The sequence below is a fragment of the Elephas maximus genome, chromosome 23, assembly GCF_024166365.1.
Source record: "Elephas maximus indicus isolate mEleMax1 chromosome 23, mEleMax1 primary haplotype, whole genome shotgun sequence".
Classification (NCBI taxonomy): domain Eukaryota; kingdom Metazoa; phylum Chordata; class Mammalia; order Proboscidea; family Elephantidae; genus Elephas; species Elephas maximus.
The window spans coordinates 69,077,721-69,149,809 of NC_064841.1; positions in this window are offsets into that span (position 1 = coordinate 69,077,721).

A 72,089-nucleotide genomic window follows, 5' to 3' on the forward strand; every position below is an offset into this window, starting at 1 on the left:
GAGGACATGGAGTGAAGGATATCACTGCTGATGTCATATACATCTTGCCAGAAAGCAGAAAATAACAGAAGGATATTTACCTGTGTTTTATTGACTATGCAAAGGCATTAAACTGTGTGGATCATAACAAATTTTGGATAATATTGTGAAGAATTGGATTTCCAGGACACATAATTGTGTTCACGTAGAACCTATACATAGATCAAGAACAGAACAAGGGGATACTTTCTTGTTGTTAGGTGCTGTCCAGTTGGTTCTAACTTACAGCAACCCTATGCACAACAGAAACACTGCCCAGTCCTGCGCCATCTTCACAATCCTTGTTATACTTGAGCCCATTGTTGTAGTCACTGTGTCAATCCATCTCCTTGAGGTTCTCTCTTTTTCACACAGACTCGTTACTCTACCAAACGTGATGTCCTTCTCCAGGGATTGGTCGCTCCTAGTAACATGTCCGAAGTACATGAGAGGAAGTCTCTCCATTTATTCTTCTAAGGAGCATTCTGGCTGTACTTCTTCCAAGACAGATTTGTTCCTTCTTCCAACAGTCCAAGGTATATTCAATATTCTTCACCAACACCATAATTCAAAGGCTTCAATTCTTCAGTCTTCCTTTATTCATTGTCCAGCTTTCACATGTATATGAGGTGATTGAAAACCCCATGGCTTGGGTCAGGCACACCTTATTCCTTCAAGTGATGTCTTTGCTTTTCAACACTTTAAAGAGATCTTTTGCTGCAGTTTTGCCCGGAGCAATGCATCTTTTGATTTCTTGACTGCTGCTTCCATGGGTGTTGATTATGGATCCAAGTAAAACGAAACCCTTCAATCTTTTCTCTGTTTATCATGATGTTGCTTATTGGTCCAATTGTGAGAATTTTTGTTTTCTTTATGTTGAAGAGTAATCCATATGTAGTCTTTGATCTTTGTCAGTAAATGCTTCAAGTCCTCTTCACTTTCAGCAAGCAAGGTTGTGTCATTTATCTCACCAGATAAATTTTAGAATCGGCTAGCCTAGGTCAACCAAAAAAAAAAAAAAAAAAAACCTTGCAAGGATGTAGTAGAAATTGTGTTAAATGAAGAAATGAAATATTTGCTACGTTGAGTCTTCCAAGCCATAAACACATTATGTGTTTCCATTTATTTAGATTCTTTGACCTCTTCCATCGGTGCTTTATAATTTTCAGCATACAGATTTGTGCATAATTTGTTACATTTATACCTAAGTATTTCATTTCCTGTTGTATGATTTTAAAAGCTATTGTGTTAATTACATTTTCTACATGCTTATTGTTTTATTGTTAGCATGCAGTACATGCAATGTAGTTTGTTTTTTTGTCATGTATCCTTTGATCTTACTGAACTCACTTATTAGTTGTGTAATTTTTTGTTTTGTTTTTTAAATAGATTCCTTGAAATTTTCTATGTAAATAAATGTATCATCTGCAAATATGGGCAGTTTCATGTCTTTCTTTCCAAACTATTTTCCTTTTCTCTCCCTTTCTCTTTCCCTCTTCTTGTCTTATGCTGGCTAGAACTTCAAACATTATATTGAATAAGAGTGTTAAGAACGCACATTTTGGGCTTGCATTCAATCTTAAGGGGAAAGCATTGAGTCTTTCACCATTAAGTATGATGTTAGCTGTAAAATTTTGTAGATCCTCTTTACTGAGTTAGGTGTTCCCCTTTATTCATAGCTTTCTGAGAGGATTTAATCAGAATTTTTTTTTTTTTTTAATCTGGGATTTAATGTCTAAACTTTAAGGGTGGAACATTGCTGTGACAATACCATGACAATAAATTTTCTGTATTTAGTTTTAGCTAGTCTTTCCTACTTTTTCTATCTATGTACATCTGAGTGATGAAAAGTCATACAAGCACACGTATTGAGAATTAAAAGTAGATTATCCTCACCTTAATTTTTGTTTATCTCATTTATATTTTGCCTATTTTCAACAGAGAAATTCAGAAGAATGAGATAGAAAGAGGACAGTGTTGCAAGCAGGTACCTGTTGCCCTCAAGTTGAGTCTGACTCATAGTGACCCTATAGAACAGAGTAGAACTGCTCCATAGGGTTTCCAAGGAGCAGATGGTACATTCAAGCTGCTGACCTTCTGGTTAGCAGCCTCTTAACTCCTGTGGCACCAGGGCTCCATGGAAGCAGATAGGAATAGACAAAGCTGGGAGAGGTAGAATTGCATAGTGGCTAAATATGTTGTTCTCTGTTTTAAATACAAGTTTCATCACTTATTCCCCATGGTTTTATCACTTACTGTCCACGATATCCCCACTCTAGTGAGAATAATGATAATGGTACAATCTCTATATGAAGACTGTAATCACTGAATTAATTAATTCATGTCAAGTTCTTAGAACCATGTCTGATACATTGTAATACTGGGTGACATAAGCCACCAGTAGAATTAACTGTTTTGCCCTATGAATGTTAACTTGTTGGTTGAATGTTCAAGCTTTGTGAATGTAGTGATATTGTCTAAACAGGATCTTTATTGATTTGTTTTACTTTTATAAAGTTTTGGAAGCCAACGTAATTAAATCATTGAATCAGTATTCAAAATAAATAATTATAATAATCAACAATGAAACTTAAAATTTGTGGAGATTTTTTTCTACTGAAACATATAATAATTATGCTATTGATAATGTGAGTATGTGAGTAGATACATTCAGAGGGAATTTAATGAATCAGCCAATATGTGGCTGAAAAGCGTGATGCTTACATTTACTTATGTTGCAAAATTTAATTAGCAGTCTGTCAAAATTACCCAAATTTCTTTTTATTCAATATACTGGTGATACTCCAGTAATTTAAGTTCTGGTTTCTGATGGAATATAAAAGAGTGTTGAGTATAAAGAAAAAGAAAACCTCAAAACCACTTTCAAAACATATTGAAACTTTAAAATATTTCTGAACTTTTAAATGGTCCCCTGAGTAGAGAACAAAGTCTGTGGATATTGTCTGAAATGAACAGACAAGAGCGCTCCCTAGCCAGAATCCCTCAGGCCAAATATACTGTGTAATTTGGCCTAAAGCACTATTTCCAATTTCTATTTTGCTTCACTCCAAAGTGTTTAATAAAATGCAATAAAAATTAAATATTTGCTTTAGCGAACTTATTTTTCCAACCGTCGTCTAGTATATCCAGCTTATGTACCCATGATAACACCTTTGTTCTTATGAAGAAATTATTATAAATTCAGAATTTTTTATTCATTCATTTAACACATACAGTGACTGCCTATTATATATAAAAAAATATAAGAATATATATATTTTTTCTTATTTTTTTATATATAAGGCACTAATATTGTCAGTAAGATTACTAGGGTAACTAAGAAAATAAAGGCCCTTTTGGGGAGATTGACAATAATAATGATAAAATAGCAAATTAATATGAAATATGGTGTGAGATAATGATACGGACAATGAAGGGTAATGAAACAAGGTAAGAGTATAAGGGGATACAGACAGATACAGTGTTTTATTGTGGTTGTTGTTGAGAATATACACAGCAAAACATAAACCCATTCAGCAGTTTCTGCATGTACAATTCAATGACATTGATTACATTCTTGGAATTGTGCAACCATTTTCACCCTTTTCTGAGTTGTTCCTCCTCCATTAACATAAACTCACTACCCCCTAAGTTTTCTATTTTTCAAGTTGCTGTTGTCAGTTTGATCCCATATAGATAGATCTTTAAAGAGCATAATGCTCAAGGCAGACATTCTTTACTAGTTAAGAGAAACTATATATATTATATATATATATAATTTATTGTGCTTTAAGTGAAAGTTTATAGTTCAAACCAGTTTCTCATACAAAAATTTATAAGCACATTTTTATATGGCCCTAGTTGCTCTCCCTATAATGTGACAGCACACTCTTCCTTTCCCCCTGTATTTCATATGTCCATTCAACCAGCTCCTGTCCCTCTCTGCCTTCTAATCTCACCTCCGGACAGGACTGCCCATTTAGTCTCATGTATCTACTTAAGCTAAGTTGCACACTCTTCACCAGTATAGTACTACCGGTAGTACTCTTGTGCTAGTGCTTGAGGTCTCTATTCACGTGGAGTAACAGAGGAAGAAGGAGAGTGTGTAGTCTAGTCCAATCTTTGTTTGAAGGTTTGGCTTCAGGAATGGTTCTAGTTTTCGTCTAACAGTCCAGGAGCCATGTCTTCTGGAATCCCTCCAGTCTCAGTCAGACCACTAGGTCTGGTGTTTTTACTAGAATTTGAGTTCTGCACCTCACTTTTCCACCAGGAGATATTTTTGGTTTAAGGTTTAAAAATTATCTCAGGACAACAGATTCAGGGATTCATCCAACCTCCATGGATCCAGAAAGGCAGGATTCCATGAAAACTTAAAATTCTGCTCTGCATTTACCTCTTTTGATCAGGATTCATCTATAGAATCTTTGATCAAAATGTTCAGTAATGACAGCAGAGCACCATCCGGTTCTGGTTTCCTGTCCGAGGAGACAGTTGTTCATGGAGGCAATTAGCCACACATTCCACTTCTTCCTCCTGTTCCTGACTCTCCTTCTTCCTCTGTTACTCCAGGTAAATAGAGACCTCAAGCACTAGCAACAAGAGTAGGAGGTAGAACACAAGCACTAAACACAGTATTAGGCCAATTAACAGGAACGTCCCATGTAACTATTAGAAGGTGATCAGGTAAGGTCTCTGAAACCTGAATAAAATGATAGAGCGAGGGTGTAATTATGTTCAGAAGAGGTCTTCGGTCAAAAGAACAGAAAGTATAAGGCCCTGAAGTGGGATGAATGAGTCATCTACCTAAATGCTAAAAAAATGCATACTTTATTATACATGGTTTTAAGGCCATGGGAAATACAGAGTCGTGCCGCGAAGAGTTTTTAAAGTAGCCTCAAATCTACTCTGAATTCCCACGAATTGTCCACAGAGCTCACAGTGTAAAATATCCAAGAATCAGGAACTTCTGTAATCATTGTCCATCTTTCATACTAGACTGCACATACCTCAAAGTCAACATGGTGTCTATCTTATTTATCTAGTGCTGCTATAACAGAAATACCACAAGTGGATGGCTTTAACAAGGAGAAATTTATTCTCTCTCAGTCTAGGAGGCAAGAAGTCCAAATTCAGAGTGCCAGATCCGAGGAAGGCTTTCTGTTTCTGTCGGCTCTAGGGGAGGATCCTTGTCATCGATATTCACTGGTCAAGGAACTTCTCAGCACAAAGACCCATGGTCCAAAGCCTCTTCTTTCTTGGTCATATGAGGTTCCCCTGTCTCTTTACTTGCTTCTCTCTTTTATATCTCAAAAGAGATTGGCTTAAGACATAACCTAATCTTGTAGATTGAGTCCTGCCACATTAATATAACTGCCTCTAATCCTGCCTCATTAACATCACAAAGGTAGGATTTACAATACATAGGAAAATCACATCAGATGACAAAATGGTGGGCAATCACACAGTACTGGGAATCATAGCCTAGCCAAGTTGATACACATTTTGGGGGAACACAATTCAATCCATGACAGTTGTGTATATAGGACTGCTGAGCCCTGACATTAAAAAGAACAAAAAGTATGCAGCAGGGGCCCAAGGTAAAGGACTGTCAGATCACATCTCTGTTAAACTTTAAAAGACTGTAAAGATTGGTCCTTGAAGCCATGGCTGGAGTCAGAAATCCACCTCTTCTGATGGTGTCTTACTCAACTCTGTGTCCAAAATAAATCCTAGATCCCTTGTATAGGTCGGGCATCAAATCAATATTTGTTCAATGAAAAGTTACAAATCCCTGAGACCAAGGAGGTTATTTTATCCCAAAGAACGTGATGAAACTTGTGTTTCAGCTGATTAAATAACAAATACCTGACCACTCTAAGAAAAAAAAAAAAACAGTTAAATAGACTAAAGTGATTGTGATTACATCTTTTTCTCCTTTTTGATTTCTTCTGAATTACTATGCTACCTGCCACCCAAATGCACGTACCAATGTCCCCACTTGGTTTATCTTTAAATAGGCAAGGAGAGGAAAGCTTACGTTTTGTTACGATTCTATTCTATAAAAATAATGATGCTATATTAAGTCAAACATCATTTCCTGAATGTCTACTGTACATTGAAAACCTATTTATTGGATACCTAGTATTTGTCAAGCACTGATTGAGGCACTGGGAATATGCAATGATGATAACAAACAAAATTTCCTCTATTGTAGAAATTATACTCCTTAGAATGAAATAAATGATGAACAAAAATATTTAATACAGTGTCAGATAGTTCTAGGAAGGACATTTTGCAAGATAAGAGGATAGGCAGTGAACAGGGATTGAATTTCTTTTTTAGATATAAATGCCACTTGAATAAGAGTCCTAGGTGATGCAAACAGTTAACATATCAGCTGTTAACAGGCTGAAAGCTTGAGTCCACCCAGAGGTGACTTGTAAGAAAGATCCAGCGATCTACTTCCAAAAACCCTATGGAGCACACCTCTACTCTGACACTCTGACACACATGGCATTACAATGAGTTGCACTCGGTCGGCAGCAAATTTTTCATTCTTTTTTTTTTTTTTTTTGGTTACATGAATGAGGATTTTGTTAAATCAAGAATGCACATAGAAAAATTTAGGATAACCATTAAATGACCAGCTATAAAATTTATAACTTCCAAATAATGGCAATAAAAGAGAATATGTTTTAAAAAAATGGCCAACTCAATAGAAGTCAAAGAAAAAAAAAAGCAGACAAAATGAAATAAGTATGGTGAATAGAAAACGTAAAATAATACAATCAACATAAAACAAGTATATCATTCATTTAAAAAAAAGTATATCATTCATTACAATGGATTAAACTCACCATTTATAAGATATAACTACTCCTATTGAATCAAAATAAAATCTAGGCTATTTACAAGAGTATTAAATAATATAATGATATGGAAATGTTCCATATAAAGTTATGGAAAGGTTTGGAAAGGGTCATAGAATACTATTATAAGACAGCCTTATCTAAAGAAAATTTCATAGGTTACTAAGCCAGCAAGGGACATTGGTTTCTAACTTTAAGCAGAGAGGAACCGATAGTTTAAGGATGACACCAATTTAGAAAATATTTCAATCTCCCATTTGGGAGAAAATATGGTTCTCAACTGACCAGAGAGAACAGAAAAGAGGATACATATTAAAGAAAAATGGAAGGGCTAGAGACCATGGAACTTTGTGATCAATTAGGTGCGGGGGAAGGAAAAAGTAGAGTTTTTCATTTAAGTTATTGTGCACTTTTACTCAGAATGGGTATCCAGTGGAATCAGCCAGCCTGAGCAGAGATACTGCTTCCTTCCTTGAATGGTTTCCAATGGGAGACCTCTGCAAAACCCGTGAAAGCAACCAATGAAACCGGCAGCTGGTATCACTCCAGAAGGTACTGACGCAGACGCAGAGCTGTGCAGTCATGTAAGACTGTGCACCTCGCCCCTACTCCCTTTCTGCCCTGGTCCTTCAATTGAAGAAGTCAGAAAGAGAGCTATCAAGTGGGAGAGGAGGTCCTTAAGGAGTGCACTGTCACACATAAGCAGGCCTGTGTAGGGTCGCTATTAACTCGAAATCAACTTGACGTGATGGGTTTGGTTTTGGTTTTGGTATAGCATAAGGCTTATAACAACAACAACAACAAAATTATGTATGTTTGCACTGGTCTACACTGAAGATTTGTGACCACTCCAGTAATAACCCCTCACCCCCCAACAACAACAACAACAACAACAACAAAATCATTGCCTTCGAGTTGATTTCGACTCATAGTGACCCTATAGGATAGAATAGAACTGCCCTGCAGGGTTTCTAAAGAGTTGTTGGTGGATTCGAACTGCCAACCTTTTAGTTAGCAGCCGAGTTCTTAACTACTTGCAAGGGAACAGAGGAGTTTTAATTTTGTACAAGGGACTGTAAAACCTATGTTTACTGCCAAAGATGTCACTGAGTGGAGGAAAAAGAAGGATGTCAAAGAATAGATGTTAAATGACAGTGGGGGAAAGACAAAGATTGGTTTCATTTACATTATGTCCAGTCCAACTCATTTAAGAAAATATTTATAGTCTGAATAGTTAAAAATGTTTAAGTAAATATTTGGGTATTGGGCTGTGTTGATTGAAACTGTTTTATGAACTGCTCTGATATTCCTCATGGGAAGATCACAAAAATCCAAATACAACAGTCCTACTGAACTTGCACACTTTTCAGTTACTCTGTCTTAAAGTGAAGAATATATTAATCTTGATGATGGATGTTGAACTTTCTAATCAGGGCTTTGTAACAAATGTTCTTCATTAGACAAATATACTTTGAGTACCTTCTCTGTTTTAGGCAAAAAGCAGAGACTCTTGGAATATACTGATGTGTAAAACAAATTCACTTCTGGCCATTAATGTATACTTGGTATTGTTGCTGTTGTTAGGTGCCCTCAGGTCGGTTCCGACTCATAGCGACCCTATGTACAACAGAACGAAACACTGCCTAGTCCTGCGCCATGCTCACAATCGTCGTTACGCTTGAGCCCATTGTTGCAGTCACTGTATCAATCCATCTCATTGAGGGTCTTCCTCTTTTCCACTGACCATCCACTTTAGCAAGCATTATGTCCTTCTCCAGGGACTGATCCCTCCTGACAACATGTCCAAAGAATGTAAGACGTAGTCTTTCTATCCGTGCTACTAAGGAGCATTCTGGTTGTACTTCTTCCAAGACAGGTTTTTTGTTCCTTTGGCAGTCCATGCTATATTCAATACTCTTCACCGGCAGCACAATTCGAAGGTGCCAATTCTTTTTCGGTCTTCCTTATTCATTGTCCAGCTTTCGCATGCATATGGTGCCATTGACAATACCATGTCTTGGGTCAGGCGCACCTTACTTTTCAAGGCGACGTCTTTGCCTTTCAACACATTAAAGAAGTCCTTTGCAGCAGATATGCCCAATGCAATGAATGTGTCTTTTTGTTTCTTGACTGCTGTTTCCATAGGAGTTGATTGTGGATCCAAGTTACACAGTATAGTAAATTTATATAGTGATGTCCATGAACCCATTTAACTCTATACCCCAACCGGAAAATACAGCCAGAAGCTACATTTTTCAGTATTTTTAAACTATTTAACATGTTTATTTAAAAAAACAAAAACAAAAAACTTCAATGAATGCATTTGCTCTAATATTTTTTTTAAATGAAAGACACAACTGAAGTGTTGATTCAGTTATGATTCTCAAAAACATAATATAAATTAGTCAGAGTTAGAAATAATTACGCATGCTAAAGCAGGGGATCTTTAATCTCAATTGGATGCTCAATGAACTTAAGCTAATAAATCATGTGCTTAATTGTGAATAAAAAGTACAAATTTATAGAACACGAAAAGCTGTCAGAAAAATTTCGTCCATTCATGTGTCATTAGGAATGTGACTCTGAATTTAAATAGATGAAATCAGCCTTATAGTATTTAATATCTTTCTAGTTTGCATAATTTTTAATTTTTTTTTTCAGGAACACACTTAGATTGTCTATCACCCAAATCAAACTGGCTTAAAAAAAATCAAAATGTGTGCTTTCATAGCTTCAAGTTTAGTGCTGGAGTGAAAAGTAGGGTTTCCCAAGGTTCTCTAGGCTCCACCTTCTTCTAATGACTGATTTCTCCATCTGGTAGACTCATGTTCACGTCTATAAAAGTGTCATCTATTAGAGTGAGGCAGGGTTGCTTATGGGAGCGTTAACCAAGGAGCAAGCTCAAACTTTCATAGAAGTCTACAGAAAAATTCTCCTTGCTTTCTTTGGTCTGAGTTAACATAAGCAAACCAAAGCTGTCAGCAGTTTGAATCCACCAGCCACTCCTTTGAAACCCTCTGGGGCAGTTCTGCTCTATCCTGCAGGGTCGCTATAAGTTGGAATTGACTTGACAGCAACAGGTTAGTGAGATCTAGACCCAAAAGGTGGATTTCTTAAAAATCAGGAGCCCCTAGGCAAGAGAAAGAGAGAAATGGATGCTCAGCACCAGCAAATATTGTGTGCTACAATACGAAAATAGAAAACTGCCTTCATTTTATACATGCACATGTATGACTTTGCTGCTCATTTCAGTAGTATCAACAATTAAACTTATAAAGAGATGCACAATGACTTGACAACCCTGAAAACATTTAAAGGTGACTCTAAGAGGATTTACACTTAAAATGAGAAGGTGTGCTATGGTCTTTAGGTTCACTTCCAGTCCTGAGATTGTCTAAATTCTGTGATAATTATTATCATTTTTGTATTTAAGCTAAAGCTTTTAGCTAAACAGAACACTCTTTTGAGATCGTGTTTTTGGTGCCTTAATTTAGCTATATGGCATCTCTACGTTGTTTTATTTGCTTTTTGGTTTTCTGAAAATGTAGATTATAAAAGCACAAGAGAAGTGATAGATATTTGGAGATATTCCCTTGCATAATATTGAAAGACAGATAGTAAGAGAGGATGGTATAAACATGGACCTTCTGCCAGTTGGTCAGTTGGAAATCATGAAGGTTACCCCTGGTCATTTTGCTCATTCTAGAACATCAGTTTTCTCCTTTTCACTGTATTCTCTGTATAGTCTCAAAACCATAGGATGTTTGACCATAATTAATACACAAGGGCATCAATCTTTGAGAATCATTGATGGATGCAGGCAAAAGCCAAACTTTGTATATGTCTAGAATTAATTCCCAAACACTTAGAATAAAACCAGGGTACAAACTGAATCGGCAATTTACCAAATAATGCTTGCATATTTTAGAATACTTATCTCTTGAAATAAATTATACGGAAGGCTATTTAATAAATATTAATATTAAATACTGTAAGGTTAAAAGACAAAACAAATATTTCAAAAGTATGAAAGTTATACAGACAAAAAAAAAAAGAGGGTCTGCACACTGCACTGCCTCCTTCTTCCTGCTGATTTAAAGGCCAAGTTTCCTTAGAGGTTTGCTCAGTAAATGTCTCCAACTGTTTCTATGTCCTACCGCATCTGGTAGCCAACATCTGTATCATCTTCGGTTACTAATTACAGGTTCCTTTGTTTCCACAATCCTTTCTCCCAGTATGTTTTATATTTAAATCACAATTTTGAGAGAGCTTACATTTCATTTTCAATTCAGCAAATATTTTTCAGCCGCCAGTTATGCAGAAATTGCAATGCTAAGCATATGGTGTCTGAAGGAGCTGTGTGAACTTGAACATGATTTTTTTTTTCTTTCATTGCAGTTTCCTCATCTGCCAGATGACAATATTTCTTACATCGCCGTGTGGTTAGGATTAAATTACTCAGTGCGATGGCAAGCATTCTCTAAATGGTATTTATCATTATCGTTATCGTCATCACTAAGTAGATGACAGAACACCGATTTAGGAGCACAAGTGGTGATCCCAGCAATGACAGATTGTTTCCACCTGATCTGGTGAGCTGAGAAGGGGCAAAGAACAGGCATTCTCTCAGCTCTTAGAAAATTCCTGATGGTTAAAGGGGCCCTCCTCGCTCACCTTTGCTTTACACCTGTCTAGGCAAATGATTAAAAACAAACAACAATAACAACAAAAAACTAGCCTACACTGGATTAAGTATGATGGCATTAAAATGGGAAGAATGAAAAATCCTTCAGAGGAAATAATTTTATAGAAATGGCAGTAGAACGTAGGGTGGTTTGGAAAAGATTTTCTCAGATCAGCGTGTCTAATTTCAATTCTGGGTTCTACTAATTTCCAGCTGCGTTCCCCTGGATAACTTACCTCATTCCAGGCCTCGTGTCCTGGCATATAAATGGGCTAGTTATAACAGCACCTACCTGAAATGGTGATTTTGAGGATTAAAATGCTCCAGGGGTCTAGAAGCATACTTCATGAAATGTATTATTTTATCATGTGTTCTTATATATGAAATCCATATCAGCAAAATATATTAATTTCTGCACCCAAAACATATTTTATCATAGTATTCACCCATTCATTTTATTCTTAGGGTAAACAATTTTTTATTAATAATGTATTACACCTACTGCCAAAAGGTAAGTAGTATAAGAGAAGTAACAAAACTGTTCTCCACCTTATATACATATCAGATATATGTATCTATATGTTATACATACATATGTATATAAATATATACCACATGGTTATATGGTATATGACATACACCATATTTTTATGAAAATAATGCATGCTTTCTACATTTGTTTGCTAACCTACCACTCCCCTCTAGAGATGTTTTCTCAAGACAGCTATGCCAATTTTTGTACATGTTGCTGTAAAAAAATTAGCATAGCTCACAAAAATACCTCTCAGGAAGATGGCACAGTTGGCAAGCAGAAGTGGAAGGTGTTCACTATTTGTATAAAAATATAATATGATATATAATTATAATATAATATAATATAACATAACATAACATAACATAACATGACATAACAAACATAACATAATATAACATAATATAATATAATTAATATGATATAATATAATTAATATGATATGATATGATATGATATGATATGATATGATATGATATGATATGATATGATATGATATGATATGATATGATATGATATGATATGATATGATATGATATGATATGATATGATATGATATGATATAATATAATATAATATAAATCATTATTGGAGCCCTAGTAGTGCAGTGGTTAAGAACGATGGCGGCTAACCAAAAGGTTGGCAGTATGAATCCACTAAGCCACTCTTTGGAAACCCTGTGGGGCAGTTCTACTCTATCCTATAGTGTTGCAATGAGTCAGAATCACTTCAGTGGCAATGGGTGTATCATTATTAACATATATGCATGTATGCATGTATGTCGTTGTTGTGGTGTGCGGTCAAGGCAATTCCGATTCGGAGCAACCATATATAACAGAGTAGATCTGCCGTATAGTGCTTCCTACGCGGTAATCTTTATGGGATCAGATTGCCGGGACTTTTCTCTTGCGGAGTTGCCAGTGGATTTGAACTGCCAACCTTTTGGTTAGCAGCCAAGCACTTAACCATTGTGCCATCGTTATAGCTAAATAACAATTCCAAAGAAATGTATCAAGTGTCTGTGTAATAGAAGGGAATGGACTGTCTATACCTACATACAGAGAAATTCAAAATAAGAGGAAATGCTTGAATTAAGGGGGAACGTCAGGAAAGACTTCCAACCACAAGAAGCTCTTGGGTTATTCTAGAGCAGTGTACTCTGGGTCAGCAGCATCTGTAGCACCAAAGAACATTCGGAAATGTAAATTCTTAGACTCTATCTCACGCATTCTGAATCAGACATGTGGTGGTAGAGCTCAAAAATCTGTGTTTTTTGTGTTTCTGATGGCCACTTAACTTTGAAGAACATGAGTGAGAGAAAATGAAAGTTCTGCTAGTCTGAGCTCCTCCACCCCATGCCTTTCCAAATTTCTTCTTATTTTATTCCGTACAACAAAATAGGCTTCTTTATCACGCATGGGTTCACTATGAGTCAGAATGAACTCTACGGCAAACTGTTAATCACGTAGACTTTCCATTAACACCAACCAAGATGACCAATTACAGGATTTGGCATAATAAAAGGTAACTTCTCCCTAAAGAATTCTGCCACTTGCTTTAAACATTTTTAGCGCTGCTACTTCCCTATCTTTTCCTTTGGGATGTGAACTACTCTAGGGAAGAAACTGTTTATGCTCATCTGTCCAACGTTTTGGTATATCACATGCTTACCATTATTAAACCAAAACTATATTAAGCCCATAATAGAAACTGAAGTTTATGGAATATATGATTTACAAACCAGGGTAACAGTTCAACTAACCAAAAAAAAAATCATTGCCCTGAAGTTGATTCTGACTCATAGTGACCCTATAGGACAGAGTAAAACTGCCCTATAGGGTTTCCAAGGAGAGGCTGCTGGATTTGAACTGTGGACCTTTTGGTTAGCACCTGAAAACTTAGCCACTGCGTCAAAAATGTTCTGAAGATGAGAGAACCTCTGAAGACCCTTGTACCTAATCTTATCAGCATCACCATGGAAAAAAACCAGGAAACAGTGTTTACATAGTAACGATTTACCTTAAAACACAGCTTTCAGTCAGATCCTGGAGTCCCTGTTTCTAGAAATAGACTGCACATAGATAATTCTTCAAAAGAGCTCAGTACCTAAGGTAAGAGAGTCCTCCACTAAGCTGCTTACCAGGCTATTGTTAGACTTCTAGGTGACTGTAGGAAGCCAGTTTCTTCAAGGCTTAATGTTCAAAAGGATACCTAAGGGCAAATGGCCTGGGTGGATCACCCCAACTCCATGGACCCCAAAATCTGGATTCCAGGAGAATTAAAACTGTTTCTCACCATTTATACTCATTTATTCACATGTAAAAAAAATAATTGGCAACAATATTATTTTGTGCTTTTCCGTATCCATTTTTAAAATGCTTAGTCTATTTAAATGAATCTCCTAATGCGTATACTATAAAAATGTCACCTCCTTGGAGAGGGAATTCCTTATCACCCTATCTAACACAGCCCATGGAAATCACCATAACAATTTCCTCTTCTTAAAATAAATTAGATATTTACTTATTCATTGACTAACTCCCTCCATGGAATATGGTTCACTATCCCATTTCTAGAGTCTAGAACACTATCTGATGGTTAACAAAGGCTCAAAATTTTTAAATGGTAACACTTTGCAATCTAATGAATAAATAAAAACCCAGACCCAGTGCCATCGAGTCGATTAATGAATACATTTGTTAATAAAATAAATGCATTTTAAATTAAGCTAATCCTCATGCTTATTAGTAATAAAAGCATAATCTTTATATTTTGCTATTTGAAATGTTATTTGGAGTGCTGTATATTTCATTTATTTCCAAGGATACTTCAATATATTGGTAGAATACAAGAAATAGGTTATAATAGTCAATAGAGCTTTCTAATTTGCCAGAGTTAATTTGTTCAGTTTTTCTGTAATTATTTTTTTCTTCCTTAATCTTGTTTTAGCTCTCTATCATCAACTGGAAACCCTGGCGGTGTAGTGGTTAAGAGTTCGGCTGCCAACATAAAATGTCGGCAGTCTGACTCCACCAGGCAGTCCTTGGAAACCTATAAGGCAGTTCTACTCTGTCCTATAGGGTCTCTATAAGTAAGATTCCGTAATTAAAGTACTGTCCCTAAGAGATCGTTTTATTATTGTTTCTGAAGTGGTTATTTCATAGTACTTCTCAAATCCTTCCTGAAAATTCTCGCCTACAGCTATAAACAAACTGTCATTCCCACGGCTCAGATTACCAAGTACATCTGATGAAAAATTATTTAAAATAATGAGCCTAATTTTTCTTGTACAGAAAAGATGAAGCCTTCAAGTATTATGGCTTAAGTAGATGACGGCCCCAGCGAACTCACTGGATACCAAGAGGTGCCAAGGCCATCTGCCCGCGGTCCGCAAAGCTGCTCTGCTGGGGATGATAGCAGGCCAGGATCCTCCTCACACTTGCTCCAAAACCCTCTCGGTTTACATTTTGTCTTTATGGCTGCCGCATGGCCTCCCCTTTTCCAGGCTTCTACTGCTGTGAGTCGGAATCAACTCGACGACAACGAGTTTTTTTGGTTGGTGTAACAGACAGTAAAAAGGGGAAAGGGCAGAAAACTAAAGATATGTGTCAGCTGTTTTTCTCAAAAAGCAATAGTTTATCATTGAAAACCAAAACCAAACCCACTGCCATTGAGTCGATGCATACTCATAGTGACCCTAGAGCGACCCTACAGGACAAAGTACAACTGCCCCATAGTTTCCAAGGAGCACCTGGTGGATTGGAACTGCCGACCTTTTGGTTAGCAGCTGTAGCACTTAACCACTACGCCACCAAGGTTTCCCTTTATCATTGACCTCACCTTAAATAATACTTAAATCTCACTGACCAGAACCAAGTCACATAATTATTCCTAACCTCAAAGGAGTCTGGGAGGTGTTGGGTCATGTTGATTGTGACATTGTCCTTTGGAACAAATTTAGATTTCTTTTAGAAAGGAAGGGCGAATGTATACAATATAGGTAACTATTATCACAGAGGAAACCCTGGTGGTGTAGTGGTTAAGTGCTACGGCTGCTAACCAAAAGGTTGGCAGCTCCAATCCACCAGGTGCTCCTCGGAAATGCTATGGGGCAGTTCTACTCTGTCCTCTAGGGTCACTATGAGTCAGAATCGACTCGACGGCGATGGGCATTATCACAGATGTCAGCCGCCAAAAAGTATCCTGAGTGTGACTAACGGGTAGTCTTGAAAATTATTTTTTTTAATGACATTCAAGTATAAATTCACTTTTTTCTTCTTTTAAACATATTCTGTACCTAAACAAAAAACCCAGCACTGTTGAGTTGATTCCGACTCATAATGACCCTACAGGACAGAGTAGAACTGCTGCGCAGGGTTTCCAAGTAGCAGATGGTGGATTCGAACTGCTGACCTTTTTGATTAGCAGCCGTAGCTCTTAACCACTGCACCACTAGGGCTCCATTCTCTGCTTAGAACCACGTTATCACATTTTTACTGTACAAATACAAATGGACATTGCTCTAGGCAGTTTGATATGATAGACCAAAAGTAGTTTAAAAAATAAAATGAGGGAAACAAGACATCTCAATGCAAGCCAAAACTATGATATTAGCCCTTCATTGTAGCATTTATGAATTCAAATGACATATTATAAAATATAAATTCTGATTATATATAGGCTCAATTATTTCTCCTTTATATAGAGTCTTCAGGCAACCTTTGGTTCTCAGACACATTTTTGGCTCCACAAATGAAGGGAATTTGACTTATTAATACTTGCTTTCCTCTTCTTATTGCAAGCACTTGATGAATCTCTGTCCCATAGTTCAGTATACAGAAACATACAACATTAATTTTTTATTTCCAAGATAGTTCAGTCTTTTACATTCAGGAGTGTCCAATAAAATATCTAAGCACTGGCAAATGAATGAGTTGGGAAGGATATAAAAAGGGATTCTTCTCTCTTTCCCATTTGGAAGACTGTTTAAGTTAAACTTTCTCAGTCTTCCCAGCAGCAAAAATTTTCATGTTAATTTTATTCATCTATTTATGTTTAGAAATACTTTTTTTTGCATTAACCATTTATCATCTTTATACTGGCAAAGATGATCAAATTAAATTAGCTAGTATACATTTTACTGTTTTTATTTTAGCAAGGATATCCATATGCTTTGCACTCACAGAAGATAAGTCTTTCTACTATGATAATTAAGGAAACACATTCTGATGAGAAAGTTAATCATACTGTTGTTTGTTCCTTTATGATTGTTCATTTTATTCCTTCATTTTGTTACTGATATTTTATTTAAATTATTTCATGCAGGATGGCAAACCATGCACTGGTAAAAGAAAGTTGATGTATTTAAATAAGTTACACTTGATATGGTAACTCCCAAACAGCCTGAAGGCTATATGGGTTTATCTATGTAGTATGATAATCAATTCATAAATTATGCATACCTAAGCCCTTTTCACCTTAGGCAGTTTCTAGATGTCCAAAAAACATTAAGCTGTAGCACTCACAAATCAATGGTTTAAGCCATCTTAATGGCCAATTAGGACTGTTGCAGAGTTAATCTAATCCTTTATGCATTGTTAACTGTTAACAGTGAAAAAACTTAAAAGGTTTTACCCAGATGTATAAACACACTCTTTGACTTTCTAGCTTTAAGCTCTTACTCGTTTGCTGGTGTCTGTGTGCATTTTCCCCAGCGTTGAAGAACGTGGTGGCTAACTGTTCACAATGAGGAAAGAAATGGATATTTACACACATTAACTTTGTAATAACAGAGTACTACACCTGGAAAAGAGAAGGTAAATTTTTTAAGGATACATTGTAAATGAGGCTCTTTTTCATTGACTGTGAATGACGAGATGATAAACAAACCAAACCAAACTCATTCCCATCAAATTGAATCCGACTCATAGAAGCACTGGTCAAAAATTCTAATGATATTGTCCATGTTGACAGTCACAAAAAATAAATCGCCGACTTAGACACGAAGTGTGTCACTCTGCAGTTGAGGCATAAATGTGGTGGGTAAATTATAGGACTCTTCCTTTTTCTTGACTGTGTATTTAAAAAAAAAAGCCACTGCCGTCAAGTCGATTCCAACTCATAGCGACCCTATAGGACAGGGTAGAACTGCCCCATAGAGTTTCCAAGGAGCACCTGGCAGATTTGAACTGCCAACCTCTTGGTTAGCAGCTACAGCTCTTAACCACTATGCCACCAGGCTGTGCATATTTTATAATAAAGATGATTACATTTTTAATTAATTTGTCTTGGTGGTTATAAAATGACTATCACTAAAAATCATTTATTAAGATGTTACTTATTTTTTCCATTTTATTCATGCCTCCTAAGACTCTTCAAAGAAATGGAAACAGACATGGATTTAGTTACAAATATTTTTTAGCAAAAAAAGAAGTAATTACTGAAGTGCATAAGATCTCAGAGGAAGTTTTAAGGATGAGTACTGGAATAACTCATTGACCAAATCAATCAAATTTAAAACTTTAATGAAGCTTATATTTGAACGCCCTTTGTGAATAAAAATCCAATTCCTTCTCAGGAAGCCTATTTCATTGTCGTGTATTTCTAAACATGAAAAAAAAAATCATTATTTATTCATTAATTTATTCAACAAATGTCAATTATTCATTTAAATTATGTGCTAAGTACTGAAATCAACTCTAATTTGACTAATTTTAGCCCCATTCTTTGACCTGTTAGAACAATGCTATTTTCCCCCAGCAGAGAAGTCATTAAATATTTGAAATTAGTTATGATGTTTTATTCTTCAAAAATACGCTTTTCTTCAAGTTAACCATTTGATGTTGTCAGTTATTTTTCTTATAAGATGTTATCTTTACACCCCCATCCTGTATGCACATACCAAAGCCAGTATTTCATATCTTTACACATCACATTTCAAAGCAGAGGACTATGCTTTTCACAGTTCTGTATACTCAGTTTCTATCAAGGCAACAGATGTTTTGCTTTTTGGCAGGCTTTGGCACTGTTGGTAATTATTGAGTTATGGCCAAGTCAGATCTCATATCCATGAACTACTGCCTTCACTATCCACTACTTTGCATTTCTTTTTCTCTTTGTTTTACACCCAAGGTCGTACTTAAGATTCATTCTTATCAAATTCCATATTCTTGGTATTCATCCAGCATTCCAGTTCTTTGAGACAACCTGAATCCTAATTTTTGTCATCAACAATTGCATCACTTATTTCTCCTGGTTTTGTATCATCTCAGATCTGGAAAGTAATATGTTCAGTCTTGTTCATAATCTGCACCCTGTCTCCTCGTCACAGCTGGGGTCAATTGATCCACGTCGGTAGACATACACTATCCCTTTATTGCAGGAGCTATCTTGTTCCATCGGAAAATATTTTAGCAGTTTTGGCCTCACATTTGACAAAAATATTGCATGATATCACATGGATATGATACAGAAAGGCAGACTGAATTTTGGTGCCACTGTGCTGATTCTAGTGTGAACTACAGTTAATCTGCCGTACCTACTATTTGAAATATTAGAAAGAAAATAAGGACTCATGTAACATTTTCATATAAGATTTTAGGTATTCAATGCATATGCAAAATATTAGATTCATTACTTTTTTGAAAAAAGATTAACTTAGATACCAAACACTGCATATTTTTTTAAAAAATGAAGCTAAAATTTGAAAACAAAGAAACAAGTGAATTCTACCTACCTATCACTTTTTTTTTTTTTTTTTTTTTGCCACCTGAATTTTCCTAGAATTTAGCAAGGCCATCAGACTCAAAGTGGCCTTCTGATATTTGAGTGATTAATTTGCTTTATAATAGCATGCTTGACAAGCATAAGTCCTTTCTGGTTTTCTTTGTTATAGGTTTGAAATAATTTCCAAGAATATTCTTAGATGTCTTTATGCCAAGAAGTATTCATGAGATAATATTCTGACCATATAAAAAAAAAAAAAAAAAAGAAAATCCATTGGTTTCAGGAATTTTCTAGGGTTTTCAATTTCAGGGAAAATTACCACACCTTGGAAACATTATTTTGGGGGGAGCATTGGGGTGAGGTGGGAAAGCTTCTTTTCTTTCTATCGTGTTTACTTGTGGTAAAACTCAGAGTAATACCCCTGGCTTCTTTCTACGGCTTCCATTTATCTCTTCTCCTGAGGAGGAGGTGACATACCTCACTGGTGAGTACGGGAGAGAAAGCTGAGCTTGCTTGGCCCCTCAATCCCTCTCTCCTTCAACCTCTTGGATATCTACCTCCCTAAAGTGGGTGATCATTCTACTCTGCTTTTCTGTCATGTAACTTAAGAGGGAGAAAAAAAAAAAAAAAGAGGGAGAAGGTGTAGCTAATTCTTAGGTTGGGTATTAGAAAGCCTACCTCTTCCAAGACAGAGTTTTGTAATAAAAGTAACATTTGAATATCTGTCTGTCTACTTATTGTGAATATCTCTGACTTAAAAACAAGGCTGAAATTTATTTAGCCCCCCAAACTACAATAGAGGATAAAAAGTAGCAAAAATATCAAACTAGGTAACCATGATCACAAAAGAAGTACACATTGAAACAAAGGGAGATTCTCCCTATTAGTCTGATATTTAAAGTAATTTCAACATCCCTTATCAATTCACTGATTGAATACTTTTTTGGGAGGGGATGACAAGGGTAGGATCACTGGATCCAAGTATTATACTTGGCCTCCTTTTGGGAATGGATAAACATTTTATTCAATAATTATAGTATTTTCTACAAATTTTCCATATTTTAAGCTTTAACCCACAAATCATAGATTCCTAGAACTGAGAGCTATGGCTCTGAGAAATCTGATTCAGTACCTTCTTATATAAAGGCCAATTTCTAAAAAAGTTCTTTATGCAAAATTTCCCTTCCTTTTTCTGGTAGATTCTAAAGCATTATGGTGATTTTATTAATCTCAAAATAACATTGGATTATTTTCACTAAATTATACCCACACTATGGTAAAATACATTTTTTTCTTTTTTTAGCAAGTATAGAAAGGGTATTACAAATCTCTAAAACAGGAGAACCTTTATAAATAATCAGACGAATAACTGAGGAATTTAAGGGTAGAAATTGTAGGCACTCCTTTAGTAGAGCATTCTACTATTGAACAAATAAACATCATACAGTTGTGTCCTTTTGATATATTAAGCCTTCAGCATAGATAATTCCATATGGATTTTTTTTATGATTCACTGTCCTTTTTTCATTGCCCTTGCACAAAGTGGAATTAATCCCAAGGAAAGTAAAATTTTCTTGTTTCAATTTTTGTCCAACTTCTAAAATTTTTACCACTTGATTCTCCAAAATATTAGACTATTCTTAACACTAGGTAATATTACCAGGTTACCTGGTTGGCAGAGGTTATTAGATCAGATCCCTTAGAGAAAGATTTATTCAACCTAATACAAGTTATCTTCACCCTCATTTTATTACAGCAATAATATTTCTAATCTTCATGCCTCAGAACTTGACATCACATTTAGCTTTATATTCCATAAATTACAGTGTATATTCTGAAAGGGACAGAATTTGGGGAAAATTAATGTTTCTAATATTGGCTTTTTAACAGATGGCTGCCAAATCATTAAGCTTCTTAAAAACAGACCACTAAGGAATTTTTAAAAATGAGTATAGCTTTTTTATAAATATAGTTTTCATTAAAAAAAAACCACACTAACAACACAAGGTTAAAGAGTAGAGGTGATTTGGAAATGTCAAATCCAGCTTCATCCTAAAAATACCCTTTAAGCAAAATGCATATACAAAGGGACATGGAAGAATAACCCCAACACATGGAATTATTAAAAAATAATAGTGAAAATGACATAGTTATAAATTAGGAAAAATCGTGGGGTGTGCATGTCTTATTTGCTTTTGAACATCCAATTTCCTCACCAATTAGTATGTCTTTCATTTTGATATAAGTGAAATTAATTATTGGCAAAAAGTTGCAATGTAACAAAAGAATGCATTTTATCTTAAAGAATAATAAAAAATAAAACAGAAAAGAGAACCTTTTACTTTCACATTATCGACATAATTTTAAAGCAGGAAAAAAGGGAAGAATTTAGGATTTTTTGGGGGGGTGGTGGTGGAAGAGAATGGTTATTAATGTTTTCCATGAGGATATCAACTTGTTGAAAATCAGCAAATAATAATCTAATGTTCAGATGAATTTCTGGAAAGCCCGTGAGAATTCTTTTTGCTTGCACTGGAATGTTAATTCTACAACAAAACTAATTAAACTATGGGCATCTCCGCATTGATGGAAGATATTGATGGTAAGTGTTGAGAAGTAAATATATACCTTCTTTCTGTCTGGTCAGCTAGAACCCTGTTAGCCATTAAGCAGCTCTTAACACTAGGGAGCACACTTTTCTCAGGAATTATCCTGGGAAAGTAAGAGACAGGAGGCTTCCTGTCTGTAAATCAGCATCAGGCAGCGAGCCAACCGTGCCCGGCTGTATAGAATGACAAGGCACGCAAATATGACAGTGCTAATGGTAAACAATGACAGCTCTGTCAGGAAGCTGAGAGGCGTTTCATACTTCTGCATGTGCCGATGAAGAAGCAGTTATTTTATTTGCGGCATATAAAAATGACAGCATGAACTCTTCACCCCCTTTTTTTCCCTTTAAACATATCAAAATTAGAAGGGTGTTAGCAGCTTTATGATGGTTGGAATGGAACGTAGGAGGCAGTAGGAATTTGGAAGTTAGAAAAAAATTCCCTTTCTTTAAGTAAAAAATATAAAAACATTTTGATGAAAAACTTTTTTAATGTAATTGATCTTAGATTTGCAGTGAACTTACCATAAATCCCTCTCTTGTTCTTAAATACATATAATGTCAGCTAGAGAGGGTACAGAGCTTAGCAGGCACAATCCAACAGATATCTCAAGGGAAACACTTCTTATAATCTGGTTGTTGTTGTTAGGTGCCCTCCAGTCAGTTCTGACTCACAGCGACAGTATATACAACAGAAGGAAACACAGCCTGGTCCTGCGCCACTTTCATGATCCTTGTTATACTTGAACCCATTGTTGCAGCCACTGTGTCAAACCATCTCGTCGAGGATTGTCCTCTTTTTGCAGACCCTCTATTTTGCAAAGCTTGATGTCCTTCTCCAGGGACTGGTCCCTCCTGATAACATGTCCAAAGTATGTGAGACAAAATTGTGCCATCCTCTCTTCTAAGGAGCATTCTGGCTGTACTTCTTCCAAGACAGACTTGTTCATTCTTTAGCCAGCCAGGTACGTTCAGTATTCTTCACCAACTCTATAATTCGAAGACATCAATTCTTCTTTGGTCTTCTTTATTCATTGCCCAGATTTAGCATGCATATGAGGCAATTGAAAACATTATGGGGTGGGTCAGGGGCACCTTAATCCTTAAAAATGACATCTTTGCTTTTTAACACTTTAGAGAAGTCTTTTGCAGCAGATGTGCCCAATGCAATGTGTCATTCGATTTTCTGACTGCTGTTTCCATGGGTGTTGATTGTGGATTGAAGTCAAATGTAATCCTTGACAAGTTCAATCTTTTCTCCATTTATCATTATGCTGTTTATTGGTCTAGTTGTTACGATTTTTGTTTTCTTTATGTTGAGATGTAATTCATACCGGAGGCTGTGGTCTTTGATCTTCATCAGTAAGTACTTCAAGTCTTCTTCACTTTCAGCAAGTAAGGTAGTGTTCATTTGCATATTACAGGTTCTTAATTAGTATTCTTCCAATCTATGCCATGTTTTTCTTCTTATAACCCAGTTCCTTGGATTATTTGCTCAACATACAGATTGAATAAGTATGGCAAAAGGATACAACACTGATGTACACCTTTCCTGACTTTAAACCACACTGGTTCTGTTCGAACAACTGCCTCTTGACCTTAAAGATCTTAGTTCATATGCCCCATATTCTGACAAGGAAAGAAGGACAGAAAGTCCATTGAGTCACCCACAGTGCTTGGTACATCATATTTTAATCAGCATTTATTCAAAAGTTTGTTAAGTATCTACAATGTATAAAACATTGCCTAAACTCTTTTGAATGATAAAAAAAAAAAAATGAGACAAGAGTCTTTGTCTTTGGAGAGATGGCCATTTCTCAAGGGGAAATATGAGCACATGAGCAATGGAATGACAAAATATCAAAATATGATCAACTGTTATGCACTGAGAGATTAATTTGTACAGGGTGTCATGCTAGGTGTTGTGGAAGTAATAAGGTGAAAAAGATATGTGCCTAGACTAGAAGAATCCTAATATAAAGAAGAAAAAAGACATTTACAGGCATGACAGTTATTATTAAAACAGAAGAAGCATGAGAGGGTGAGAAATAAATAGGTGCAATAGGGCATTTTTACAATAGTGAAACTATTCTGTGTGATACTGGAATGGTGGACACAAGACATTAAGTATTTGTCAAAACCCACAGTCAGAAGAGATTCTGAACATTCCTCTTGAGCACAGAGTAACAAAAGTGAACAGAAGGAATGGTGGCATAAAAAAGATGAACAAGATATTTCAAAGAGCTGCTCGAGACAACAAGGTAAAATATCATGAAATGTTCAAAGACCTGCAGTTAGGTAATCAAAAGAGAAGAACATTATACGTATTTTTCAAACTAAAAGAACATGAGAGAAAATTCAAGCCTTGACTTGCAATATTGAAGGGTTCTATGGAAAACTTTGAATGACAAAGAAATCATCAAAAGAAGATGAACAAAATACACAGAGTCACTGTACCAAAAAGAATTGGCCGATGTTCAACCATTTCATAGGTAGTATATAATCAAGAACCACTGGTATTGAAGGAAGATATTCATGCCTCACTGAAGGAAACATTGCTCGGTCCTGGGCCACCCTCTGAATCACTGCACCTAACAAAAACAACATAGGACAGTACAACACAAAGAGTGAACCCGAATGTAAACTATGTTGTTGTTGCTAGGTGTTGCCAAGTAAGTTCTGACTCATAGCAAACCTATGTACAACAGAATGAAATACTGCCCAGTCATGCACCATCCTCACAAAAGGTGGTACGTTTGAGCCAATTTTTGCAGCCACCGTATCAATCCATCTCCTTGAGGGTCTTCCTTTTTTTTGAAGATCCTCTACTTTAAAAGCATGATGTCCTTCTCCAGGCACTGATCCCTCCTGATAATATGTCCAAAGTATATCTGATGAAGTGTCACCATCCTCACTTCTAAGGAGCATTTGAGCTCTACTTCTTCCAAGACAAATTTTTCTCTTCTTCTGGCAGTCTATGGTATACTCAGTATTCTTCGCCAATACCATTATTCGTAGTCATCAATCCTTCTTTGTTCTTCCTTATTCATTGTGCAGTTTTTACACTCATATGAGGAGACTGAAAATATCATAGCTTGGGTCAGAGGCACCTTAGTCCTCAAGTTGGCAACTTTGGCTCTCATAGACTTGTTTTAATTTCCTTCAGCTTTAATGTAAATTTGCGTATGCACAATTGATGGTCTATTCCATGGTCAGCCCCTGGCCTTGTTCTGAATAATGATATTGAACTTCTCCATCATCTCTTTCCACAGATGTAGTTGATTTGATTCCTGTGTATTCCATCTCCCCAGGTCCATATGTTTAGTCTCCACTTATTTTGGTAAAAAAAGGTATTTGCAATGAATAAGTCACTGGTCTTGCAAAATTCTATCATGTATAAATATTGGTTCATCAATGGTGTGGAATGTACTACAACAATGAAAGATGTTAATAACAGGAAAAACTTTTTGCAGGAAGAAGGGAGTCTATGGGAACTCACTATAGTTTATGAACAATTTTTCTATAAATCTAAAATGCTTTAAAAATAAAGCCCATAGAACAAAAAGAAAAAAAAAAAAAAGAAGGTGGAAGAAGGAAAAAGAAAGAGCATAATGGGTTCAATGATATGCCAAAAGGAAAGAGTGATTGGTGAGAGTAATATGAATAACAACAAAATGCTTTCGCTCTGAAAGTCACCATGTTAAATAGTTTACAAATCTTATGTCATATCTCCCAAACGACCTATTTTATAAATAAACTGAAGCTCAGAGAGGTAGTTGTTAAGTCACAGAGTGAGGAGAGAAATACATCTCTCGAAACATAAAGATTTAGCTACTTCTAAAGGCTTGACGACCTGCTTCTGTAAAGATTCAAACCAAACCAGACCCATTACCATCGAGTCAATTCCAACTCATAGTGACCCTATAGGATGGAATAGAACTGTCCCATGGGGTTTCCAGGAGCAGCTGATGAATTTGAACTCCTGACCTTTTGGTTAGCAGACTAACTTTTAACCACTACGGCACCAGGGCACCTCCATAAATATTATAGCAAAGAAAACCCTATGGTTGCCGCTGTACTCTGTCACATGTGTTTGAGTTGAAATCAACTCGAGGGCACCTAACAACAACATAACTATTGCTGCCTCTTGAGCTTTTTGGGTCAGTTGGGCCAGCCCAATCTCTGCCCTGCTCGGGAAAGTATTATGAAGCTCTTCAGCTCCACTAAGTGCCCAGAGGCACCCCACTCTGCCAGTAAGCCTCAGGCTAAAGGTGCTCAGTCTTGCTCTGTGAGTCAGAACATGCGCTGTAGCCACATTTCTCTGTAGACTTAAAGATCACTTTGTTGTCTGGTGCCAGTCTCCAGGTTCTGCTGCTGCCACTTCTCTGCCACTGCTTCTTGCAGTCTTGCATCATCTCTGGTGTTACAGTTTTCTCTTTCTCTATCTCCTGGGTCTAGGAAGTTCTCAGTGCAGGAACTCCAGGTCCAAAGGACACACTTCACTCCTGTCTCTTCTTCTGGGTGTAGTGAGGGCCCTTTCTGCTCTGGGATTGACACTCTTTTAAGTCTAGCAGGATGACAAACTGACCAATCCCTTCATTAGGTTTCCATATGCATTATTTGCATCATCCCACTCACCCCCAGAGGGCCTTCATGAACCTTATTAGTATTATTAGCAAGTTGTCCAGTCCCCCTAGTGGGCCTTATTAGCATAGGTCTTTTGGTGGGAGTTACAAGATGATGCAAGAAAGGCCATGTAGAAGCGATCCATGGCATCACAATACCAAAATCCAGTTCACCTAAGAACTCTCCAATAAGTTAATTTGAGTTGAATTTATGATATCTGCCACCTATAGAGGCATAATTAATACACTTGCTCTTCGGAGGAAGAAAGAATCCAAGAAAGTGATATTCACACTAGGATTTAGAGTATTAATAGTATTTCAATGACAATTATTCCAGGAGAAGAAGGGATAAAATGCATGAAACCTTGGAGGACAGGTTTCAGCAGAGCTTTCCAGAATAAGACAGACTTGGAAGAAGGACGTGGTGGTCTACATCTGAAAAAATTGACCAGTGAAAACCTTATGAATATCAGCAAAATATTGTCTGATATAGTACTGGAAGATGAATCCTTTAGGTTGGAACACACTCAGAATAAAACTGGGGAATAGCTGCTTCTTCAAAGTATGGTCAACCTTAATGGCATGAATGGAGTAAAGCTTTCAGGACCTTCATTTGCTGATGTGGCATGACTCAAAATGAGAAAAGATGGCTGCAAAATACCCATTACTACTCAGAACATGGGATGTAAGAAGCATGAATCTAGGAAAACTGGAAGTTGTCTAAAATGAAATAGAATGCTTGAAGAAAGATATCCAAGGCAGTACTGAGCTGAAATGGTCTGGTTTTAGCCATTTGGAATCAGACAGTCATATGCTTTACTCTGCTGGGAATGACAAATTGAAGAGAAACAGCGTCACATTCCTTGTCGAAAAGAACATTTCAAGATCTATTCTGAAATGCAAAGCTTTCAGTAATAGGATAATATCCATATGAATACAAAGAAAACCTGTTAAGACCATTATTCAAATTTGTGTACCAACCACTAATAACAAAGAAATGAAGAAAATAAAGATTTTTACCAAATTCCCTGGTCTGAAGTTGATCAAACACGTAATCAAAATGAATTGATAATTAATGATGATTGGGATGCAAAAGTTGGAAATAAAGAAGAAGGCTCAAGATCAGTATTTGGAAAATAAGGCCTTGGTGGCAGAAACTATGCCAGAGATGACATGACAGAATTCTGCAAGAACAACAACCTACTTATTGTAAATACCTTTCCACAAAAACATAAATGGTATCTATACACATGAACCTCTCCAGATGGGATGCACAGAAGTCAAAACAACTACATCTGTGGAAAGAAACAATGGAGAAGCTCAAAATCATCAGTCAGAATAAGCCCAGGGGCTGACTGCAGACCATCAGTAGCACATATGAAAATTCAAATTGAAGCTGAAGAAAATTAAAATAAGCCCACGAGAACCAAAGTATGACCTTAAGGATAATGCAGCTGAATTTAGAGACAATCTCAAGAAAGATTTGATGCATTGACGACTAATGACTGAAGACCAGACACGTTGTGGGATGTCATCAAGGATATCATACATAAAGAAAGGAAAAGGTCATTAAAAAGACAGGAAAGAAAGAAAAAACTAAAATGGATGTCAGAAGAGACTCTGAAACTTGCTCTTGAACATAGAGTAGCTAAAGCAAACAGAAGAAATGATGGTATAAAAAAGCTAAAAGGGGTTTTCAAAGGGAGGCTTGAGAAGACAAAGTGAAGGGTTATAATGAAATGTGCAAAGACCTGGAGTTAGAAAACAAAAAGGGAAGAACACATTTGGCATTTCTCAAGCTGGAAGAACTAAAGAAAAAGTTCAAACCTCGAGTTGCAACACTGAAGGATTCTGTGTGCAAAATGCTGAATGACTCATGAAACAATCAGAAGAAGATGGAAGGAATACACAGTCCCTATTTTTTTTATCCACCAGGAACTCCTTGGAAACTCTATGGGTTAGTTCTACTCTGTTCTGTAGGGTCACTGTGAGTCAGAATAGACTCAATGGCAACAGATTTTTTTTTCTCTTTATACCCCAAAAGAATTGGTTGATGTGCAACCATTTCAGGAAGCAGCATATGATCGAGTACAGATTGTACTGAAGGAGGAAGTCCAGGCTTCACTGAAGGCATGCTGAAAAACAAACACCCAGGAATTGACAGAATACCAACTGAGATATTTCAACAAACAGATGCAGTGCTGGAGGTGGTTACTCTTCTATGCCAAGAAATTTGGAAGATAGCTACTTGGCCAACTAACTGGAAGAGATCTTATTTGTACCTATTCCAAAGAAAGGTGATCCAACAGAATGTGGATATTATCGAACAATATCATATATATCACACACAAGTAAAATTTTGCTGAAGATCGTTCAAAAGTGTTTGCAGCAGTACATAGACAGGGAAAAGCCAGAAATTCAAGGTGGATTCAGAAGAGGATTTGGAAAGAGAAATGTCATTGCTGATATCAGATGGGTCTTGGCTGAAAGCAGAGAATACCAGAAAGATGTTTACCTGTGTTTTATGGACTATACAAAGACATTTGATTATGTGAATCAAGAAATTGTGGATAACATTGCAAAAAATGGGAATTGCAGAACTCTTAATTGTGTTTATAGGAACCTGTACTTAGACCAAGAGGCTGTTATTTGAACAGAACTAGGGAATACCACATGGATTAAAGTTAAGAAAGTGTGTGTCAGGGTCGTATCCTTTCACCGTACTTATTCAATTTCTATGCTGAGCGATAATCTCAGAAGCTGGACTATATGAAGAAGAATGCAGCATCAGGTTTGGAGGAAGGCTCATTAACAACCTGAGATATGCAGAGGACAAAATCTTGCTTAATGAAAACGAAGAGGACTTGAAGCACATATTGATGAAGATCAAAGGCTAAAGCCTTTGATATCAATTGCACCTCAACATAAATAAAACAAAAATCCTCACAACTGGACCAATAAGCAACATGATGATAAATAGAGAAAAGATTGAAGTTGTCAAGGATTTCATTTTACTTGGATCCACAATCAATGCCCAAGAAAGCAGCAGTGAAGAAATCAATCGACATGTTGTATTGTGCAAATCGTCTGCAAAAGACCTGAATAGCAAACATATCACTTTAAGAACTAAGGTGCGCCTAACCCAAGCCATGGTATTTTCAATTGCCTCATATACATGCGAAATCTGGACGATGAATAAGGAAGACCGAAGAAGAATTGATGCCTAGAATTGTGGTGTTGGTGAAGAATATTGAGTACACCATGGACTGTCAGAAGAAGGAACAAATTTAGGAGAAATACAGACAGAATGCTCCATAGAAGCGTGGATGGTGACACTTCTCACGTACTTTGGACATGTTACCAGGAGGGACCAGTCTCTGAAAAAGGACATCATGCTTGGTAAAGTAGAGGGTCAGTGAAAAAGAGGAAGACCCTCAACAAGATTGATTGGCACAGTGACTTCAACTATGGGCTCAAACATAGCAATAATTGTGAGGATGGCGCAGGACGGAGCAGTCTTTCGTTCTGTTGTGCGTAGCGTCACTACGAGTTGAAACCGACTGGACTGCATCTAAGAGCAGTAAAACGTGGTTTATAGTTTAGGTTTGAGCTACATTACAAAGTCTCTTGAACATTAAGAGTTTACATATCATATTAACAATCTAAGTTTTGGTATGGATCAGAGAAGGCATATGCACATAATTTTCAAAAAGCATTGTAGGTAGCATTGTTAAATATGATTGGATAAGGTGTAAAATCCACTGCTGTTGAATAGATTTCAACTCATAGCAACCCTATAAGGTTTCTAGTGTGTAAATGTTTACAAAACCAGACTGCCATATCTTTCTCCTCCTCCCCAGTGGCTTGTGGGTTTGAATCACTGACCTCTCAGTTACCAGCCAAGAGCTTCAAACACTGTGCCACCAGGTAGGGTATAGAATTACATACTATCATTGTAGTCTATATGAGAGATGATTAAGCTCTGAAAAAATAACAGCACAAAATGGAAACACGGCTTGAACTTTGAAGTGACTGGGTTTGATAGAGTAGGTCATGTATTTGGATTTGAATGCCAACTGTTAGGGATAAAAGGAAGAATGTCAAGCTCCCCCATCTTTCACCATGGGGAGAGTGTTGAATGAACTGAAAAGAGTTTGGGGTTTTGAGTAAACGGTCATGTATAAAACTAGATTTCTACTCAGAAAACTGGAGCTTAAACTCTAAAAAAGTTTGTACAAGCCTGTGGGAGTTAGTGAAGATCATGGTTTTCTGGTGATAGGTTATTTTTAGGCACTTTGTGTTCTGAGCATATGGGACCACAACCACTTTTAAATGGCGCCATCTCTTGTATCTAATCTTTTTATACAGATTTAAAAATAAAGTCTATAAAACAAGAGAAGGAAGAATGACAAAGAGAGGGCACAATGTGGTCAATGAGATACAGAAAAGAAAGAGGGAATGGGGAGAGTAATATGAATAACAACAGAAGTGACTGACTACACGCTGAGAGCCACCATGTTAAATAGTTTACACATCTTTTGTCCTATCTCCCAAAACCCAAATCAAAAACCAAACCCATTGCCATCAAGTCGATTCCCACTCATAGCGACCCTATAGAACAGAGTGGAACTGCCCCACAGGGTCTCCAAGGAGCATCTGGTGGATTCAAACTGCTGACCTTTTGGTTAGCAGCCATATTTCTTAACCACTAAGCCACCAGGGTTTCCCTATCTACCAACCTATTTTATATATATATATATAAAACCCACTGCCATCGAGTCAATTCTGACTCATAGCGACCCTATAGGACAGAGTAGAACTGCCCCATATAGTTTCCAAAGAGTGTCTGATGGATTCAAACTGCCGACCTCTTGGTTAGCAGCCGTAGCACTTAACCACTATGCCACCAGTGTTTCCATATATATATACACACACACTCACATATTATGTAAAATAGGTATGGAAACTGCAGCTCAGAGAGGTAGATGTGAAGTCACAGAGTGAGGAGTGAAGTACATCACTATCTACTTTAACTCAAATTATCTCGAGGTCTTGAATGGAAATAATATGGATTCCTTAGCTGAGTGGGATCAGAGAATGTGAGAGTTAACATAGAGAAAATATGGAAGCAGAACTAATGGGATGTAGGCCATTGATTAGGTATGGATATTTAAAGAGAGAGAGAAGATAATATAGCTCATTTTGGTTTTGAAGTCCAGATGAAAATTTAGGTGTTAGTCGTTTCAAAACAGCTGGTAAGGAAGGACATATATTGTATTTTTATGCACATAACACACTCCTTCTATGCCTGTTTGCCAATGGAACCCTCCCCTCATGAGGTATTTTGCTATACCAATTGTTTTTACATGTAACTATTAAAAAAAATTAGAATAATGCACTTATTAAAATACCTTGCAATTGGCAAATGAAAGTAGAAGGTGTGCGTTATTTGTGTAAAAATATTGTAGGAGTATAAGAAAAATGGTGGTGAAAATGTGACTGGTGGTAGACATTTTGAGTTTGAGGTAATGGCCAACTATTTTAGTACAACTGTCCATTTTCTTTAAATGTTGATATGAAACTCAAGAAAATGGGGCTATAGATAAAATTACTGAGATGTTTGATTTTTTTCAAATAAAGAGAGAAAAAAAGGCTGAAGTCAGTTCTCTGTGGAAAGGCCTGCCTTTCACATTGAAATGACAGAGAAGAACAGTTATAGAATCAGTAGACTTGCCACATAATTGAAAATAAAAGTATCTTAACAGGAAAGGGTTCTCAATAATGTCAACTCCTGCAACTGAAGGAAGCTGAAATAGATTTCATCATTTTATGATAATATTTGAATAGTGGCAATTTCAATAGAATAAAAATATTGATGGCGAGAGTTTGAGAAATGAAAGAAGGTTGGGGTTACGAAAGATTGAAAATAATAAACAGTCTATGTTAGAATGAAGTTTGTGAGAAAGGAGTAAAAAGTAGAACAGTAGCTAAAAGGAAGGAAGACTTTGTGAAATGAATTAGGCAAGATGAGCTAAGATGTGCTGCAGTATCAATTTAATTATCAAACCTAAGAAGATTTATTTCTGGATCATGCAAAGTGTGAAGAGAGTTGGGTGACTCTCAAGGGCAGCCCTCTTCCACGAAGTGACTCAGAGTTCCAGGTTTTTCCACATTGTCTCTGCCATATCAGCAGGTGGCTTCTGTGATTATCATGGCAGGGGAAGAGAGTTCACAGACCATGTACTCACACCCAATCTTCTCAGTTTTAGCCTAGAAATGACACACATTACTTCCTTTCACCATCCACTTGCCAGAATTAACCACGTTGATGTAGCTAATTGCAGGTGGTGTAGGCAGCACAAGGATGCTTGCTGAGCAACGTTGTCTCAGGCACATTAGTACTGAGGGGAAAAAAAAAAAAAACTTAGAATGAAAGGAGCATGACATTAGACACAAGAAAAATTATCTATTTATAAAAGAGTTAGAAAAAAATTTAGTTTGAGTACTTGTTCAAAGTTATGGATTATCTAGATCTTAAACTCTATCACTCACCGTGAAAGTGATAATTTCTTTTTGTACTAGATGGATCCCTGGTGGCACAGTGGTTAAGAGCTTGACTGCTAACCAAAAGGTCTGCAGTTCGAATCCACCAGCCACTTCTTGGAAGCCCTATGGGACAGTTCTACTCTGTCTCACAGAGTTGCTGTGAGTCAAAACTGACTGAAGGGCAACGGGTTTACAGGCCTCTTCTGCAAAGTGAATGTTTCACAATAGATAATCTCTAAGATATATTTCAACTGTGAAATTCTGTGATTCTAAGACATTTTGTGGCTTGAAGATCAAGATCCAATGTTGTACTTTTAATGACCATTTAGAATTCAAATAACTATTTCCATTTACAACTACTCAAAAACAATTTAGGCTTTGTAGGATACAGATATTGGACAAACATAACTATAGAAAATATATGGATGCTGTCGGCTTTATTATTTCTTAAATTTATATATATGTCAATAAAGACATTTTTATTTCCTGACATAAAATCACTATTGTTGTTTAGCTCATTTTTCTACGTATGTATATAACCTGTAAGAGCAGCTATGGAGTTGTCATTTACTTATTTCATTTTTTTTAGAAATCACTTACAGCTTTTCATTACTGAAGAAACTGGTAATAAAAGAAGCAAAATAGGAATGGCAAGTATCTAGTAGTGGAGCAGACAGAGAAATGAACACATCAGCACTTATTTTTTATGGCCTAGATAACCTTCCTGGATTTATATACCTGACGGTTTGAACTCTTTTACCGCTGATAAGAATTAAAATTCATTCCGTAAGCTCCTCGATTGATCACTGAAAAAAGAGCCAGAGAGAAGCAGCAGCAAGGCTCAATCTATTCTCCATGTATATGGTGCTTTATATTAAATCTGGAGAATATGAAAAACAAATTCAAATAATCCCATTCTTGTAGAAGTGTTCATTGAAAAAATCCAGGTTACCGGAGTGACTCACTGGAATGGAAAGATATTTCAATCAGAAACAATGTTTAATTAAAAAAAAAAAAAAGTTTATTTAGGCTGTGTACAATCAGATTTGGGTGAGAAGAGCAAAAACATTAAACTATTTGGAGGTGTAAGAAGTTCATTTCAAGTGGCTTGAAACTGAGAGCTACTTTTTTCTTGTTCAACAAACCAAAAACCCAGTGCCATCGAGTCGATTCCAAGTCATAGCGACCCTATAGGCAAGGGTAGTACTGCCCCATAGTTTCCAAGGAGCGCCTGGCAGTTTTGAACTGCCAACCCTTTGGTTAGCAGCTGTAGCACTGAACCGCTACGCCCCAGGGTTTCCGGTTTTTCTAGTTAGGAAACCATAAATGTTAGAAAAGTTAAAGGGCAGTGGTTAAATAGTATTCACTTTCTATGCAAAGAGATGAGTCTGGAGTTAGATTACTTAATATTTTGATTTGTGTGTATTTTTTTTTTTCAATTAGATACCAAAGATATAGAGGAAATAAATAGCAAAACATAATGAAAAACCTTTTTATTTAAAAAAAATATTGTTTTTCTCCTGACTACAACTAAATTTGGAGCCCTGGTGGAATAGTGGTTAAGAGCTCGGCTGCTAACCAAAAGGTCAGCAGTTCAAATCCACCAGCCACTCCTAGGAAACCCTATGGGCAGTTCTACTGTGTCCTATAGGGTCACTATAAGTCAGAATTGACTTGACGGCAGTGGATTACTAAAAAAAAAAAAAAAAAAAAAAAAAATTTTTTTTTTTTTTTATACAAGTAGGCCATGGTTTAAAGACAGGCTGTTTCAGACAACAGATTCATGGCAAGATATTAAAAAGATGTGTTTGAGTTCTGGAGGGAAGAAATATAGTGGTCGTGTCCTTTATAAAATTAATTCACACAACTAAATATCAGAACTATATTTTTCTTATTTTAAGCTTTTGAACAGTATTTACAAGATCTAGAACTATGGAATCTGATGTGAACATTATAAAGATTTATTGAATTTTGTATTAAAGCAGAAATAAGATATAATCTATAAATGAAGAAAATTCTGCATATCTTGGGTTATCTTTTTTGTTTGCTTTGTGCTTTGTTTTGTTACTTTGGGAATAATCCATCTAAGTAGAAAACACGGCCTTCTGTAACCCTTATGGTTCTGTCTAAACATTCACTTTTAGGGGGGAAAAATTATGTTCAGATTTAATCAACAAATTTTCCAATAAAATGTCAATAATAAACATATTCTCTTCTCGCTAGTATATGCTCTAACAAAATTAGAGTATTTTTGATAATGAATTGGGGACAGCTCATTGAACAGTTTAGATTCAAATAGTGCCAATTTGCCCATTTGGTTCGTTAGTAAATTGAAGGACTAAAATGTTTAGCTTGTCTTTGCAAATGCTTTCAACTCTTTTAGGCTTTTTTTTTTTTTTTTTCCTTTTCTTTTCTTTTTAGTTGAAACATTTCTGTATTAATGTCCTTCAGATACTCTTTCTTAAAGAAAATGTCCTTTTGAGGCCTATTTTTGGTATGATGTAACTCTTAATATAGTAATTTCAAGTTTAAAAATACCACATATCTAACGAATTCCTATATGGCACTCTTTGTACCCAGTAATCATATCAATATGGTTCTAATAGCTAGTGGAGACGCTTACATATTCTTCTTTGTTTTTATAAATCTTAACATAAATAACATTCTTAGGTTTAACTCCATCGCCATCATCTAATGGATGATAAAATGTAGGAATAAATTTTATAGCAGATTAGCTTCTTAAATGTCTCTGGAGAGAATTGCCCCAGTTGTCAGTACACAATATCTTAGCAGCTGAGTTATAAGCATGTCAAGTTGGCAGTTGTGTTCCTAATGGAGGGAGAATTATCGCAATGACAAGCATTTATCTAGCTTCCCTCCGCCCCTTCACATACTTTTGAGTTCCTAGACACCCAAACTCTAATAAACAAGTTCAGGGTAGTGATTGCTGTTCACAGGCAGGTTGTTAGTATTTAAGTAAATTATTTTGGCCTGATAGTTTATTTTAGTTATGTTACCATAATGCATAAGGTCATCATCACATTTACTTTGCTGTGCTGGCATTTTTAATGTAAATTAAGGCTTTTGTTTCTACAGTAATTTATTGTATCACATAGCAGACTTTAAGGCTCACTGGTACATTACCAGCTTTTTTATTAAGCTTTCCCTTTTATATATATATATATATATATATATTTTTTATGAGATTTACTGCATTGAGGGAAAAAACTAAATTAGTCTAGAAGGATTGTAACAATAGAGTGAAATAAGTTTTACATTTAAGATGTGGTTTGTATGATCAACAAGGATTGATCTTCCTTCTAGGTTTATTTAGTGATAAGTGTTAAGATATGCAGATACCACATGAAAAATGAGTTTCCTATTCTTTGAAGAGTCAAGATTATTTTTCTAGATAACAAGCCAAATTTTGTATGAATTCTAAAACTGAGTTCACCTACTCTAGACCAGTTAAACTTTTGACCACGTACAAAGAACTACTTTTTACTTTCTTTATGATCATGTCTTAAATTTTAGTTATTTCTTTAGTTTGTCTTATAAACTACAGATTAATAACAAAAGGAGAAAAGTAGAAAAATTGAGTCTATCTCCCTTCTTTACCTTATCCTTATGATCTTTTTTGGTATTTTAAACTTAGAGAAAAAGGCATTTGTTTAAAACCTTTAACTTAGATTTATTTAAATCGAGTTAATAAATAATGCAGTCAAGGTTAAAAATTTAATCACATTGATCATATACTCAAAATCAACTTAGTTTTCTAATTTTTCTAGAAGTCGGTTAATCTTCTTTATAAGCCTCTACCCTACTTGGTAGAGGAAAAATTGAGATTTATCTTTTAATTTTATCCTGGTTTCATCTTCTTTTAAAAAGTCTCTTTGGGTTAAATTTTTAGTTTATTCTAACTTCCAGACAAGAAGCATTTACATTTTCTCATATTCAGAATGAAATAGGGGAAATTTTATCATACTTCCTGGCAACACAGCAAGAGTAGATAGTCCTGCTGTTGTCTTTCTATGCTGGCCTTGATGTTGGGGCGTTTCTTCCTCTACACTGCCACCTGCTGAGATGCAATCCCTTCATCTGGCTTTTGCTATTATGGTAACCACTTCTGCTGACTACTGACTGTGCCATAAGCTCAGCTCATCGAGGTACTGTATTTTATGCAAATAACACATGTATTATATGTTTTTTGCCAACCTCTAAACTCCCCCACATGTTATTTTTGTATGTGTGCTATGCCAATTTTTTTTTACATGTTGTAACTTCGATTTCTATCCTGATAACATAGAAACTTAAGATAGATACTGATTTTACATTACTTGCATTTGAAGCCAAACCCTATCCTGACTTCTTGACCATGGCTTATATCTTTATTATGCAATTATGATCAAAAGTAATATTTTTGGACTGTTTTCATACGCATAAGCACGTGTCTTAGGCTGGGTGCTCTAGAAAAGCAAAACCAATAAAGCATATAAATATATAGAGAGATTTATATTGAGGGAATGGCTCATGCGGTTGTAGAGGCTGGAACATGGGACAGGCTGGAGGCCTCTCCTGATTCGCGTAGCCACAGGGACTGGTGAACTCAAGAGTGGCAGGTCAGAAATCAGGGCTCTAGTTCACAGGCTGCAAAGGCTGATGAATCCCAAGATCGGCAGGCAAGATAGCAAGGTAAGCTGCTAGCTCAAGTCCCAAGAATCAGAGGTCAGACAAACAGGAGTCAGATGCAGGACGCAATGTGAGAAAAAGCCCACAAGCCTTGCCAGAAAGTCCACTTACATTGAATGCAGTCCACACCCCAAGAAAACTCCCTTTCAAGTGATTGGCTACTCACAGCAGATCCCATCATGGAGGTGATCGCATTATATCAAGTCTCATCAGGAAAATGATCATATCACTATACAACTTCCAAACTATATCATAACTGCCAAACAACTGCGAATCATGGCCCAGCCAAGTTGACACACAGCCTTAGTGATCGCAGCACGAGATTAAAAAAAAATGACCAGAATGAAAGAAAATGAACAGAACGATACGATTTACCTGAATATTGGAGGATGGGTAAATGAGGCTGAAATTCTCTTCTGGAAATGTCACAAGGCCTGAGTGATATATGTGCGGGCAGGCTATGCCAGGTTTGTTTTACTTAATTTCATCATTCCCACATGTTATATGTGTTGGCTGTTTATTTACGTGGGTGTGTTATTCACAAAAAAAATACGTATCTATCCTTTTCCCAAACCCAGGTCTTTGATAATTGAGCGAGTCTTTCAGCAACTACATGTCCCCTCACCAGGCCATGCTGAAAACTCTTGATTCCCTGAACACCAGGGACAAGCTGTGGGCTGATCTCATTATCACATATACAGCAAATTCTCTCCTTCATGGTGCTAGTATTACCCACCATGTTTGACATGTCGCATGCAAGACTAACTGTAGGCTTGCAAAAACAGGAAAAAAAAAAAAAAAAGTCTTGGGTTGTCACATGCTTATTTTTATGGTTCAATTTTCTACTCATTCCACCATTTAACCCGCTCGAATATCTGCCATAGGACAGGGAAAGAAATGTTCTTTCCTTCTTCCTTCTTGTTGCCGCCTATATTCCACCAGGCCCAGAAGGAGCAGGCTTTCCTTCTTTTTTCTTACCTGCCAGGACTTCCCCTTTGTGGCATCTTTATTTTTCCTTGAGTCACCAAGGATCCAGATTCCATTTTAATAGTAGAAATAAGATCTCTTATGTCCTCAGAAAGAAAATCTCTGAGTTAAAAAAAAAAAAAAGTTACTATGAGTCAATTCTGACTCATGGCCACCCCATGTGCATCAAAGTAGAACTGTTGGTCGTAGGGTTTTTAGTGATTGATTTTTCAGAAGAAGATTGCCAGAGCTTTCAAGCAGGGTGCCTCTGTGTAGACTCGAACCTCCAAGTTTTCAGTTAGCAGCTGAGTGAGTTAACCATTTACACCACTCTGCCATACTAAGCAAGAATAGAAGAACTTTATTCTGGGGTATCGATATGATCTCTAGCTGATCTAGTTTTCTCCTGAGACTCACTTCAGTTTTTTTTTTTTTTTTTTGGAAAAGAAAACCTCCATTTATACCTTTAGTAAAATCATTTGACTATGTTGCTTCTGTTTTGTGGAATGTGCTTGAATTTGAGGTATTAATTTTTCCCTACGTATTCCTTCTATTAAAGCTTTATGTCAAGCCCCACCTAGTCTCCTTTTTACCTATTCTTGCAGTTTCTGAGAGTGAATCTTCTTTGAAATTCTGGGACCAGCATTGATAGAGTCCTTGGATCTTAACAAATCTTTCTTTAGTTACCCTCGTTAATCCATGATTACCCATCAACTTTTCTTCTTCCAGAAAATTTTGAAATGGAATTTCTGAATTCTGCCATATTGTTTTGTTGCTGTGGGATTATACATGTTTGTTTTCTTTCCAATTGGTCTCAGAAGAAAGAAGTTATAAATGCCTGTGATAAACCTGCCGTATGTCTTCTATGTAGAGTGGCCATATTACTTATTGTCCAAATTTGCACACTATTGAGAGTGAAAGCTCCTCTATCAAAAATTTCACTAGAACAGGTTCAAACGGGAGCGGAAGTGAGCAAACCAGCATAAACATTCACTCTATTTATTAACGACTTCCAGAAAAAGTGTAAATGATGTCCAGGGATGAAAGAGGTTGAGAACATTTTAGGAAAGGTAACTGAAGTAGACTGGTAGAGATGTAATACTAGATCCCCAGTAAATGGAAAATGTGGCAGGTAGCAGAAACTTGACTGAAATACACAATTTACTGGGTAAGAAATCAAGACTTAGAAGAACAGATTGCCCAAGATCAGCCGACTCAATGATCATTGAAGGGAATTCAAGGCTGCTTCTGTTTGATGCCATATATGATGCATTTTTCATAATACAGTGACAACTTCACGGAAGAGAATGACCTTCAGAGGCATCATTTTAATTTAAAGCAGAGTGGCCCCCTCTTCCTAAAGGATTGCTGTAGAGAATTAGTTTCTGGGTTTAAAATAGCCAAAGGAGACAGTTGTTCAGAAAAAGTAAAAGAAAAACTCTCCTACCAATGTAAAAAAAAAAAAAAAGAAGGGTTTCAATGAAACTAAGGACACAGTTTAAGAAAAAAGATTTAAAAGCATTTCAGAGACAGTAGCTATGGATAACTATCTGAGGAGGACAAAAACATAAATATAAAAATTGTTATTCTAATCCATTTTTTCTTGCTTGCTGTATTTAAGTTGTTCTTTTCCTTCTCCCCTCTTTATTTCTCTGTCTTTCCTAAGTACATCCAGAACTTCTCCAACAACTCCTTCTTTGATCTTCATCTCAATTCTTCTCTAGGACATCACGCTTGGCAAAGTAGGTCAGTGTAATAAAGGAAGACCCTTAACGAGATGGATTGATACAGTGGCTGCAACAATGGGCTCAAGCATAACAATGATTATGAAGATGGGACAGGAGGCAGTGTTTCATTGTGTTGTCACTATGAGTCAGAACCAACTTAACAGCACCTAACAGCAACAACATGAGATGGGATGAGAGTCCCTCGGTGGTGTAAATGGTTAACATGATTGGCTGTTAACCAAAATGTCAGAAGTTCTAGTTCACCCAGAGGTACCTTGGAAGGAAGGACTGGCAATCTACTTCTGAGATTTAACCATTAAAAACCCTATGGAGCACAATTCTACTTTGATGCAAGTGGAGTTGCCATGAGTTGGAATTTACTTAAAATCAACAGGTTAGGGCCTGATGGAAAGCTGCTTTTCCTGGTCAGCTCCAGTAGCATTGCCTATGAAAATAGCATTGTGGAGCCTGGCTGCTCCAGCTGGGTCTTCCATATCGCTGCCTTCTGTTAACTGGAATAGAAATTTGTGCATATGAACTGTAATTTTCTAAACTGGAGACATCATGAGGAAATTTTCCAATAGACAAATAATGTGAGATTTAAGTTTTATGTATATTAAATTTCATACTTTCACATATAGAGGAAGTACATCATTATAAAGCATGGTTACAAATGTATGTCATTTAGACAATCGACATGTTGCTAGGTAAATTTTGCATATGCCAAGAATTTTATCTGTTAAAACATTGTCATGACTGCCTATTTGTAACTCCTGTAAAGTACACAAGCTTGTTGAAATTAATAATTTCACTAGAACGACAGGTTTAAATGGGAAGTGACATGAGCAAAATGCAACATACGTTCACTCTTTTTATTAAGGACTTCCTGAAAAAGTATAGATGAAGTCTATTTGATTTCTGGACAGGTAATTTCATGGATTTATGAATGTTAAAGAAAAGTGAGTGTAAAGGAAATAAAGTATATCTAAAGAATATATAGATAGATGTATATACGTGTATATACATATATTTGGAAATAGAATTTGCTCAGTTTACTTCAATGTAACCTTATTTTTCATATTTTCATTTTCTACTTTTCCCATCATACCATTTTAAAATGTTTATCATTGTCATTTGTATGCATACCCTTTGGGGTTCAAGGCATTAGCTAAATGAAAAAAAAAAACTCTAGTTTTGAAAAAACTTTGGAGCAGATCCTATGTAGATTATGAGTAGAAAATGGCTAAGAAGTAATTTTCTCTGCATAAATAACTTTCTTAGTAAGGAAAATGACAGCAAACAACTAACAAGAATAGTAAATATTAATGCCTTCTGTATTTCTATGTACAGGGTTAAACCTATTCTTTTGAAAGGACTCTTCCTCCCTAAACCAGAGGTGTGCAAGGATGAGGCATGTGGCAGGGAGACAGGTAGAATCCCTCCCACGGTGCTGTCAAAGAAGAATGTAATGTTAACGTTAATTCCTCTCTCTGAATACCCTTCCATTCATCTACTCCACTCACTTTTTCTGACTATTACTTATCATTCCAGGGTCAGCTCAGTTGCCCTTCCTCCAGGCAGCCCACCATCATCTCCATCACTGTTACCATCAGCAGCATATGTTCCCCACACCCGGGCATTGACATCTCTGCCACTGCCACCCCCACCGCCATTACCCTTCCTCCTTTAGGCTACACAAAGCGAGGTATTCTGTTTTCCCATAAGTATACAAATTTTCTTTGCAGAGTAGAGCATATCTGTTAGTAATTTTATTTATTTTTCATACTGCAGTGGATATTATGTATCACTGCATTCCAGGCCCAAGACTTAGCACATGGTAGCCATACAAAAAGGCATCCTGGTGGCCCAGTGGTTAAAGTACTTGGCTGCTAATCAAAAGGTCAGTGGTTTGAACCCACCAGCCTCTGCTCCGAAAAAGAAAGATGTGGCAGTCTATTTCCATAAAGATTACAGCCTTGGAAACCCTATGGGGCCATTCTACTCTGTCTTATAGGCTCTCTATGAGTTGGAATTGACTTGGCAATGGATTTGGGTTTTTTTTGTTGTTGTTGTTTACATCTTCTTTGTATTCTAACTTGTATCAATTACAACCTTGGATTCATAGTATTGTTGGAACATTAGTCTACTAATATGTCAGACTTTTTCCAAGTCAGACATCTTCCATTCGTATTAATTCATTAAAAGAATAGTGTTTTTTTTTTCAATGATTAATGTTTAGTGAATGTTACATTAACATCCAGGAAATGAGGAAGCTCAGAAAAATTTTCATGCGTAGCTAAGATTTGAAATTTTTTAGCAATAGAGAACCTGAACCAGCAATCTGACAATATTGCCTGTGAATATTGGCTTCACTTTCTAGACAATCATTTCTCTCTCTCTCCCCTTATGTATATTTACATGAATATTTATATATGTATATAAAATCACTTTCTTATAACACAATGATTTCCAAATTTCCTCATATGAACTATACTTTTTTGAACTTGAGACACAATGAGGAAATCTTCCAATAATCAAATATTGTGAGGCTTATTATTAAGTTATTACCTGTACACAGACCAAGAGGCATAAGGGGGTACTGCACAATTTAAAGGCAGGAAAGATGTGCTTCAGGGTTGTATCTTTTCACCATACTTATTTAATCCGTATGCTGAGCAAATAATCCAGGTAGCTGGGCTATATGAAGAAGAACACCACATCAGGATTGGAGGAAGACTCATTAACAACCTGCGTTATGCAGATGACACATTGCTTGCTGAAAGTGAAGAGGACTTGAAGCACTACTGATGCAGATACAAGACTACAGCCTTCTGTATGGATTACACCTCAGTATAAAGAAAACAAAAATCCTCACAACTGGACCAATAAGCAGCATCATGATAAATGGAGAAAAGTTTGAAGTTGGCAAGGATTTCATTTTACTTGGATCCACAATCAATGCCCATGGAAGCAGCAGTCAAGAAATCAAACGACGTATTGCATTGGGAAAATCTATTGCAAAGGACCTGTGTAAAATGTTAAAAAGTAAAGATGTCACTTTAAGGACTAAGGTGAGCCTGACCCAAGCCATAGTGTTTTCAATCGCCTCATATGAATGCAAAAGGTGGACAATGAATAAGGAAGACTGAAGAAGAATTGACGCCTTTGACTTATGATGTTGGCCAAGAATCCTGAGTACACCATGGACTGCCAGAAGAACAAACCTGTCCTGGAGGAGGTACAACCAGAATGCTCCTCAGAGGCAAGGATAGCGAGACTGCGTCTCACATATTTTGGATGTTTTATCAGGAGGGATCAGTCCCTGAAGAAGAACATCATGCTTGGTAAAGTAGAGGGTCAGCAAAGAAGAGGAAGACCCTCAAGGAGATGAATTGACACAGTGGCCACAACGATAGGCTCACGCCTAACAACGATTGTGAGGATGGGGCAGGACTGCGTGGCCCTTCTTTCTGTTGTGCATGGAGTTGCTCTGAGTCAGACCCGACTTCCAACACCTAACAACAAGAACATTACTGAGTTTTATATATGCTCAATTTCATGCTTTCATCTACGGGGGAAGTGCATCACTGTAAAGATGATTTAAATGTGCGCATTTTAGACAAACGGCATGTTACCAGATAAATCTTGCAGATGCCAGAAATCCAAGCATGGTACTTAGAGGAAAATGAACTGAGTAACAGGTTGATTTTTCTAATCCTTTTGGAAACATTTGTGGAGAGAAACATCGAGACTTTTAATGAAACAGTATGAGCACACTTGAAAGACACAGCAGCCTGAGATGTTGGTAGAATATTTTCCCCACAGCAAAGGAAAATGAATGAGCAGACACTTTCTGTTACCCACCCACTGAGCTGGTAGTGCCCAAGACTCCCAATAACCTCTGTTTGACTTGTCACTTGCAGGATAAATTTGCTCATATATCACGACTGTCAGAATCCCTTTTCGGCAACTCTATCGGTAATTAGCTATGCCTTGTTAGTGCTCAAGGCGTGTGCATCTGTCACGTTGATAAAAAGGTTTAGTTGTTGTTTTTTATTTTTTTTAATCTCAGCTAGCATGTTCACCTCTCAGCATTATGAAGCCAACAAGGAACCACAATATTGATTGAACCCTCATTGATGACCTTTTAAAATGCTTACATTGCTCAAATACTCAGAGCATACTACTATGCCACCCTAAAAAAAAAAAAAATGTCACCCTAAGGAGTATTAAATATTGAAAAGAAAATTCTCAGGTTAATATTTAGAACCATTCAGAATCATAAATACTCTGGAAAACTTTTCTGATTGAGTCGAGCAATGTGAACTTACTATGACTATATTTTGCAGGTTTTTTTTGAGAAATGGTAGTTAACAAAATGCATTTATATCATGCCTATTAATAAACACCAGAAACTAACAACGTGAGCCATTTCAACAGTTCCATTGAAAGTAAAATGCCATTTAATATGTTTATTGGAGTTTAGAATAAATAATGAGGTAGATATGAAATCATGTAGACAAGAGAGCTTCTAATTTGGATTGTCAATATAATCAAATGTGGCAATTTTTAAAAATAAATATTCTCAGAAACCAACCAAAACTTACCAGAAATCTATAAAAAAGGAAGACACTACAAACCAAGTGAGGAAGGCAAGCTATAGACTCAGATGAACTATTTGAAAAAAAGTCTTAGATTGATATTATAATTAACATTTCAAAAATATTTCATGTATATTTGAATTCTACAAATAAATTAGAAAGAGACCAGTATTAAAAATAAGAAAAAGACGTGAGTAAAATATATGCTAGTCATAGTTTGGATACTAAGTTCACATCAGAAGCCAAGGGAAATGTTTTCTCTGTCAGCCTATCCTCTCAGGTAAACCAAAAAAAAACCAAACCCAGTGCCGTCAAGTCGATTCCGATGCACAGTGACCCTATAGGACAGAGTAGAGCTGCCCCATAGAGTTTCCAAGGAGTGCCTGGCGGATTCGAACTGCCAACCCTTTAGTCAGCAGCCATAGCACTTAACCAGTACTCCACCAGGGTTTCCTTCTTCTCAGGTAAAAAAAGAATGATAGAAGGAAGATGTGAACAGGTCTTTTGAGCTTATCATTTCACCCTCAGTTAACATGCAGCTATAAATAAATGTGTTAAATATATTACAGATGTATTAGAATTTCAAAAGTAGTACACTTGTGAATTGACTTTCCTGTCATTTTATATATATAAAGCTCAGAAAACTGGGACATAAAATTAATAATAAAATAACTCCATTTTCAAAAGCTTCTTCAAAATTATCTTCATTTGCCTGGCAATATATTAGACAGAATGCCATCAAAATTTATTTCCTAGGGCATTTATAAAATACTCACTTTCTTTTTGTTTCAAATGAAAGGAACCACAGAGACAGCCCCATCCAAATCTTAATCAGTTCACGCTGACATGGCAGCATCCGCATTAACCACACCATATGCCCGGCTGTAAAATGCAGTCATTAGTTTGTACACCCCGAATAGCAGATTGCTATGTTACTAATACATTAATGCATATTAATGGGGAATCACAGAAATCTGCAAATACACGTGTCAATTTCTTTTGCGTGCATCTCAGGAACAATGATGAAGACAGTAACACAGGCGTTAAAAGAGACTCATACGCTGCTGCTATGAATTTCAGTCCAAAATGAATTATGCAAATTATTCACACTAACTAGTTGAATATTAAAATGGAATTTTGAAGCCTACAATACCTACCTGTTTTGAAGTAATTATATTTCTATAGAAAATCACTCCTGTAACTGTATTTGGGCAGCAATTTTTAATAAATCCTTCATTTTTAAGCCAGGAGTATGGCTTTTATTTTGGTGAAATCAAATATATTATACATGCACTCAAATACATACTTGGATGAGGCCTCTTTACTGGGTTAGAGCACAATATCATTTTGTACTGCATAAGTCTCTCACAGTTTTTGTACCTTCAATAATGTGTTATTATTATGATAGTTAAAAAAAAAGCTATAACTCTATAGTTACAATACCTTACCTTTTTTACAATAAACCTCACATGTTTAAAGTGTATAACTTGATAGGTTTTGACTTACATATACAACCATGAAACAGTCACCAAAATTAACATAATGAGCATATCTATCACCTCCAACAGTTTTTTCATGTGTCTCTGTAATCCTCCCTGCCAACAACGCATCTCCAGGCAACCTCTGTTCTTTCTGTCACTCTAGATTAGTTTGTATTTTCTACGGTCTTATGTACGTGGAATCAAAAAACATGCACTCTTTTTAGTCTGGCTTCTTTTATTCAAAATGATTGTTTTTAGATTTGTACACGTGTGTATTAATCATTCATTCATTTTTATCGCTAAGTAATATTCCATTCTACTATTTATTTCTCAATTCATGAGCTGATGGGCATCAGGATTATTTCTAGTTTAGTGATGTTACTAACATACAGTCGCTTGGAGCATCCATGCATAAGTCTTTGTACGGGCATACACATTCGTTTGTTTGGAGTAAGTCCCTAGAAAAGGAATAGATGGGCCATATGGCAGGAGTACGTTTAACTTATAGAAAACTATCACATTGTTTTCCCAAGTGATTGTGTCATTTTACATTTTCGTCAGCAATGCATGAATTTTCCAGTTGCTCGAATTCAAGGCAACATTTTGTATTGCCAGTCTTTTTTCATTTCAGCCATTCTAATACATAGGTAGTAGAATCTCCTTGCCGGTTTCATTTATTTGCAAATAACTAAAGAATAGTGATGTTGGGTCTCTTTTCATTTACTTACATTTACGTGTTCAATCTTTGACAATGTTTAATTTTTGTTGTTGTCATTCTTGACTTATTGAGTTTGGGAGTTTTTCACTCTGGATGTGTAGATCGTAAATATTTTATCCTAGTCAGCGACTAAAGTCTTAAGTCTCTTAACAGTGCCTTTTGAAAAAGACCAATTTATAAGTATTTTAATGTATTGCAGTTTTGGGAGCATATATATAAGAAATCTGTTTAAATCAAGATTACAAAAAATATTCTTCTATGTTTTCTATACGATATATTACTTTTTTTATTTTAAAATATGTCTGTGATCCATTTTGAGTTAATTTTGTGAAATGACATGAGGTTTTTTGTTTGTTTGTTTGTTTTTAAACATACAATTGTTCCAGAACCATTTGTTAAAAAGACTACCCTTCCTTCCCCCACTGAATTCTCTTGTAACTTCTTCAAAAATCAATTGTGGCATGGTTTCTGGACTAGTTATTCTGTCTCATCGACCTATTCACCCTCCTTTACACCTATCCCAGTCTTGATTACTGTAGCTTTATAACAAGTCGGGTAGTTTAGGTTTTCCAAATTTCTTCTACTTTTTCAAATCTATTGGCTATTCTAAATCCTTTGCATTATCATATAAAAAATTATTATCAGTTTTAAAAATTCTACTAAAGAAGGCTGTTGGCATTCTGACTGAAAATGAGTTGAATCCACAGAAAAATTTATGGATAATGGACATTTTCACACTATTGTGGCTTCTGGCTCATGAATACAGAGCCTCTCTCCGTTTACTTGTCTTCATTAAATTACCTCAACGATGTTTTTATTTGTCTGTTTTTGTTTTTTAGTTTTCAATACAGAGCATTGCTTATCTTTTTTTTCCAGATTAATCTCTACATGTTTTAAATTTTGACACTATTGTGTTTTTATAATTCAATTTCTGATTGTTCTTTTTGGCCTAGTGGTTAAGAGCTACAGCTGCTAACCAAAAGGTCGGCAGTTCAAATCCATCAGGTGCTCTTTGGAAACCCTGTGGGGCAGTTCTACTCTTTCCTATAGGGTCGCTATGAGTCAGAATCAACATGACGGCAACAGGTTTTTTTTTAACATAGAAATACTATTGGTTTTATGCATTAAGATTATGCTCCCTTATATTTTATTGGTAAACTCACTGGTTTTAGCAGATTTTTTTTTTTTTTTGTAGATTCCATAGGATTTTTTTTTAATGCAATGATAATATCATCTACAATTTTTTTTTAAGTTTTACCTCTTTTTCTCCAATTTTGATTTTTTAAAATCTCCTTTCTTGCTTTATTCCACTGGTTCGAATTCAAGTACAGTTTTGAATAGAAGTGATAAATTGCTAAAATATTATTTAGAAATTTCATGGCTAAGTATATGAGTGATATTGGTCTATAATTTTCTTTCCTTGTAATAACTTCATCATGTTTTGATATCAGGTAAACATTCCACTCCAACAATGGGTTGGGAAGTATTACCTCCTTTTGAATTTCAGAAAGAATTTGTGTAGAGCTGGCATAATTTCTTCCTTAAATTGTAATTCACTAATGGAGCAATCTGGGCAAGAAATTTTCTTTATGTGAAGGTTTTTAACTAAAAATTCAATTATTTTAATAGGTATAAGACTATTTGGACTATTCATTGCTCCCTGAATGAGCTTTGGTAACTTGTGGCTTTCAAGAAATTTACTCCTTTTATCAAAATGTTCAAATATTTCACACAAAGTTGTTCATAATATTATATAATATTCATTTAATTGGCTTTTAATATCTGTTGAATCTCCTATGTTGTCACCTTCCTAAATCTGTATATTAGTCAATTGTGTCCTGTCTTCTACTTTTTTTTCTGCTTCTTCTCTTCCTTCTCCTTCTTCATCTTGCTACGCTAGACAATAATTTCTTAGCTTTTCTCAGTTAATCATCATTTGATTACAATTGATTTTCTCTATTTTCGTATTTCATTTTGCACTGATTTCCACACTGACCTTTATGTTATCCTTTCTTCTATTTACTTTGGGTTCCATATTTTTTTTTTTTTTTGCTAAGTGTTTTCTCTATTTTTTCCTTCCAAGGTGAAATAATATGAGGTTACTGATTTGAGCCTTTCTTTTATTCTGTACAAGCATTTAGTGATGTAAATTTCCTTCTAGGTACTGCTTAGCTGAATCCAAAAAATTTTGATATGTGCATTTTCATATCCATTTAGTTCAAAATACTGATTTTTCTTCTTAACGATGGGTAATGTAGAATGTGTAATTTAGTTTCCAAATAACTTTCAAGTTTTCTAACATCTCTCTTTTGTTTCTTATTTCAATCCATTTTAGTCTGAAGAAGTTTTTAAAACTATATGAAAAATTTTAATTTATTGAAGCTTCTTCTATGTCCCAGAATATAGTTTATCTTGGCAAATGTACTTAGTCACTTGAAAAAAATGTTTATTCTGGTAATTTGGATAGATTTTTAAAAATGTGAGTTAGGTCAACTTGGTTGAGAGTATTTCTAAGTCTTCTGTACTGCTAATGAGTCAATGAACACCACTTCGTAATTATTACTTCATTTATATATCTTTCAACTCATACAGGAGAAGAAAACACTTTTCTATTGTCTTTTTATTTACCTGTATTGTTACCTGTGCTAATGTTCTTTCTTTCATCATGTGGATTCAAATTGCCATCTAGTTTTTTTGTTTTGTTTCGTTTTTCATTCTGAAAGCCTCTTTTTAGTATTTCTTGTTATTTCTGTTAGCTATCATTGTTTTTTTGCAGATGATTAAAAATAACTACAGCCATACATCAACAGGAAACTGCCAGAAATTCAAGCCAGATTCAGAAAAGGGTGTGGAACGAGGGGTATCATTGCTGATGTCAGATGGACCTTGGCTAAAAGCAGAGAATACCAAAAAGATGCCTACCTGTGTTTGACTGACTACTCAGAGGCATTTGACTGTGTGGAACATAACAAATTATGAGGAACATTACAAAGAAAGGGAAGGCCAAAACACTAAATTGTGCTTATGCAGAACCCAGAAGCGATGGTTCAAACAGAACAAGGGGATACTGTGTGATATAAAATTGGAAAAGGAGGTGCCAGGGTTGTATCCTTTCACTATACTCGTTCAATCTGTATGCTAACCAAATAATCCAAGAAGCTTTACTATATGAAGAAGAATGTGGCATCAGAATTGGAGGAAGACTCATTAACAACCTATGATATGCAGATGACATAACGTTGCTGGCTGAACATGAAAAAGACTTGAAGGACATACTGATGAAGATCAAAGACTACAGCCTTCAGTATGGATTACAACTCAACTTAAAGAACACTAAACACCTCACAACTGGACCAATAAGAGACATCAAGATAAATGGAAAAAATACTGGAATTGTCAAGCATTTTGTTTTACGTGGATCCACAATCAATGCCCATGGAAGTAGCAGTCAAGAAATGAAACATTTTGCCTTGGGCAAATCTGCTGAAAAAGACCTCTTTAAGTTATTAAAAAGAAAAGATGGCACTTTGATGATTAAGTTTCACCTGACCCAAGCCATGATATTTTCAACTGCCTCATATGCATGTGAAAGCTGGACCAAAAAAACAGGAAGACCAAAGAATTGACACCTTTGAATTATGATGTTGGAAAAGAATATTGAATGTGCCATGGACTGCCAAAAGAACAAATAAATCTTACTTGGAGGAGGTGCAATTAGAATGCTCCTTAGAAGCAAGGATGGCAAGCAAGGCTTTACACCTACTTTGGGCATGTTATCAGAAGAAACCAACCTCTGAAGAAGACACCATGTTTGGTTTAGTAGAGGGTGAGCAAAAAAAGGAAGACCCTCAATGAGATGGATTGACACGGTGTCTGTAACAATGGGTTCAAATATGCCTACTATTTTAAGGATGGTATAGGACTGGGCATCATATCATTCTAGGGCCAGTATGAGTGAGAACCAGCTCAGTGTGACCTAACAAAAGCAACAATTGTTGTTTTGCTGCTTATTTGTTTCTTTAGTGACTGTGTTAAGCTAGTTCTGTAATGTGTGTATTTCACATAATGTGCAGCCACTATAGTCTCTTCTTGGTTGACTTAGTAGTTGCCACTTTTCTCTCCAAATTCTAGTCTACTTGTCCTCCCCAGTTTTCTACCTTCATGTCCTCAACTCAGAGAGACAACCAAGATCTGTCTGAGTTCCCCCTCCCAGTGAAGTGTATTAGAAAATTTTTCCCAGGTATTAATCTTGGACAATCATCCGTGTCACCTAACTTGTTTTCTGTCTTTCAAGGATCACTGTCTTTCATTGTCTAATTCCAATGTCTTGAAAACTTCCCCCTCCTTATTAAATTATTCCTCATGGGAGGAGTAAATCTGGTTCTATTATTTCATCTTAACTGAAAGTGTAACTATGTTTTCTATACACACTATATACCCTCAAGTTTATCTAAACTTCCATTTATTCATTTTCCAAATGTTTTGCAAATATTTAACAGTCCTGATGCCATGGGGCCCACTGATCCATGTATACAAAGCAGTACCAAAATAAATAATGTAAATTTGACATAAAAAATGTGCACACTCAAAGCTATTCCAAATAATATTCTTAGTTCCTCTTTCAGGTTAGGAGTTCTATCAAATTCTTAAATTACCAAGAAAAGTTTTGTCTATTTTAATAACATTTCATGTTTATCAAATAAAATTTTCAGAGCTGTAATATTGTGTGCACGTCATCAAATGCAATAATAAAATAAAGTTGGAAAGTTTTAGGGGGAATATAATAATCCATTTTTAGGCAACAACTCAATCTGATTCTAAAATGTTCTATCTGTAGAAAGTGAAAATTTTGACTTCAAATTAAGATAGTTTTTAAGTTTATATCTGAGTGTCCACTACAGTCCAAAGACAAAATAATGACAGACAAAATACATAACTCAAAAAATATCAAAATGTACTCATTGCCCGGAAAGAAGATACAAATTAGAATGGACAAGAAATGGGACAGAAACAGTCAGTCATTGAGGAGATGGCGCTGTGGGTCTGCTAGATATGGAGTTCATGGAGACAAAAACAGTTCCATGTGTAGTTCCTCTTAGTATATGGAATATAAAAGAAACCTACCTTTGCTTGATCTGAGACTTAAAAAAAAAAAAAAAAAACAACTCTCAACTCAAAAAGGAAAGTGGTGTTGTTGTTTTTGACTGCTTTCTGGGACTGCCACGTATATCATGTTCTAGATGGAAGGAGATAGTGGGAATCATTCAAAGCTCAGATCTTGAAGTTGGACCATAATGCCTGCTATGGTCCTTGGATTAGCTTAGTTCACAGCATTACCTTGTGAAAAAAGTGACCCAAGCTATCCAGTTGTTTTTGTCTTAGAACCTCAGACATCCAGATGGAGGCAACTGCGAATCTATCAGAAGAGAGAGAAAAGTTCGCAATCAGAGCACACCTTCTCAAAATGAGTTCACAAATTAAAATTTCAAAAAAGGATGATGAAGAATAACTCTAAGACAGAAAGAGGTATAATCAGATGAAGTAAAAACGATACCTAGAAAGTACTTTATAGCTCATTTGCTTAAAAAAAAAAAAAAAAAGAAGCCCTTCTCTGTCAAGTCAATTTGATTCGATGCCAACTCATAGTGACCCTATACTACAGAGAACTGCCCCACAGTTCTAAGGGGGCTGCCCCTAGTTCTCCAGAAGCTGCTGGTGGATTTGAACTGCATACCTTTTGGTTAGCAGCCTGAATTCTTAACCACGGTGTCACCAGGACCTGAAATTTGTTTAGAGTCTTCAAAGATATAAAGTAATACATAGCACCCACTAAACAGAGCTAGCAAAAGCAATTGAATATGAAACAAGAGCAGGAGCATACGAAAACTAAACCTAATTAGAAATATAAATTGCTAATAGGATCAGGAAACGGTGGTAAATATCAGTAATCATTTGGGAAACACTCATTAAATATACAATGTTACATCACTACACAACTACTACACACATGTACACACTACACATATATTTTAATAGCTAAATATAAAAGGATTGTCTATACCTTGAGCTTATGAAGGTGCTGAGCAACTGGACTTTTCATATATTGATAGGGAGATAGCAAAATGATGCAACCACTTTGAAAAACAGTTTGGCAGTTTTTATAAACTTAATATACACTTGTCATACTACCCAACATCTTATTGTTTATATAATAACCCAAGAAGGCGGACTATGTGAAGACTATGGCATCAGGATTGGAGGAAGACTCATTAACAACCTTTGTTATGTAGATGATACAACCTTGCTGGCTGAAAGTGAAGCAGACTTGAAGCACTTACTGATGAAGATCAAAGACTACTGCCTTCAGTATGGATTACACCTTAACATAAAGAAAACAAAAATCTCACAACTGGACCAATAAGCAACATCATAATAAATGGAGAAAAGATTGAAGTTGTCAAGGATTTCATTTTATTTGGACCCACAGTCAACACACATGGAAGCAACAGTCAAGAAATCAAAAGATGGAGGTGGGGCCAAGATGGCAGAATAGTCAGACACTTCTGGTGATCCTTCTTACAACAAAGACATGAAAAAAAGAGTGAAATAATTATATTTATGACAAGCTAGGAGCCCTGAACATTAAAGGCAAAGTTAGAAAATGGACTGAGTCACAGAGGGAGGGAGAGACTTTTCAGAAGCAAAGAGGAGTTGTCAGACTTGAATCACCAGGATCCCTCAAACACCATTCCTGGGAGTGGTCGCAGTGGGCCAATAGTAGCATTTGGCTGCAGTTTCCTCAGGGAGAAGCAGACAGACATACAACCTATTCACACCACCAGAACCAGAGGAGAGCGATGCTCTCAGCAAAATCTAAGTACTTGCACATATTTTACCATGCCCTCACTCCCAAGCTTGCTTCAGTGGCTGTCGATTGCCCTGGGCCTGAGATAGGTCCTGCTTAGTGACCTGAGCCATCCTCCCAGCCTTAGAGAAGGAATAAATTCACAATTGGGAGAAAAGATAATTTGCCAGCTCCACCAGCCTGGGGAGCTCAGGACAGAAGCGGCTCCTATCCAGGCAATAATGGTCCATGGACTTTGAATACCTTTCCCACCCTGTATGGGCCTATGAGGGCCTATTTCAGAAGAATAGGCCCTTGATGGCAGACTTCAACCATTTCAGCTGTGCGGTAGAGAGATGGGTATTTGATATTTGACAACACTTTGCCTATTAAACAGGGTCCTCACCTACCCACATCAGGGGGCTAAGGACTGGTGGCTTCACTCAGTTCACCCAGCCACCTTCAACAGGGGTTCAAGGATAACTGGTATCACCCAGTCCTTACAACAAAAACATTAGGAGACCATGGTCTGTCTGCAAAATACACCCACCTGTACACTGTAGGGAACAGGGAAGTGCTTTCTTCACAGTCACTCAGGGGGTGGTTCTCCCCCCGCCCCACACCTCGTTCGGAGCACAATCCCTTGCTACAACCAGATACCGGTACCTACGGCAATCACCCCTGCCACTCTAAGACTTTAGGACAGAGCCTGTACCACACACTTGATAACCAGCTACGTGGACACCTGAGCCGAATTCATATGAGAAAAGTGAATGTACTCCTAGACTGATATACCCGACAACAGCTCTATCTATCTGATGACAGGACATGGGAGCTTCAAAGGCAAAAATAATCAAGCTAGCTCACTCATGCAACCCATCTGGGCATATCAAAACTAAACAAAACAAGAAGCTAGGATATAGTAAAAAATAAGCAAACATAAAATAAACAAATACAATAACTTAGAGATGGCTTGGAGACAACAGTCAATATCAAGTCACATAAAGAAACAGACCGTGGTCACTTCAACAAGTCCTCAATACAAAAAATCAAGGGATCTTCTGAATGAAGGTCTCTTCCTGGAATTACTGGATGCAGAATTCAAAAGATTAACATACAGAGCTCTTCAAGACATAAGGAATGAGATTAGGAAGCAGATCAGGTAATATGCGTATCAAACCAAGGAGCACACAGATAAAGTAGTTGAAGAAATTAAAAAGGCCATTCAAGAACATAATGAAAAAAGTAATAAGCTGCAAGAATCCATAGAGAAACAGCAATCAGAAATTCAGAAGATTAACAGCAAAATTACAGAATTAGACAACTCAATAGAAAGTCGGAGGAGCAGAATTCAGCAAGTGGAAGGCAGAATAGGTGAGCTTGAAGATAAAGTACTTGACACCAATATATTTGAAGAAAAATCAGATAAAAGAATTTTAAAAAATGAAGAAACCTTAAGAATCATGTAGGACTCTATCAAGAGAAATAACCTACAAGTGATTGGAGTACCAGAACAGGCAGGGATAACAGAAAACACAGAGAGAATCATTGAAGATTTGTTGGCAGAAAACTTCCCTGATATCGTGAAAGATGAGAAGATATCTATCCAAGATGTTCATCAAACTCCACATAAGGTAGATCTTAAAAGAAAGTCACCAAGACCTATTATAATCAAACTTGCCAAAACCAAAGATAAAGAGAGAATTTTAAGAGCAGCTAGGGATAAATGAAAAGTCACCTACAAAAGAGAGTCAATAAGAATAAGCTCAGAATACTGGGCAGAAACCATGCAGGCAAGAAGGCAATGGGATGACTTATATAAAGCATTGATAGAAAAAAAAAATTGCCAGCCAAGAATCACGTATCCAGCAAAACTGTGTCTCAAAAATGAAGGTGAAATTAGGATATTTCCAGATAAACAGAAGTGTAGGGAATTTGTAAAAACTAAACCAAAACTATAAGAAATACTAAAGGAATTTCTCTGGTTGGAAAATCAATAATATCAGATATCAACCCAAGACTAAAACACAAGGCACAGCAACCAGATAGGGAACTCACAAAAATAAATCAAGGTAAAAAATGCTCAAAACAGGGAAACAGCAATGTTATTATGAAAAAGAAGAAAACATTACAACAATTAAGAGAGACTAAGAAATGTAGTCATGGATCTTTCATGTGGAAAAGAAGGCAAAGGGGATATAAAGAAATAAAAGTTAGGTTTAAACTTAGAAAAGTAGGGGTAAAGATTAAGTTAACCACAAAGGAGACTAACTATCCTACACATCAAAATAAAACACAAGAAAAAAATAGAGACTCGGAAGAAACAAAATCGGCAACAACAAAGAACAGGAAAAGGCAACATATAAAGATAAACTACTCAGCATGAAAAATTAAGTGGGAAAAAGAAACTGTCAACAACACATCAAAAAAAAGAGATTAAAATAATGGCACTAAACTTGTACCTATCCGTAATTACACTGAATGTAAATGGACTAAATGGACCAATAGAGAGACAGAGAGTGGCAGAATAGATAAAAAAAGGATCCTTACATATGCTGCCTATAAAAGACACACGTTAGACTTAGAGACACAAACAAACTAAAACTCAAAGGATGGAAAAAATATATCAAGCAAACAACAATCAAAAAAGAGCAGGAGTGGCAAGATTACTTTCTGACAAAGTCGACTTTACAGTAAAACCCAAGGAAGGACACAATAAATGATTAAACAGACAACATACCAGGAGGATATAACCATATTAAATATTTATGCACCCAATGACAGGGCTGCAAGATACATAAAACAAACTGTAACAGCACAGAAAAGTGAGATAGCTCCACAATTATAGTAGGAGACTTCAACCCACAAATTTCGGTAAAGGACAGGACATCCAGAAAGAAGCTGAATAAAGACACAGAAGATCTAAAAGCCAAAATCAACCAGCTTGACCTCATAGACATATACAGAACGCTCCACCCAACAGCAGCCAAGTACACATTCTTTTCCAGTGCACATGGAACATTTTCTAGAATAGACCACTTATTAGGTCATAAAGCAAGCCTTAGCAGAGTCCAAAAAGTTGAAATATTACAAAGCATCTTCTCTGACCGTAAGGCCATAAAAGTAGAAATCAATAACAGAAAAAGCAGGGAAAAGAAATCAAACACTTGGAAACTGAACAACACCCTGCTCAAAAAAGACTGGATTATAGAAGACATTAAGGATAGAATAAAGAAATTCATAGAATCCAAAGAGAATGAAAACACTTCCTAACAGAACCTTTGGGACACAGTGAAAGCAGTGCTTAGAGGTCAATTTATATCAATAAATGCACACATCCAAAAAGAAAAAAGGACCCAAATCAAAGAATTTATTGCTACGACTTGAACAAATAGAAAGAGAACAACAAAAGAAACCCTCAGGTGCCAAAAGAAAACAAATAATGAAAATTAGAGCAGAATTAAATGAAATAGAAAACAGAAAAACAACTGAAAGAGTTAACAAGACCAAAAGCTGGCTCTTTGAAAATATTAACAAAATTGATAAACCATTGGCCAAACTGACAAAAGAAAAACAGGAGAGGAAGCAAATAGCCCAAATAAAAAATGAGATGGGCGATATTACAACAGACCCAAGTGAAATTAAAAGAATCATAACAGATTACTATGAAAAAATGTGCTCTAACAAATCTGAAAACCTAGAAGAAATGGATGAATTCCTAGAAACACACTACCTACCTAAACTACCACAAACAGAGGTAGAACAACTAAATAAACCCATAACAAAAGAAGAGATTGAAAAGGTAATCAAAATACTCACAACAAAAAAAAAGCCCTGGCCTGGGCTGCTTCACTGCAGAGTTCTACCAAACTTTCAGAGAAGACTTAACACCACTGCTACTAAAGGTATTTAAGAGCATAGAAAAGGACGGAATACTCCCAAACTCATTTTATGAAGTCGGCATATCCCTGATACCAAAACCAGGTAAAGACACTGCAAAAAAAAGAAAATTACAGACCTATATTCCTCATGAAGTTAGATGCAAAAATCCCCAACAAAATTCTAGACAATAGAATTCAACAACATATTGAAAAAACACTTCACCATGACCAAGCAGGATTCATACCAGGTATGCAGGCATGGTTGACATTAGAAAAACAATTAATGTAATCCATCATGTAAATAAAACAAAAGACAAGAACAAAATGATTTTATCAATTGATGCAGAAAAGGCATTTGACACAGTTCAATACACATTCATGATAAAAACTCTCAGGAAAATAGGTATAGAAGGAAAATTCCTCAACATAATAAAGGGCATTTATACAAAGCCAATAGCAAACGTCCTAAATATAAACTTAAATCCAGCACAAAGGACAGAGAATCTGAAAGCATTCCTCTCAAGAACAGGAACCAGACAAGGATGCCCTTTATCACCACTCTTATTCAGCATTGTGCTGGAGGTCCTAGCCAGAGCAATTAGGCTAGATAAAGAAATAAAGGGCATCCAGATTGGTAAGGAAGAAGCAAAACTATCTCTATTTGCAGATGACATGATCTTATACACAGCAAACCCTAAGAAATCCTCAAGAAAACTACTCAAACTAATAGAAGAGTCCAGCAGAGTATCAGGATACAAGATAAACATACAAAAACTGGTTGGATTCTTCTATACCAACAAAAAGAACATTGAGGAGGAAATCAACAAACTAATACCATTCACAGTAGACCCCAAGAAGATAAAATACTTAGGAATAAATCTTAGCAGAGTTGTAGAAGACCTATACAACGAAAACCAGAAGACACTCCTGAAAGAAACCAAAAGAGACCTAGACAAGTGGAAAAACATACCTTTCTCACGGATAAGAACACTTAACATTGAACAATGTGTATTCTATGAAAAGCCATCTATTCATACAATGCAATTCTGAACCAAATTCCAATGACATTTTTTAATGAGATGGAGAAACAAATCACCAACTTCATATGGAAGGGAAAGAGGCCCCGGATAAGTAAAGCATTACTGAAAAAGCAGAACAAAGTGCAAGGCCTCACTCTCACTCTACCTGATTTTAGAACCTATTATACCACCACAGTAGTCAAAATAGCCTGGTACTAGTACAACAACAGATACGTAGACCAATGGAACAGAATTGAGAATCCAGACATAAATCCACCCACATATGAGCAGCTGATTTTAGACAAAGGCCTAAAGTCACTTAACTGAGGAAAAGATAGTCTTTTTAACAAATGGTGCTGGCATAGCTGGATATCCACCTGCAAAAAAAAAAGAAACAAGGCTCATACCTCACTCCATGCACAAAAGCCAATTCAAAATGGATCAAAGGCCTAAATATAAAATCTAAAATGATAAAGAGCATGGAAGAAAAAATAGGGACAATGCTAGGAGCCCTAATACACGGCATAAACAGTCTACAAAACATTACTAACAATGCAGAAGAGAAACTAGATAACTGGGAGCTCCTAAAAATCAAACATCTATGCTCATCCAATGACTTCACCAAAAGAATAAAAAGTTTACCTACAGACTGGGAAAAAGTTTTAGCTGTGACATTTCTGATCAGCACCTGATCTCTAAAATCTACATGATACTGCAAAAACTCAACTACGAAAAGACAAATAACCCAGTTAAAAACTGAGCAAAAGATATGAACAGGCACTTCACTAAAGAAACATTTCAGGAAGCTAACAGATAAGTGAGGAAATGCTCACCATCATTAGCCATTAGAGAAATGCAGATCAAAACTACAATGAGATTCCATCTCACTCCAACAAGGCTGGCATTAATCCAAAAAACACAAAATAATAAATTTTGGAAAGGTTGTGGAGAGACTGGAACACTTACATACTCCTGTTGGGAACGTAAAATGGTATAACCACTTTGGAAATCGATTTGACGCTTCCTTAAAAAACTAGAAATAGAACTACCTCCCTCCACCCCCCCAAAAAAACCACTGCTATCCAGTCGATTCTGACTCATAGCAACCCTATAGGACAGAGTAGAACTGTACCGTAGAGTTTCCAAAGAGTGCCTGGCGGATTCAAACTGCCAACCTCTTGGTTAGCAGTTGTAGCACTTAACCACTACACCACCAGGGTTTCAAGAACTACCATACTATCCAGCAACCCCACTCCTTGGAATATACCAAAGAGAAATAAGAGCCTTTACATGAACAGATATATGCACACACATGTTCATTGCAGCACCTGTTTACGATAGCAAAAAAATGGAAGCAACCAAGGTGCCCATCAACAGATGAATGGATAAATAAATTATGGTATATTCACACAATGGAATACTACACATCGATAAAGAACAATGATGAATCCATAAAACATATCACAACATAGAGGAATCTGGAGGGCATTATGCTGAGTGAAATTACTCTGTTGCAAAAGGACAAATATTGTATAAGACCACTATTATAAGAACTTGAGAAATAGTTTAAACAGAGTAGAAAATATTCTTTGATGGTTACGAGAGGGAGGAGGGAGGGAGACGGGTTTACACTAATTAGATATTAGATAAGATGCATTTTAGGTGAAGGGAAAGACAAAGTGCAATACAGGAGAGGTCAGCACAACTGGACTAAACCAAAAGCAAAGAAGTTTCCTGAATAAACTGAATGCCTCAAATGCCAGCATAGCAGGGGCGGGGGTTTGGGGACCATGGTTTCAGGGCACATTTAAGTCATTTGGCATAACAAAATGTATTAAGAAAACTTTCTGCATCCCACTTTCAAGAGTGGCTTCTGGGGTCTTAAACGCTAGCAAGCAGCCATTTAAGATGCGTCAATTGGTCTCAACCCATCTGGAGCAAAGGAGAATGAAGAACACCAAAGACACAATGTAATTTTGAGCCCAAGAGACAGAAAGGACCATGTAAACCAGAGACTACATCAGCCTGAGACCAGAAGAACTAGATGGTCTCTGGCTACAACTGATGACTGCCCTGACAGGGAACACAACAGAGAACCCCTGAGGGAGCAGGAGAGTAGTGGGATGCAGACCCCAAATTCTCTTAAAAAGACCAGACTTAATGGTGTGATTGAGACTAGAAGGATCCCAGAGGTCATGGTCCCCAGACCTGTTAACCCAGGACAGGAACCATTCCAAAGCCAACTCTTCGGACAGTGATTGGACTGGACTATGGGATAGACAATGATACTGGTCAAGAATGAGCTTCTTGGATCAAGTAGACACATGAGACTATGTTGGCATCTCCTGTTTGGAGGGGAGATGAGAGGGTGGAGGGAGTCAGAAGCTAGCCGAATAGACACGAAAAGAGAGTGGAGGGAAGAGTGTGCTGTCTCATTAGGGGGAGAGCAATTAGGAGTATACAGCAAGGTGTATATAAATTTTTTTTTTTTTTATTTTATGGGAGACTGACTTGGAAACTTTCACTTAAAGCACAATAAAAATTAAAAAAAAAAAAAAAGAGGAAATCAAAAGATACGTTGCATCATCCTCACAAGCCTTGTTATGCTTAAGCCTACTGTCGCAGCTACTGTTGTTAATCCAGCTCACTGAGGGTCTTTCTCTTTTTCGCTGACCCTCTACTTTACCAACCATGATGTCCTTCTCCAGGGACTGATCCCTCCTGACAACATGTCTAAAGTACGTGAGATGCAGTCTCTCCATCCTTGCTTCTAAGGAGCATTTTGGTTGTACTTCTTCCAAGACAGATTTGTTCTTTCTTTTAGCAGTCCATGCGATATTTGATATTCTTCTCCAACACCAGGATTCAAAGGCATCAATTCTTCTTTGATCTACTTTAACCATCGGCCAGCTTTTCCATATGTAGGAGGCGATTGAAAACACCATGGCTTGGGTCATGTGCACCGTAGCCTTTAAGGTGACATCTTTGCTCTTCAACACTTTGAAGAGGTCCTTTGCAGCAGATTTGCCCAATGCAATGTGTCTTTTGATTTCTTAACTGCTGCTTCTGTGGCTGTTGATTGTGGATCTAAGTAAAATGAAATCCTTGATAAATTCAATATTTTCTCTGTTTATCCTGTTGTTGCTTATTGGTTCAGTTGTGAGGATTTTTGTTGACTTTATGTTGAGGCGTAATCCTTACTGAAGGCTGTGGTGTTTTATCTTCATCAGTAAGCTCTCCAAGTCTCTTCATTTTCAGAAAGCAAAGTTGTGTCATCTGCATAATGCAGGTTGTTAATGAGTTTTTCTCCAATCCAGCTTCTTGGATTATTTGTTCAGCATACAGATTGAATAGGTGTGGTGAAAGAATATAACTGTTCCTGACTTTAAACCAATCAGTATCCCCTTGTTCTGTCCTAACAACTCCCTCTTGATCTGTGTAGTTTCCTCATGAACACAATTAAGTGTACTAGAATTCCCATTCTTTGCAAAGTTATCCATAATTTGTTATGATCCACACAATTGAATGCCTTTGCATAGTCAATAAAACACAGGGAAACATCTTCCTGGTATTCTCTGCTTTCAGCCAGGATCCATCTGATATCAGCAATGACATTCCTGGTTCCATGCCCTCTTCTGAATCCAGCTTTAATATCTGGCAGTTCTCTGTCCATATACGACTGCAGTGGCTTTTGAATGATCTTCAGTGAAATTTTACTTGAGTGTGATATTAATGATATTGTTCGATAATTTCCACATTCGGTGGAGCCACCTTTCTTAGGAATAGGCATGAATATAGATCTCTTCCAGTTGGTTGGCCAGGAAGCTGTTTTCCAAATTTCTTGGCATAGACTAAGCACTTTCAGCACTCCATCCATTTGTTGAAACATCTCAATAGATAATCCGTCAATTCCTACAGCCTTGTTTTTCGCCAATGCCTTCAGTGCAACTTGGACTTCTTTCTTCAGTACCATTGGTTCCTGTTCATATGGTACCTCCTGAAATGGTTGAACATCAACCAATTCCTTTTTGTATAGTGACTCTGTATTTCTTCCATCTTCTTTTGATGCTTCCTGAGGCATTTAATATTTTCCTCATAGAATCCTTCACTACTGCAAGTTGAAGCTTGAATTTTTTCTTCAGTTCTTTCAGCTTGAGAAATGCAGAGCATGTTTTTCCCTTTTGGTTTTCTATCTTCAGTTCTTTGCACAGGTCATTATAATACTTAGTCTTCTCAAGCTGCCCTTTGAAATCTTCTGTTCAACTCTTGTTTCATCATTTCTTTCTTTAGCTTTAGCTACTTGGCGTTGAAGAAGAAGTTTCAGAGTCTCTTCTGACATCCACTTAGGTCTTTTCTTTCTCTCCTGTCTTTTCAATGACCTCTTTCTTCATGTATGATGTCCTTCCACAACTCTTCTGGTCTTCGGTCATTAGTGTTCAACCTGTCAAATCTATTGTTGAGATGGTATCTAAATTCAGGTGGGATTACTCAAGGCCCAACTTTGTCTCTTGTCGGCTTGTTCTAATTTTCTTCAGTTTCAACTTGAACTTGCAAACGAGCAAGTGATAGTCTGTTCCACAGTTGGCCCCTGACTGAGGATATTAAGCTTTTCCACCATCTCTTCACACAGATGTAGTACACTTGATTCTTGTGTTTTCTATCTGGTGAGGTCCATGTGTATAGTAGCTGTTTATGTTGGTGAAAAAAAGTTATTTGCAGTGAAGGAGTCATTGGTCTTGCAAAATTCTATCATATGATCTCTGGCATTGTTTCTATCATCAAGGCCATATTTTCCAAGTACCGATCCTTCTTCTTTGTTTCCAGCTTTCATATTACAATCTCTAGTAATTATCAGTGCATCCTAATTACATGTTTGATAAATTTCAGACTGCAGAAATTGGTAAAAATCTTCAATTTCTTCAACTTTGGCCTTAGTGGTTGGTGCATAAATTTGAATAACAGTTATATTAAATGGTCTTCCTTGTAGGTGTATGGCTATTATCCTCTTAGTGACAGCGTTGTACTTCAGGATAGATCTTGAAATGTTCTTTTTTGATGATGAATGCAATCCCATTCCTCTTCAACTTATCATTCTCAGCATAGTGGAGCATGTGATTGTCTGATTCAAAATGGCCAATACCAGTCCATTTCAGCTCACTAATGCCTAGGATATTAATGTTTATGAGTTCCACTTCACTTCTGATGATTTCCAATTTTCCTAGATTCATACTTCATACATTCCAGGTTCTGATTATTAATGGAAGTTTGCAGCTGTTTCTTCGCATTTTGAGTCATGCCACATCAGCAGATAAAGGTCCCGAAAGCTTGACTCCATCCATGTCATTCAGATTGACTCTATTTTGAGGTGGCAGCTCTTCCCCAGTTGTCTTTTGGGTTTTTGAATGCCTTGCAACCTGAGGAGCTCATCTGCCAGCACTATAACAATGTTCTGTGGCTATTCCTAAGGTTTTCCCTGACTAAATCTTGTCAGAAGTAGACCTCTGTGTCCTTCTTCCTAGTCTGTCTTAATATAGAATCTCACCTGAAACCTGTCCACCCTGGGTAACCCTGCTGGTATTTGAATACCGGTGGCATATCTTCCAGCATCTCAGCAATGTTAAGTCCCCAGGGTACAACAAACTGACAGACACATGGGGGAAAGCAACCCTAAGTTAACAAAAATATTCAAAATACATTTATTCAACAAATGCACTTGTCCAGAACATGTAGGGAGATTCTATAAATCAATAAAAGAAAATAGACAGTCCAACAGAAAAAACATCAAGACTTAAACACTTACTACACAGGATACCTACACAACCAAGAAATATATGAAAATAAATCCTTAGTCATTAAGGAAATGTAAATTAAAACCACAATACAATAATACCATGTACCACCAAATTGCTGAAAGAGTAAGCAACAGAGACCAAAAACAAAAAGCAAACAACAAAATTAAAAGAACAATACCAAATGTTAAAAAGTTGAGGAAAAATTGAAAATGCCTTACACTTTTGGTGGAAACACCCAAACCGATGGCAATGGGTTTTTGTTTTGGTGGAAACAGTAAGTAGTAAAATCCCTTTGGAACCACTTTGGGAAATTCTTTGGAAATACCTGTTAAAGTTGAATATATGCATATCTTATATACTAGCAACTCCACTCCTAGATAAAAACTTAACAGAAATGTATGTGTATGCTTATCAAAAACAGGTACTAGAATGTTACAGTAGCATTATTCATCATAGTCACACACTAGAAACTACTCAAATACCCATCAACAGTGTATTAATGTATCTCTGGAATATGAATAAGGAAGACCAAAGAAGAATTGATGCTTTTCAGTTATGATGTTGGCAAAGAACACTGAATATACCATAGACTTCCAGAGGAGTGAACAAATCTGTCTTGGTAAGTACAGCCAGAGCGTTCCTTAGAAGAAAGGATAGCAAGATTTCATCTCACATGCTTTGGACACGTTATCAGGGAGGACCAGTCCCTGGAGAAAGGCATCATACTTGGTAAAGTAGAAGGTAAGTGAAAAAGAGGAAGGCTCTCAAGGAGGTGGATTGACGCTGGGTGCAACAATGGGCTCAAACATAGCAACGATTGTGAGGATGGCAGAGGACTAGGCAGTATTTCGTTCTGTTGTATGTAGGGGTGCTATGAGTCAGAAGTGACTCGACAGCACCTAAAAACAACAACATGGAATATTAGACGACAATGAGAAGGATCAATCTACGGATGCCCACATCAATATGAATGAAGCTTACCTACAAATATCAAATGAAAGAAGCCGGATACAAAAGACCATATGCTGTATGTTTGATTTACATAAAGAATGAAAACAAGCAAACATGCTCTAAGCTGTTAAAAGTCCAGAGGAGAATTAGTGACTGGAAGACTGGAAGAGGGCACAAAAGGGACATTTCAGTCTTGGGCATATTCCATTTCTTCGTCTTCTGAGCTTGCTTATACAGAGAGGTGTGTTCAGTTTGCGAGCAGCAATAAAGATATATGGCTATAATGGGTGCTATCTTCTGTACATATATAGTACTTCAATAAAAAAGAATATGAATACACCAGGAACAATATTACTCGGAAGAATGTACAAAACAATAATCCCACCTGAAACCAGATGTAATTGTCCAAAAGCATGGTCAAAGTTGCATTTCCTTACTCTTTTCGTAGGACATTCTATGCATGAGATAGATAGCTTTGACCCTTTCAGGGGAAATTGGGCTTGTGGTTCCATGGTTTATGCGGTTCTGCGGCTTTGAAACCATGTAGTTAATTGTCAATGAGAGACGTTCTTCTTTGTTTTGTGGCATTCATTTTGAGTGGGAAAGAAACTTTGTATTTCAGGAAATACTAGGGTTCTTTGTATTAACAAACGTATTTTTTTTTCTTTTTTGTAAAAGATCTGAAGTTCAGATTGAGTCCATCACTCTTTTCTTAAACTCACATTTCTGTTCTCAGCTTTTAAAAGGAAAAGACAAAAAGGTAGATAATGTCATAAATAAAATGAAAATAAGTAAAAGGATAATAAAATAAATTTCCATAAGTGCCACTAGAGATGCTTGTCCGATTTATATCTCAGTGAGAGCCCTTAGTAAATGCCTGTCAGGAATATCAAGCATAAAGATACGGTTGATTATAATTAGGGTTAGGATAGAGTCAATTAAAAATGAAAACAGGCTGTTACAAATATCCTGTAGAAGAATTGCTGCTGAAAATTCTCAAAGCCTGTACTCCCAATTATAGTGAATCAGATAAGAAGGATCTTAGAGTACTCTTTCAGATAGTCGCTGACTCACGGTAAGAATGACTAATGGCTGCCTCACCAATCCTGTGCAGACCACAACTCAGAATGGTGAATACATTTTCTCAAGTATATATTGAAGAGATATGTTGTGGGAACTTTCTGTGCAAGCCTAACCAAATCAACTAGTCTTCATTTGATATTGAAAAGAAGATCTATCAAACTAAATAGATAAAGACCTTTAGAAGTTAACATTCCTTTATGTATTTATAATGAGTGATCTATTTATTATAAACCCATTCTGGATAGTAGTATCTCCTCAAATAACAGTTTTTGTATTCTTGGCAATCCATTAGGTTCATTTTGCTTTTATAAAGAGTTATGATTTAGAAATAGATATATATCTTCTTGACTTATGGTATCAGTATTAGACATGTATTTACAAATTCCAGTACTGGAAATGATAGGAAGGAATAAATCAAATAAAACCAATAGATGTGAAGAAAAGAACAAGTGAAATTGCTCATAGGGTCCGTTACTTGTCATTTTCCAAATAGACTTCATTTTGGAACGATAAGGAAAGTAATACGAGCTATTTCCAGGCCATATGGAACAGCATACTTGTGGGAGATGTTGCCAGGTTCAAGGAAAGTGATTGCATTTCACAAGCTAGTGAGTCCCTTGGCAAGTGGGATGAGACTACAGAGTGATTATGCTCATCTTTAGATGGTTCTGAGGGGTTTTCGTTGGCTCTATATATGATGGTAGAACAGTGTGGTGTTGACTTTCTTTTCAAAGTTTTAAATACAAAATGTGGTTGTCTTTTTATTTCTCTTTGAAATATAGTGTGTTAAGACAGATTGTGAGATATTTCCATTTGGTTGAGTCAATAAAGACGTTGCAATTTTTAGTTTTTCAAGATGATGTTTTTCACAATTTTCAAACCTCATTTTGCAAAAGAAGTTAGTTGTTGGATGGGTGTGTATTCAAGCTTTGCATGGGCAAAAAAAAGTGTTCACTATGAAACACACAAGAAGCTCTTGGACAGTCTCTGACCTGTTTCTTTCATGGGCTTGTCTATTCTCACTCACATGCTGAGTAACCTGCATGGATAGGTTGGTGTCAGTTAACAAATCTCTTAATTTGTAGGCCAGGAAAAGATATAATTTAGCCTTCTATCTTAATAAGGGAAACCCTGGTGGTGTAGTGGTTAAGTGCTACTGCTGCTAACCAAGAGGCTGGCAATTCGAATATGCCAGGCACACCTTGGGAACTCTACAGGGCAGTTCTACACTGTCCTATAGGCTCGCTATGAGGCAGAATTAACTAGACGGCAGTGGTTTTGGTTTGTATGTTGATAAGGAATTATCTTGTGATATAGTTTTAGGACTTTAAGACCCTTAATAAAACTAGCTTGGAATGAGATGCATTTCCTCTGACCCAAGGAACCCCCCCCACCCCATTTAAATGGCATACTAAAACCAAACCCTTTGCCACTGAATTGATTTCGACTCGTAGCTACCCTATAGGACAGAGTAGAACTGTCCCATAGGTTTTCCAAGGAGTGGCTGGTGAATTCAAACAACCGACCCTTTGCTTAGCAGCCAAGTTCTTAACCATTGTGCAACCAGGACTCCATTTAAATGGCATAAACAGGTAGCTTTTAAATCTTGAGCAATTTTAAAAGGTATTACGTTTGCATATAGAACATCTGCTGGTTCAGGGACATCTAAACGATTGAATGCAACATTGTCTATTTAGAATCAAGCTAGGAACTAACTACATCACAAAATGCAATCTTGGCTTCCTGCTACTTTTCTGTAATTTGTCTCTGGTGCCAAATTGTGGGTTACAGTTCTGCTTGGACCCTGTTGAAAAAATGAAGGCATAAGTTGAGCAGGCACATTTCTTCACTAGCATTGGAGATATTCGGTGAAAATGAAAATTAAGAAGAAACTTATTGGAGACTCTGGTCTCCCTGTGCCAACATAATAAGATGTTCTGCACGTGAATACTCAGGCAGCATGTAGTGTAGATTCCCACGCTCTAAAGAAGACTCATACTGCTCTATTTTCAAGTCATAAAATTATGCAGACCCGCCAATTTCCCACTGCTTCTAAGAAGTATAAAATTTTCCGAAGTCCTCTACCCACTTCATGTTATATAAAATATCTTGGGAAACACCATAATAGTACATGAGTCAGATAGTATTCTAGATTTTCCAGGGATTTCCATATTCTGAAAGTAATTTCCGACCAATAAATCCTACTGGAACATGAGGTCTTATTTACTACATAAAGAAAAACCCTATACTTAAACTAGTTACCTACCTAGACACAGGGCAAGAGGACATCTCACCTCACTGTGCTCTTGGCAACTGCACTGCTATTTCACATGTTTCCAGTGGTGGCCTCTCTGTGACCCTATTCAAGACTGACCAGGCTGATTTAAGGGAGGGGAGATAATACAAACAAACCTTTATATTGCATTTCATGTTTTACAAAATGTTTTCTGTTCAAGTGATCTCATTTTGTCCTTTTTAATCTCCAGCGAGATAACACGACATGCTCATAGGATCATAGACTTAGAAGTTCCCTTATTGCCTCATCAGATTTATAATGGTTGTTAATGATCCCGTGTCCCTTCATATCTGGTCATCATTAATCTTTAAAGGCACTTCAGGGAAAGTTATTTTTAATGTATTATTCAAATTATATGACCTAATTTTATTAAAATGTAATGCCCCCAAAAATGCACTCCTCCAAGGTATTATAGAAGTTTTGAATAAATCAATGACTGGTTGAATAAAAAAATATATTTATAGAGTTCTGTTCATACAACAATTATTGTGGTGATTGTTGTCTTGCTGATTTATGGTTCCTCTGCATGCTGGTTAGGGAGTTGTGCCATTGTTGTCTACTCTGGCTGGGAGCTCCTGGGAGACAAGATAGAAGGGAAGTGGGTGGTGGGTTCTTTCTGAGTCTTTCATGAGTGCTTATGTCTATGTTTTCTCTGACTCTCCTATCAGATGAGCGCAGGATGGGAAAAAATATATTTCTTCTCTCCTTAAGAGGTAGAAAAGAGAAGATTGAATCTATTCTTAATCTAAACTTCAGCTCTCAATTTTGCAGAAGAAAAACAAAGACAAAAAAAAAGTCAAATCTATTAAAAAAAAAAAAAACTGTTGCATTGAGTCAATTCTGACCCACAGAGACCCTAAGGGACAGAGTAGAACTGCCCCGTAAGGTTTCCAAGGAGCGCCTGGTGGATCTGAACTGCCAACCTTTTGGTTAGCAGCTATAGCTCTTAACCACTACACCACAAATCAACCTTATTGATTTTCTTTATTCAAATGTGACACTTTTGAATCAAGAAGATTTTTTCCAACAGTGAGAACTTTTTTTGAATTTTATTACTAGAGTGTTGTTTATATTATTAATAGACATCAACTTAGATGATACAACAAATGTTTGATGAGGAATTCTTTTTATAGACTAAAATTTTTAGACATTAAGGAGTGGACAAATCTTGATTTTTCAGGATAACTACTAAAAACATCTCCAAGAACCAGGGAAAATAAAATAATTGCTCCTTAAACATAAGTCACTAATCTTTCTCTTCTAGTAGTTCAAAGACCTCAGTTTTCCCCCATCTTTTCATCCAGTGCTAAAGAATTTGCTCTCCAACGGCAACTGCCAATTTATAAAAGTTATGGTTAGTACCAAATTTGCTTTGGCTGATGCTTAGGAAGATGTCTGTTCTCTGTTACAAATCATACGTATTTGTTAATGTTTAATAGATTGTTGACATTCACCCGAACTAGAAAATGGTTTAAAAATGTTTTAGTTTTGATTCTTAATATGCTTTTATGCCTTCACTGTTTCTTATTTCAACAGATAAATTCTTTGACAAGACTAAGTAAACTCAAAGCAGGGGAAGATACTTTCGTTTTGAGAATAAAGAGAATCAGCTTGTTTTAAAACAAAATACCTTCAGTGCATAATGCTATAAGTCTATTACTTAAATCAGCAACTATAGAATGCAATAGTCTGAAGGAGACTTAGAGATCACCCAGCCCTATATTCTCATGGTAAATGTCGAGAAGCACTACGCTTCTGTAAAAAAACCCCATTGCAGTAGAGTCGATTCTGACTCATAGCGACCCTTAGGTATTAAGACGAAATTGTTTATTTAAGTTCAGCAACTGCAACGTAACCTAAAGTTAGAAATACTATTTATGCATTTCTGTTTAGATAGATTTCCCTGGTGATATTTTATTTCATTATTTTTTTATTGTCATTAAACAATTAAAATTTCTCTCACCTATTTCATTAGACTTATGGAACACATGTATTAACTACTCTAAGTTGCTGTGTTCTCAAGTCATCTCCTGGGAGTTCCTACCTACCGCCTCTCTCTGATGGAGAGAAACCTGCCAGAAGCTTGATAATTTGTTCCTAGGCATTCTATGATGCAATCTTCAGTGGATTTTCTGAAACCAAAAAAAAAAAAAAATTAATTTTTTAAAAACCCTACTGCATAAAACAAGAATTTGCAATAAATTTCCATATCGATTTCCAAAGACCCCTGACCATGCCACCTTTCATCACTCCTCAGAGAGAAAAAAAAAAAAAAAAAAGCTTCCCCCTGACAGGGAAATTGTACGTATATTTTTGTTGCTCCTGACTTATATAAAACACTGGCCAATCACAGTTTTGCAGTTTTACAATGTGTCTTTAAAATGCTAATTCCCTTTACTCCTCCCTCCTTTCTTTTTGTGGATCTAGAAACGCT